The 72089-nt window shown below is 43.8% G+C and overlaps 4 protein-coding genes across 5 annotated transcripts; 1 reads left to right on the forward strand and 3 right to left on the reverse strand.

Annotated features, from left to right (window-relative positions):
- Positions 1-12724: 12724 nt before the first annotated feature.
- Positions 12725-14016, reverse strand: LOC138927813 (uncharacterized). Of its 2 annotated transcripts, none has more exons than XM_070283170.1 (3): positions 13512-14016; positions 13374-13436; positions 12725-13314 (listed from the first exon to the last, which is right to left on the reverse strand). In XM_070283170.1, the coding sequence occupies exons 1-3, from the start codon at positions 13947-13949 to the stop codon at positions 13312-13314; spliced, it is 504 nt and encodes a 167-aa protein (XP_070139271.1). In that variant the 5' UTR covers positions 13950-14016; the 3' UTR covers positions 12725-13311. The 2 variants fall into 2 exon arrangements, with proteins under 2 accessions (XP_070139271.1, XP_070139270.1); XM_070283169.1 differs by having other exon boundaries at positions 12725-12896; positions 12958-13436.
- A 465-nt stretch (positions 14017-14481) lies between these two features.
- LOC138925601 (uncharacterized) lies at positions 14482-15797 on the reverse strand. The gene is made up of 2 exons (XM_070276443.1): positions 14764-15797; positions 14482-14548 (listed from the first exon to the last, which is right to left on the reverse strand). The coding sequence occupies exons 1-2, from the start codon at positions 15795-15797 to the stop codon at positions 14482-14484; spliced, it is 1101 nt and encodes a 366-aa protein (XP_070132544.1).
- A 1559-nt stretch (positions 15798-17356) lies between these two features.
- Positions 17357-18407, reverse strand: LOC138925602 (uncharacterized). The gene is made up of 2 exons (XM_070276444.1): positions 17487-18407; positions 17357-17434 (listed from the first exon to the last, which is right to left on the reverse strand). The coding sequence occupies exons 1-2, from the start codon at positions 18405-18407 to the stop codon at positions 17357-17359; spliced, it is 999 nt and encodes a 332-aa protein (XP_070132545.1).
- A 40042-nt stretch (positions 18408-58449) lies between these two features.
- LOC138925603 (U1 small nuclear ribonucleoprotein 70 kDa-like) lies at positions 58450-58959 on the forward strand. Its single transcript, XM_070276445.1, has one exon. The coding sequence runs from the start codon at positions 58450-58452 to the stop codon at positions 58957-58959; it is 510 nt and encodes a 169-aa protein (XP_070132546.1).
- The last annotated feature ends 13130 nt before the right edge of the window (positions 58960-72089 follow it).

Here is a 72089-nt window from a genome sequence, read left to right on the forward strand (position 1 = left end):
GATGGCGTCTGAACCTGAGGAGTTTTGACTCTCCTCTTACTTGGCCTGGGTAGCTGGGTCCAACCTTTGAAGCAGAACTTGGACGATGATGCAGCTGGCGATCTGAACTGATGTACCCAAATTCTGTAAGGCTCGCATATGGGCATTGAATTTGTCCGAAAGACCTCGAAGAGCTCCTATTGATCTACTTTCCAAAAGACTGAGGCCCAGAATCTCGTTCACATGTGCCTGAAGTATTAAACGACGGTTATTAAATCGTTTTTCCAGTAAATTCAGCGCGACATCATGGAGACTTCCAAGGAACGAACAGCTTCGAAAGCGGACTCCCGAAGGAAAGATCGCAACCTTTGCAGCTTTTCAACCTTACTAATACGAGGATTGCTGCCGACGATTGAAGAGAAGATCGAGTAAAATTCAGCCCATTCCGAGTATCCACCGCTGAACGTAGGGAGTGCCAACGGAGGCAGCACTTGAAAACTTTGACCTAACCCTGGGTCAGCCTGCATGGTGGACATTCCGTTGGCAAGGGTGGAGTGGGCAGCAATTCGAGATGAGCGAAGGGTCGTCTCGTACTCAATTTCGGCCTGCATCGTCGCTACGAGCTCCGAAACAGTCCATCGAAGGTCACTGCTGATCTGCAAAATGTTTAAATCCTCAAGCTCCCCGTGGATGGCCTTAAAGTCGCTGAACATGGTGGCTATCTGATCATGTCGCACGTGTAGCATGGCATCATCCACCTTGGAAATAGGCTGAAGAGCTCCTTGGATCCTCTGTAAGTCCTGGAGAATACCCAGGGCCTTGCACTTTAAAATAGCACTCCGGGTTGGAGTGGGTGCTCCTGTGACGGCGTCGCTGGAGTTCATGATTTATTATATTGAATTCCGAACAACCCGAAATAAATTTTATTTGCTCGCGGCGAACACGATCTGTCCCACTGTGCGCTCAAAACCGTAGCGGAATTGTGGAATGTATATATATATGAAGCTATGTGCGAGCGAATGCACTTGCGTTGTGGATCGTATGTTTGTATGAAGTCTATGCGCGGGCGAATGCACTTGCGTTGTGGATCGTAAATATGTATGTGTGCGTGTGAACTAACGTTTATGTTTATGCCTGTATGTATGTATAATATAATAATATATTATAATTTGCTTATTATTGTAAACAAACTTAATAGCCACGTATGATAATTTTTCACATAACACTGTTTACAAAATTGTTTTGTTTTTGTTTTAGTAATTTGTTTATGTGTATATAAATATATTAACGATCACGTCGGGGTCACCAATGTTTGGTCATTGATGATTTTCAATGCCAGTAAATAAAAATCAGAATTTAATTAAGTTTAACGTTATAAACTTTATTCAGGCCGCATATGAAATTAGGATTTATCAACAATATGGAAAATCCAATTTAGGATGCGAGCGATGTAAGAAGACGAACGAGAGTGGCGCCAACCTTCCAGAATAGGCTGAGCGGATGCTCGCTAACTTTAAACGCCGAATTAGCAAAGCCGAGCGGCCGAAAGAGAGTCGGCTTGCGACCAACAAAACATCAGTTACTAATTAATTATTATGTTTAAATTAGTTGCTTGCTGCTTGACCCTACAGCTAGTCTAGCCGCGTGTGCTCCTATTAACCAATGTACCGTAATGGCCTTGACCACCAGACAACAGTCCTGCCTATTAAGGGCGATAAGCATCATCAAGTACCTGCTCTTGCCAGTTCGTCGGCGGCGCAATTACCCTCGTGGTCCCTATGCCTGGGCACCCATATGAGATGGATGTCATACTGCTCTGCCATCTCGTTAAGAGATCTGCGACAATTATTTACTGTCCTGGAGCTGGATGAGAATCCGTCAAAGGCTTTGAGTACCGCCTGACTGTCTGAGAAAAAACAGATTGTTTCTTGATTGCCAGTAAGTGCTGGGGATCTCAGTGCTTCTCCGATAGCTATTACTTCTGCTTGGAACACACTACAGTGGTCGGGGAGTCTGAAGGACTCATTTAGACACAGCCGTTCGCAATGGAAACCGCCTCCCACCATTTAATTTTGAACCGTCTGTGTAAATATGGAGGGAACCGGCTGGTCCCGGGATTTGTGTGGCCCATTCCTCCCTTGTTGGAATAGAGACCTTGTATTTAAAGGTGGGATGATCGACAGGTACGCAGTAGCCTGTAGACCCCGTTGGCGTGCAGTGGTGTAGATCTAACTTGGTATGTCCATAGTCAGTCCATTTCCATATGCCTGTCTCGCCTAACCTAATTGCCGATAGCGTGGCTATCTTTACCCACATTATCTCTACCGGTAATAGGTCGAGTATGAATTCTAGGGCATCCGTCGGTGTAGTACGTAGGCTGCCTGTGATACAGACCTCCGCCATCCTTTGCGTTTTCCTAAGTTTCTCTCTAATTGTGGAGTTTGTGAGAGCAGGTAAAAAAGTAAGCAATATAAAAAAAAAATCATACGTGTGTTCAAAGATTAAGAAATTTTGAGACCGGTTAAGAGTTGTTCGAGTTATGGTTTGGCCAACTCAAAAAAATCGGTTTCGAGAAAAACGCGTTTAAAGTTTTAAGTAATTGAAAACAACAATTAAAACAATTGAAAATTTTTTGTTCTTGCACCCAATCTACTCTTTTAGATTACAGAGTCTACTAGTATCTCTTCCAATCTCTTAAAATACGCATATACGCATCCTTTTTTTTTCTCGTATTGCGCGCAATTCTTGTTCAAGCTGTTGTTGGTGTTGAATTAAATTAGTTTATCTCTCACTAGTTTTCCACTATAAAAAATAAAATAAAGGGTGGCTGCTAAATAGATAATAATGTCGAAAGCGAAAACGATGTATCCTATTCAACGTTATAAATCGATCTATTGCGGCGAAGCGGGGAGAATTCGCACAAGAGCGAATATAAGCTTTCGCTCCCGCTCCACCCTAAGCTATTTTAGACTAGATTTAGAGACTAACAATTCAACTACAAAATACAATTCAAATTTAAAACAAATTCAAATTTATTTCAAATCCAATCAAATAAAAAGAATCCGCTTACACCGTTTACATCCAGTTAGCTCTGAACAAATTGAGAGCGTTTTTTCAACAATACTGGAAACTTGGCATCGTACGATATAGGAGCATTTGCTAGTCGCCCCCCAACCCGCAACAACGAAAAGGTAAGCCCAGCCTCTGATGATTCGTGTAGAAAGGAATTTAGCTTTTGTAGACTACGGCTATCAATTAAATTTTCCCGGATCTTTTCTATTTCTTCTTGATACTTGTGCTCTTGGACTATTTCGATTATTTTCTTAAATCTGAATTTATTACTAATTTCTTCGATTTCCTTATAATGCGGAACATATAAACGAACACTCGCAGCAGTTTTAGGTGAGAGGAATATCGTTCTCACTTCCAACAAATGTGAGGTAGATACTATTGCGGTTAATCCGACCGCATTCTTTTTCGCTTCCATCTGTAGAAGTTCTGGTGACAGATCAAACTTGGGGCACGTCCGCTACTTATCTTCCGGTTCCTTTAAAAACGATGGTCCTGTAAACCAGATCGATTCTACAGTCTCCTTTACGTCTCCACCTTTGGACACTATATCTGCCGGGTTCTGTTTAGTTGGTACATGCCGCCACGTGCTATCATCTGACCACTCTTTAATTTCAAATCAGTGATTCAAAATAAAGACGCAGTGGAGCCTGCGGGCTATCATCGATGCGTCAGAAAAGGCATGAATTTGAATCGGTGACATCGGCTCGGTAAATACGAATCTCGGAATTGAAATGTCCTCTAATTGCGGAAATTCAATTTGTATTTTGTTCCACGCTGTTTTTAAGTGCATTAGAATTGACTCATCCCAATCTAGCTTATTTAGCCAAAGTGCCTGCAATAGGATCTTTCCTTTTATAAGTATAGGGCTTAATAAGCTAAGGGGGTCAAACAGCTTCGATGTCACCGAAAGAATGTTCTGCTTGGTCGCCCCTTGAACCCAAGCGATTCCTAATGCTTTAGTCAGTTCTGAGTCCAAAAGTGTTATTGGCTTAACCGTGCTCTCGGATGCAGTAAATTCAGGCGAGTTTGAAAACCACTTGCTCAGTTTAAGCCCAGCGTTTTGAAGAAGCTGGGTTGTGACTGCGCCGATAGAATACGGGAGTCAATGATTAGCATGTATGTATGCATGTTATGTATGTCACTGAATTTAATTTGAATTGATTTTAGAGATCAAAAACAATGTTGGCAGTATACAAAAAAATGTGTTTCAGTCGTAATAATTGGAAGAAGCTTAGAGATGTCCCACTTTCCAAAGGGATCGGGGTCTCGAGATCGATAGACATCAAGCAGGTATCGATTGTAGAGTTGTGGTATGCCCTAACATTACGTAATGAACATTACGACAACGAAAATGACCGTACATGCCGCCCCGCAATGCTGGGTCCAGCATTAAGACATCCTTCTAATGGTAACTGAAAGAAATAGGTGAAATGTTTGCTGTGGTATGGATGTGAGATCAAATGCGTGTATCACTATTGTTCAAGATTAGCTTACTCGACTTTAGCTTCCGTGTAATTCGGGATGGGTAATCTGCAGATCTTGGATACTGATCGCTTATATGTACCCGAACCTGTATAGATTGTTGCAACTCGTACCATCCCATCGGCTCCAGGGTGTAATTCTATAACACGACCTAGTTTCCAATCGGTTGGACCTGTCCTGTCGTCCTTGATAATAACTAGGTCATTGACCTGTAGGTTTTCTTCCTCTTGTCTCCACTTAGGGCGTGCCTGAAGGTGAGACAACCAATCTGAGCTCCACCTTTTCCAGAACTGGCGTAGGATCCGTTGTCCCTCCATAAACTGTGTGTTGAGCGACTTGTCCTTGTCACTGGGGGTAGGAAGCGATTGCATGGAGTCTCCGATGAGAAAATGAGCTGGAGTCAATACTTGCAGATCGTTAATATCCGCGGTTAACGGGCATAATGGCCGAGAGTTAAGACAGGCCTCGATCTGGATAAGAACGGTTGATAATTGTTCATAAGTCATTGGGTATCCTTTGAAGGAACGATGAAGATGAGACTTTACGGCTTTGACGTTAGCCTCCCAAAGTCCTCCGAAGTTTGGGCTGTGTGGGGGGTTAAAGTGCCACTGAATGTAGCGCTTTGTGAGTTCTGGGACGACTGTCTGGTTGATTTCCTGCCGGAACTCGTTAGACCACAACTGTAGGGATTTATCTGCTGCTATAAAATTTGTGCCGCAGTCACTGTACATGTGCCGCACAAAACCGCGGCGTCCAATGAACCGTTGGAGAGCCCAGAGAAAATGTTGTGCTGTGAGTCCTGTCACCAGCTCCAAATGGATAGCTTTACTGGCGAGGCAAATGAATACTGCAATATAGGCCTTGTATGTAGTGTGTCCTCTGAACCTCGAGGCCTTGACATCGATAGATCCTGTGTAATCCACACCTGTAGCTTCGAACGCTCTTTTCGGCGGATTAACACGATGGTATGGAAGATCACCCATTAATTGTCGAGAGGGTTTAGGGCGATTCGCACTCGAATGGCACCGTCCGTGGTCTCATTGCCGCTTTGTACGTCATCAACATAAATCTCCCTTTTCAGTACCTTTTCTGCTAGCGGATAATTTTCTCGTTCGTCCTAAGCTATTTGGTGGATCACCCGAATCGCTGTGTATGGCGCTGATGCTGTTCCGAAGGTAACTGTGGTGAGACGGAACTTTTTGAACTCTCCGGTTTTGTCACGCCACCAAATGCGCTGGAATTGAGAGTCCTCTGGATGCATTTCGATACATCGGTACATCCTTTGGATGTCCGCCACGAAAACATAGCGATAAACGCCAATTTAGTATCACTCCTCCCAAATCGTTCTGTAGAGCTGGGCCAGTACATAAAATGTCATTCAGTGATTTCCCGTTGGAGCTCTTACAAGAGGCGTCGTAGACTACCCTGAGTTTAGTCGTCAGGCTGTCCTCCTTCAGGACTGCATGGTGTGGAATCGTGCTGCAGAAGACGCCGAGCTTCCCATTTGTGTTGATATGAGAGTGACTGTCATCGCTTGTAGTGACTTCTTGTATTTGCTGTAAGTCAAAATATTCCTCGATTGCTTGGAGATATTGTTGATGAAGCTTATCGCGCTGCTGCAATTTTCGCTCTAGTGTGTAGAAACGATTTAAGGCTATATGTTTTGATCGGCCTAGAACTTGTGACGGGTCGAACAAGGTTTTCAGTGGTAAGCGAACCATGTATTTCCCGTTGGGCTGTCGAACATGGGTTTGACGAAAGTGTTCTTCACACCATCGTTCCTCTGTGGTGAGTTGGCGGTCAGACGGCGCGCTATCTAGTTCGAAGAACCTTTGCACCAGATGATCAAGCGTCGTGGTGTTACAACGGACAGTGATGGAGATTGTCATGGATTTCCTCACTGGTCCAAAAACAATCCAACCAAGAAGAGTGTTTTGTGCGATTGGTTCCTTATGAGTTCCTCGTCGAATTTCTGGGAGCATCAATTGTGGAATAAGATCAACGCCCACAAGCACGTCAATACGACCGGAGCGGGCAAAATTGGGATCGGCGAGTTGCAATCCTTTAAGGTGTTGGAATGAGCGAGGGCCGACATCCGATTTTGGAAGGTGCCCTGTAAGTGTACGGAGAATAAATGCAGTGGATACAAACGATGTGAACTGGGAACCTGAAATCGAGCTTAGGACAAAATTGGTACTATGTCGACAACGATTGTGAGAGGAGTCGCCGATCCCTGTTATTTCCGCAGATATAGGGGTGCGTGAGAGACCCAGCGTCTGTACTAAGCTTTCGGTGATAAGTGTTCCTTCCGAGCCATGGTCAATCAACGCTCTGGCTAAAACAGATTGTCCCGTTTGGTCGTTGACAATTCGGATTAGGGCCGTGGCGAGAATCGTGGTGGATGGATTTTGATAGGTGGCAACTGCGCTGAGAAGTTGCGTCTCGTTCGAAGCAGTTAAGCCGGGGGCTAGGCTGTGCTGTTGAGACAAAACAGATGAGCGGGATGCTACGCTCTGTTGGGTGCCCTGCGCGCTATGGACACCGTTCGTTGGCTGTCGCGATAGGGCAGAGTTGGTAGGCTGGGTTGCTATGTTCGGAAAATGCAGTAGCGTTTGGTGGCGTTGGCCGCACTGTAAGCAATTGCGAGTGCTGCCGCAGTGACTTAGCGCGTGGCCTGTGATGAGACAATTGAGGCATGCTTTTATGCGATCGACGATCGTCTTACGAGCAAAGCAATCCTTCGCGAGAAAACTGGGACATCTCCGGAGAACATGGTTTCTTTGGAAGAGAATGCACTGGGGTGCTCCCATTTCCGTAGTCACATGAAAACTGTGGCGGTTAGTGGAATTGAAGTTGGATCGGTTAGGCGCACGTGCATGGGAAGATTGTCCTGGTGCTGAACGAGTTCCAAGTGGTTGATTTCGATTTTCGGTTAGGTCGATGCTAACTAAGCGCTCCAGCAGGAAAGTCTTCAACATCGAAAAGGTTGGAATCACGGTGGAGCTCCCCAATGAGTGCTCCCACGCTTGCATAGTGCTGCTTGGTAGTTTGGTTAACAGATGATGCACTAGCCAGTGATCACAGGAATCAATGGTTATTTTTAAACGTCGAAGATCACTAATGCAAACATTAGCCAGGGTAAGCACGCGCCTGATACCTTCTGCAGCTTCCTTGGGAACCGACTCAAGACCATACAGTGCCGCCATGGTGTGCATAAAGTGGAGACGTGGATTGTTGTAGCGCTTGAGGAGGAGATCCCAGGCTACCCTATACCCAGAATCCGTTAATGCCATGTGACTGACATCCTGGTCCCGTCCTTCGGGCAAGGCCTGCTTGAAGAAGTGAAATTTCTGGATGTTAGAGAGAGTGTTGTTGTGACGGACTCGATTGGTGGGGAACCTTAGGCTATCACTGAGAACTTGTTGTCGTATTCTTCCGAGATGTTGCAGAAGATGTGCTGGTGCTCTTCAACAAACCGCTCGTATAGGTTGTCTGAGAAATATACATGTTGACTGGGACACAGCTGATCGACCAATTGTTGGTGATTCGCATCAAACAGGGTGGATAAATCTTTTAACGTGCTAAGTCGCTGAAGAAAATAATGTTTGGATTTTCAGGATTGGCTATCCTTCTTGAAGTTACGCTCGAGTTGCGTCAACCTGTTCCATAAATCCTTCTGTCTCGCGTGCAAACCAGCAAACTGGTCGGATGGGGAAGGATTGGCTTGTGTGCCTGTCTTTTCATCGTCGATACCCATAGTTTTATTGAATTTACAACAGCACGCTTGAAATCACAGCCCTCACATACAAACACTCACCGGCTTCCAGTCAGTCTGTGTAGCAGTTTCCAGTTTCAATTCGTCGTTCCTTTGGTCCGTTATTCGTCTCGCAGCAATCTCTCCTTCCTTCGTCCGTTATTCGTCGCGCAGCGATCCCTTGTTCTTCGGTCCGTTATTCGTAGAAAGCGTGGTTCCACGTGGCATAGGTTAATAGCCGTTTGTTTCGGATTAATTTGAGCCCAATTATTTGTTCCAAATCAATTCAAATTCCATTCATTGGCACATTTAACAACAGGTTCCCCTCATGGGCCACCAAAAATGTTGTGACTGCGCCAATAGAATACGGGAGTCAATGATTAGCAGAAGTCTGCTATGGGGACTTTCCTGTTGCCGTTTTATAAAAACACAGGGTTTGTATGTATGTCACTGAATTTAATTTGAATTGATTTTAGAGATCAAAAACAATGTTGGCAGTATACAAAAAAATGTGTTTCAGTCGTAATAATTGGAAGAAGCTTAGAGATGTCCCACTTTCCAAAGGGACCGGGGTCTCGAGATCGATAGACATCAAGCAGGTATCGATTGTAGAGTTGTGGTATGCCCGAACATTACGTAATGAACATAACGACAACGAAAATGACCGTACAAGCTGAATTACTTCATACTTAATTGTCTTTAGCTCCTCAATGCAACCAGCACCCGTTAACGTGTCGTCGACGTAAAAGTCGGACCCAATACCTTCGGCAGCTCGAGCTCGGAATGTATTTTTCACAGATTCACTCAACCTCTTCAAACACCTTATGGCCAGGAATGGGGCTGGCCCAGTGCCATATGTAACGGTGTTGAGCTTGCACAGTTTCAAGGACTCTGATGGGTCTTTCCTCCACACTATCAACTGGTATCGCCTATCGGCTTCATTTACCATTACTTGGCGATACATCTTTTTTATGTCGGCTATCAGAGCGAATCTGTTCAGCCGGAACCGAAGAAGAGTTGAATACAACTCTTCCTGGATTGTAGGACCAACCATGAAAAGATCGTTTAGGCACTTCTGTGTTGATGTCTTACAAGACGCATCAAACACGACTCGTAATTTGGTCGATTTGCTTTGAGGCTGTAAGACACATTGATGGGGAAATGGGGTCAATGACCCGTCAAACTCCAAGGCCCCTAAAAGCCAAGGAGTTGCTGAGATGGAGAAGCCCCCCACCAGAGGGGCAACATCTGGAGGCGGGACGCGCCGGTGCGGAAGAGGTTGCCAAGGCTTCATCTTCCAAAGCGTGGTAGCCATAAGACCACCGAACGGCGTGGAGAGGAAAACTCCAGGGTCAACCTCTAAACCCCTAAGGTGAACCCTGGTTCGGGAGCGTCTCACTCGACGCAGCGCAAAGGCTCTTACAAAGATAGGAAAAGAACAGCCTTCATTTAGATGAGGCGGACCCATCGGCCGAAGCCAGTCCGGACCAGGCCGAGATCATTAAGTGGGCAAGGGAGATCCTGCCCGACTTTAATCCGGAAATGGCAGAGTGAGGCTGGATCCGAATAGACGTATTGGGTCAGACCCTGCCAAGGAGGCCGCGCAAAGCGCGAAAAGGCAGAGGTCCACAGAGGGAGAAGCCCCCAGGCCAAGAAGAGGAAGGCCCAGCCACAGCCGTCCAACCGCTCGTTCGCCGAAGTAACGAAGGGAAGAACCCTAATTGGAGTCCTGGACAAGGGCTCCAAGGATGGGTTCATCCCCAAGGACCTTTGGCGAAGAGTGGTAAACGAGTTGCATGGGCGCTTCGTGGAGGAGATGCTGAGATGCGGAGGACCCCCACCAGAATGCGAAGACGCAGGATGGTATCAGGGTAGCGTCAAGGTAATTGCCTGCCAAGACGCGCGATCGGTAGAGACCTACCAGAATGCGAAGACGCAGAATGGTATCAGGGTAGCGTCAAGGTAATTTCCTGCCAAGACCCGCGATCGGTAGAGACCTACAAGCGTATGGTTGCATCGCTTGGAGAGGTCTACCCGTGGAGCTAGGCTAGTGGCGGTTGACTGGGACGAGATCCCCAGCAAACCGAGGGCGCGAGTGTGGCTCACAGAAAAGCCAGCCGACCCTAAGACCATCCTGACTATGCTTAGGATGTGCAACCCGACGCTTCCCACGGCGGGCTGGAGAGTCGCCAAGGTCGAGGAGGCGGTGCGACTGCGGAGGCAGGTCGTCCTCACACTAAATGAGGAGACCGTAAAAGCCCTGGAGAGGACGGAGCACCGGCTAAAGTACGGATTCGAGCATGTCTCGGTCCGTATCTATAAATCTGATGCGAAGGCCAAGCCAGGAGGTACAGCTCTGGAGGCAGACACACAAGAGCCAGACTTGGAGGAGCCGACCGAAGAGGGGCACCCAGAGGGAATGTCGGATGAGGAGGAGGACATTCTAGAAGGGTACACCTCGGAGGAAAGCGACTTGGCAAGGGCGCTTGGTGGTGTCGGAATGGAGGAGGACTCCCTGCTGGGCTCCGAGACGGAGGCAGAAGTTATTGTGGTGGAGAATTGTAAGAATGTATCTGACGATCTTGCAAATAAACCTCCATCACGGTAAAGCGGCGTCAGCTGCCCTCTACTCCACCTCGCCGAGAGTGGAGCTGATGTGGCCCTCATCCAGGTACCCTGGATCCTTGGAGACAGGATTCATGGGTTGGGGGCGTCAGAGTATAGGCTCTGCAAAGCCGATACAGCAGGTAAAAGGCGAGCCTGCATCCTCGCAAAAAGAACCTTAACCTCGTTTTGCTACCCAATTTCAGCAATGATGACCACGTAGCCACAGCCATAGAGAGCCCAAATGGCCCTCTAAGGGTATGTTCGGCGTATATGGGCCACGACCAGGAGGCCCTCCCCCCGCACCCGCTACTTAAACAGCTGGTGGAAGACAGCAGGAAGCACAAGATCGACCTGATCGTAGGTTGCGATGCTAACGCCCATCATCATCAGTGGGGCAGCACTGACACGAACGAGAGGGGTGAGTCAATCTTCGATTTTATCCTAGGCTCCAATCTCTGGTGCGTAACAGGGGTTCAGAACCCACCTTCATAGTCAAGAACAGAAGGGAAGTACTTGACATTACTCTTTACTCTGACTCCCCATCTGACAAGATTGTTAAATGGGGAGTCCCAGAGAAACACTCTTTCTCGGACCATCGATACATAGAATTAGTGGTCAATTTTGAGAACTTTAATCGACTAACGGTACGCAACCCGAGAAAAGCGAAATGGGAGTGATACAAGAAAAAACTAGAACAAGGGACGTTGACAGTAGGGAAGTCCTGGATGCCATGGTGGACACGCTTACGGCAGCGTGCGCCAGGGCATTCAATAAAGCTTGTCCCAAAAGCAGATCGGGCAATAGCCAGTCAAAGAAACCACCATGGTGCTCGCAAACACTTGCGCCCTTTAAAACCAAGGCCCGCAAGGCCTTTAATTTTTCTAGCAAGACAAACTCGGAGACAGCCTGGGAGACGTATAAAGTGAACCTTAGGCAATATAACAAAGAACTTTGCAAGGCAAAAAGGAATGCCTGGACCAAGTTCTGCAGACATCAGAGGCCTCCCGACTCCGGAAGGTCCTCGCACCTAATGCACCAAATGTAGGATATATTAAAACCTCAGAAGGTAACTGGACATCGTCCAGCAAAGAAACCCTAGAGGCTCTCATAGAGGCACATTTTCGGGATGCTCTCTAGAAGAAACAATCCTGGAAATGCAGAGACAGAGGGATAGCTCCTCCCTCCCTAACTAACTTGAATACCTATTGAGTGACAGATATCTCGGCTGGGCAATAAATAGCTTCAAGCCTTTTAAATCCCCAGGCCCAGATGGCATTGTTCCAGCTCAACTAATTAAAGCCGGTCCCAATCTGAGGTCTTGGGTCAAGAAAGCTTTCTCAGCCATTTTCAGAATAGGCATTGTACCCGCAATGTGGTTGCGGACGAAAATCGTATTTATACCCAAAACCATTGCACTGCACCCCTAAGGACTTCAGAGCAATAAGCCTGTCGTCCTCCCTTCTCAAGACAATGGAGAGATTTATCGGCAATATAAATTTTACTATCAACCCAGATCATATCTCGGGATCACAACATGCGTATAGGAACGACCGATCCACGGAAACAGCACTCCATGAGATCACTACTTTTGTCGAAAAGGCACTTAGTGTTGTGACTGCGCCGATAGACGGGAGTCAATGATTAGCAGAAGTCTGCTATGGGGACTTTGCTGTTGCCGTTTTATAAAAACACAGGGTTGGATATGTCACTGAATTTAATTTGAATTGATTTTAGCTATAACAAAATGTGTAATGTGTAATGGGTAAATGTAACAAAGAATGTGTGTGTTCAGCCGTAAGCTTAGAAGTAGTAAGGAAGACAAACTAGAGATGTCCCGCTTTCCAAAGGGACCAGGGTCTCGAGATCGATAGCCACCAATCAGGTATCGATTGTAGGGTTGTGGTATGCACTAACAACGTAATGAACATTACGACAACGAAAATGACCGTACATGCCGCCCCGCAATGCTGGGTCCAGCATTAAGACATCCTTCTAATGGTAACTGAAAGAAACAGGTGAAATGTTTGCTGTGGTATGGATGTGAGATCAAATGCGTGTATCACTATTGTTCAAGATTAGCTTCCTCGACTTTAGCTTCCGTGTAATTCGGGATGGGTAATCTGCAGATCTTGGATACTGATCGCTTATATGTACCCGAACCTGTATAGATTGTTGCAACTCGTACCATCCCATCGGCTCCCGGGTGTAATTCTGTAACACGACCTAGTTTCCAATCGGTTGGACCTGTCCTGTCGTCCTTGATAATAACTAGGTCATTGACCTGCAGGTTTTCTTCCTCTTGTCTCCACTTAGGGCGTGCCTGAAGGTGAGACAACCAATCTGAGCTCCACCTTTTCCAGAACTGGCGTAGGATCCGTTGTCCCTCCATGAACTGTGTGTTGAGCGACTTGTCCTTGTCACTGGGGGTAGGAAGCGATTGCATGGAGTCTCCGATGAGAAAATGAGCTGGAGTCAATACTTGCAGATCGTTAATATCCGCGGTTAACGGGCATAATGGCCGAGAGTTAAGACAGGCCTCTATCTGGATAAGAACGGTTGATAATTGTTCATAAGTCATTGGGTATCCTTTGAAGGAACGATGAAGATGATACTTTACGGCTTTGACGTTAGCCTCCCAAAGTCCTCCGAAGTTTGGGCTGTGTGGGGGGTTAAAGTGCCACTGAATATAGCGCTTTGTGAGTTCTGGGACGACTGTCTGGTTGATTTCCTGCCGGAACTCATTAGACCACAACTGTAGGGATTTATCTGCTGCTATAAAATTTGTGCCGCAGTCACTGTACATGTGCCGCACAAAACCGCGGCGTCCAATGAACCGTTGGAGAGCCCAGAGAAAATGTTGTGCTGTGAGTCCTGTCACCAGCTCCAAATGGATAGCTTTACTGGCGAGGCAAATGAATACTGCAATATAGGCCTTGTATGTAGTGTGTCCTCTGAACCTCGAGGCCTTGACATCGATAGATCCTGTGTAATCCACACCTGTAGCTTCGAACGCTCTTTTCGGCGGATTAACACGATGGTATGGAAGATCACCCATTAATTGTCGAGAGGGTTTAGGGCGATGCTGAAAGCAAGCCACACACTGTCGGAGAACTCTTTTTACCGCTTGTTTGCCATTAATGATCCAAAACTGCTGCTGGATGATCGCACGGGTCAGTTGCACACCCCCATGCATGGTGTTCAGATGGGCGTTTTTTATGACGAGGTCCGTAAAATGATGTGACTTCGGTAGGATGATGGGCGTGCGTTGTTGAGTGGTGAGCTGCAAAGCGTTTCGAAGTCTGCCCCGCACTCTGAGGATCCCTTGGGCATCTATGAATGGCGACAGTTGGCTAAGCTTGTTAGATTTTGAGAGCGATTTGTTTGCTCGCAACTTGGACAGTTCGTGAGAGAATGCTTCCTGTTGGACAACGCGAACCAGAGTATACATTGCCTTGGAAAACTCCTTTACGCTAATTGGTCCGGAAAGCCGAGCCTCCCTTTTGCAGCGAGTATTATGGATAAAGCGATTAATGAATGCTGTGGAAAATACAAGTCGACTGTATGACGAAAATGACTCAACAAAGGAATCAGTGGATGCACAGGTGTGAGCGTGGATAACCTTTGCTGCCTGTTCCTCGCAGATTGTGCTCGGATCTGGAGAAGTAAGAGTTACCTTGGGCCAATGATCTTCGGGTTCCTGCAACCAGTCTGGGCCGCTCCACCAGAGCTTATCCTGCGCGAGCTGTAGTGGGGTTAAACCGCGCGTTGCACAATCCGCAGGGTTGTCCTGCGTAGACACATGACCCCACTGGGAAGCAGAGCTGACCTCTTGGATGCTGCCAATTCGATTGGCTACAAAAGTCTTCCACCTGCATGGATCTCCATATATCCAGTGAAGCACGATCATGGCGTCTGACCAGTAGTACACTGTGACCCGCATCTGAGGCACGTGAAGTTGCTGCTGGATCCATGTGGCGAGTTTGGTAGCTAGAACTGCTCCGGAAAGCTCCACTCGCGGTATGGTGAGAGGCTTTGTTGGTGTAACCCTAGTGCGAGCTGCGACTAAGTGTGTATGTATCATTCCAGCAGTGTCGAGTACTCGAAGGTAGGCACACGCTGCATACGCGAGGGACGACCCATCGGAAAACATGTGCAATTGAAGAGATATCACATTGCTGAAATCGCAACCGAACCAGCGTGGTATGCGAATGTGTTGAACTTCTGGAAGATGTTCGAGATATCGCTGCCAACGCGCTGCCAAAGACTCTGGTAGCATGTCGTCCCAATCGAGTGCACGGTAAGTGCCATCAGTTTGCTGCATACGGAAGCTCCATACGTCCTTGAGGAGAATTTTTGACATGACTATCAAGGGTGCTAAAAATCCTAATGGATCGAAGAGCCGCGCCACTGTTGATAAAAGAGCCCTTTTAGAAAGTGTGGGATTGATCGAGAAATGGATTTTGAATCCGTAGACGTCCGGGTTTGGCTGCCAGTACAGTCCAAGCGTTTTAATGCTGTCTTTATTGTCCATTTCGAAGATTGAGTGGTTGCAGAGGTCTACTTTAGGAATATCACTAAGCAACGCCGGGTGGTTCGCTGCCCATTTTCGAAGATGCATACCAGCCGAGCGGAGGGCTGCTATGACCTCGTTTCGCACTCGAATGGCACCGTCCGTGGTCTCATGGCCGCTTTGTACGTCATCAACATAAATCTCCCTTTTCAGTACCTTTTCTGCTAGCGGATAATTTTCTCGTTCGTCCTGAGCTATTTGGTGGATCACCCGAATCGCTGTGTATGGCGCTGATGCTGTTCCGAAGGTAACTGTGGTGAGACGGAACTCTTTTAACTTTCCGGTTTTGTCACGCCACCAAATGCGCTGGAATTGAGAGTCCTCTGGATGCATTTCGATACATCGGTACATCCTTTGGATGTCCGCCACGAAAACATAGCGATAACAACGCCAATTTAGTATCACTCCTCCCAAATCGTTCTGTAGAGCTGGGCCAGTACATAAAATGTCATTCAGTGATTTCCCGTTGGAGCTCTTACAAGAGGCGTCGTAGACTACCCTGAGTTTAGTCGTCAGGCTGTCCTCCTTCAGGACTGCATGGTGTGGAATCGTGCTGCAGAAGACGCCGAGCTTCCCATTTGTGTTGATATGAGAGTGACTGTCTTCGCTTGTAGTGACTTCTTGTATTTGCTGTAAGTCAAAATATTCCTCGATTGCTTGGAGATATTGTTGATGAAGCTTATCGCGCTGCTGCAATTTTCGCTCTAGTGTGTAGAAACGATTTAAGGCTATATGTTTTGATCGGCCTAGAACTTGTGACGGGTCGAACAAGGTTTTCAGTGGTAAGCGAACCATGTATTTCCCGTTGGGCTGTCGAACATGGGTTTGACGAAAGTGTTCTTCACACCATCGTTCCTCTGTGGTGAGTTGGCGTTCAGACGGCACGCTATCTAGTTCGAAGAACCTTTGCACCAGATGATCAAGCGTCGTGGTGTTACAACGGACAGTGATGGAGTGTGTCATGGATTTCCTCACCGGTCCAAAAACAATCCAACCAAGAAGAGTGTTTTGTGCGATTGGTTCCTCATGAGTTCCTCGTCGAATTTCTGGGAGCATCAATTGTGGAATAAGATCAACGCCCACAAGCACGTCAATACGACCGGAGCGGGCAAAATTGGGATCGGCGAGTTGCAATCCTTTAAGGTGTTGGAATGAGCGAGGGTCGACATCCGATTTTGGAAGGTGCCCTGTAAGTGTACGGAGAATAAATGCAGTGGATACAAACGATGTGAACTGGGAACCTGAAATCGAGCTTAGGACGAAATTGGTACTATGTCGACAACGATTGTGAGAGGAGTCGCCGATCCCTGTTATTTCCGCAGATATAGGGGTGCGTGAGAGACCCAGCGTCTGTACTAAGCTTTCGGTGATAAGTGTTCCTTCCGAGCCATGGTCAATCAACGCTCTGGCTAAAACAGATTGTCCCGTTTGGTCGTTGACAATTCGGATTAGGGCCGTGGCGAGAATCGTGGTGGATGGATTTTGATAGGTGGCAACTGCGCTGAGGAGTTGCGTCTCGTTCGAAGCAGTTAAGCCGGGGGCTAGGCTGTGCTGTTGAGACAAAACAGATGAGCGGGATGCTACGCTCTGTTGGGTGCCCTGCGCGCTATGGACACCGTTCGTTGGCTGTCGCGATAGGGCAGAGTTGGTAGGCTGGGTTGCTACGTTCGGAAAATGCAGTAGCGTATGGTGGCGTTGGCCGCACTGTAAGCAATTGCGAGTGCTGCTGCAGTGACTTAGAGCGTGGCCTGTGCTGAGACAATTGAGGCATGCTTTTATGCGATCGACGATCGTCTTACGAGCAAAGCAATCCTTCGCGAGAAAACTGGGGCATCTCCGGAGAACATGGTTTCTTTGGCAGAGAGTGCACTGGGGTGCTCCCATTTCCGTAGTCACATGAAAACTGTGGCGGTTAGTGGAATTGAAGTTGGATCGGTTAGGCGCACGTGGATGGGAAGATTGTCCTGGTGCTGAACGAGTTCCAAGTGGTTGGTTTCGATTTTCGATTAGGTCGATGCTAACTAAGCGCTCCAGCAGGAAAGTCTCCAACATCGAAAAGGTTGGAATCTCGGTGGAGCTCCCCAATGAGTGCTCCCACGCTTGCGTAGTGCTGCTTGGTAGTTTGGTTAACAGATGATGCACTAGCCAGTGATCGCAGGAATCAATGTTTATTTTTAACCGTCGAAGATCACTAATGCAAACATTCGCCAGGGTTAGCACGCGCCTGATACCTTCTGAAGCTTCCTTGGGAACCGACTCAAGCCCATACAGTGCCGCCATGGTGTGCATAAAGTGGAGACGTGGATTGTTGTAGCGCTTGACGAGGAGATCCCAGGCTACCGTATACCCAGAATCCGTTAATGCCATGTGACTGACATCCTGGTCCCGTCCTTCGGGCAAGGCCTGCTTGAGAAAGTGAAACTTCTGGATGTTAGAGAGAGTGTTGTTGTCATGGATGAGTTGTAGGAAACCATCGTAAAACGAGGGCCAATCCGTAAAGCTTCCCGAAAAGCGTGGAACTGGAAGCTTCGGAAGCGGAATGTTGGATGATAAAATTGGAGTGACGGACTCGATTGGTGGGGAACCTTGGGCTGTCACTGAGAACTTGTTGTCGTATTCTTCCGAGATGTTGCAGAAGATGTTCTGGTGCTCTTCAACAAACCGCTCGTATAGGTTGTCTGAGAAGTATACATGTTGACTGGGACACAGCTGATCGACCAATTGTTGGTGATTCGCATCGAACAGGGTGGATAAATCCTTTAACGTGCTAAGTCGCTGAAGAAAATAATGTTTGGATTTTCGGGATTGACTATCCTTCTTGAAGTTACGCTCGAGTTGCGTCAACCTGTTCCATAAATCCTTCTGTCTCGCGTGCAAACCAGCAAACTGGTCGGATGGGGAAGGATTGGCTTGTGTGCCTGTCTTTTCATCGTCGATACCCATAGTTTTATTGAATTTACAACAGCACGCTTGAAATCACAGCCCTCACATACAAACACTTACCGGCTTCCAGTCAGTCTGTGTAGCAGTTTTCCAGTTTCAATTCGTCGTTCCTTTGGTCCGTTATTCGTCTCGCAGCAATCTCTCCTTCCTTTGTCCGTTATTCGTCTCGCAGCGTGGTTCCACGTGGCATAGGTTAATAGCCGTTTGTTTCAGATTAATTTGAGCCCAATTGTTAGTTCCAAATCAATTCAAATTCCATTCATTGGCACATTTAACAACAGGTTCCCCTCATGGGCCACCAAAAATGTTGTGACTGCGCCGATAGACGGGAGTCAATGATTAGCAGAAGTCTGCTATGGGGACTTTGCTGTTGCCGTTTTATAAAAACACAGGGTTGGATATGTCACTGAATTTAATTTGAATTGATTTTAGCTATAACAAAATGTGTAATGTGTAATGGGTAAATGTAACAAAGAATGTGTGTGTTCAGCCGTAAGCTTAGAAGTAGTAAGGAAGACAAACTAGAGATGTCCCGCTTTCCAAAGGGACCAGGGTCTCGAGATCGATAGCCACCAATCAGGTATCGATTGTAGGGTTGTGGTATGCACTAACAACGTAATGAACATTACGACAACGAAAATGACCGTACACTTAGTGACAAGGAAAACGCACTCATTGCTTTTCTACACATAAAAGGTGCATTCAACAACATCCTACCAAGCTCCCTAAAAGGTGGTGGCTGCAAAATTATCGCAATTGCCTTCTCTGGGAAATTTCCCCAGACTCTATGTGACCGCATGACGGACAAACTTAGGGTCCTCTCAACATGGGCAGTTAGAAATGGACTAGGTGCAAACCCTTTCAAAACCGAGCTCGTCCTCTTCACCAGGAAGTACAAAGTACCAAACTTAAGGCTTCCAAAACTATTAGGAGAAACACCGAATGGTGTGTGGTGTAGCTGTTGTCCAGAAGATTGATGGCCTCAGGGTTAGGATGTCGGTCCAGCCTTTCCACGTACCTATTGGCGAATCGCTGAACTTCTTCGCTCACATATGGGACTCTCAGTTGGGCGTGGATTGTCGCATTGTCGTGGAACGGATGAGCTCCAGTTAAAGTTCTTAGGGCCTTGTTTTGGGCGATCTGGATGATCCATCGGCTGCTTAGACACGCCGTCCCCCATAGCTGGATACCATAGGTCCAGACTGGCTTTACAATGGCCTTATATATAAGGAGCTTGACTCTTAGCTTCAGCCTGGACCTCCTTCCAATGAGGAAACTTCATTCGCTGAGCTTGACCAAAACTGGAACAGGATTGCAGCCGATTGGAGAGAAGGAATTCGGAAAACTTTTTTTTTTTTTTCGTGGTCTCTAAAAATTTTGGAAATGGCTTGTGCATCAATAAGAACATAGAGGCGCTCAAGAAACGATTTGTTAGAATATATTAAGTAATTTGTCAATTATTAAGCTAGGAGGAGTTAGTAAGGAAATTTAAAATTCTATATTCTATTAAAATTCTAAATTTTAAATTTGAGGGACAGGAAAGAGATGTTATAGAGTTGAGACCATTGTAGTTCGAACATAATACCCTAAAATGCAGTGTTATGCAGTGCATATGTCGAACTACAACGGCTGAGGAACAGAGGACTAAAGTTTCGAGTACTTCTATTAGGAATGTTAAATTTTAAGCGTTTTAGTAAATGCTGGCTATCTACATCCCCGTTAATAAGGTTATGCAGAAAGACTACACCGAGCATTGTCCAACAATTTGTTAAGCTAGGTAAGTTTATGAGTAAGAGTCTTCTATTATAAGATGGAAGGTGAAGATTTGCATCCCAGTTTAGACCTCTAAGTGAAAAAGTTAGGAAATTCTTTTGTACGGATTCTATGCGGTCCTGATGTACTCCATATTGGGGACTCCAGACACATGAACCGTACTCCAGTATAGAACGGACCAAAAAAATGAATAATGTTTTGGTTTATAGGGGTCATTAAATTTTTTTGACCACCTTTTAATAAAACCAAGGACTCCTTTAGCCTTATTAACCATTAAGGAAATATGGTCGGTAAATTTAAGTTTTATGTCTAATAGGATGCCGAGATCATTACCCTGGGTTAATTTTTCTAAGGCAATCCCATTAATAGAATACGTAGCTTGCAGAGGGCAAGAACGATAAAAAGACATATGCTTGCATTTTGATCCATTAAGTATTAGATCATTAGCCAAACACCATTTTTGAAAGTTATCAAGGTCAGACTGAAGACTGCATTGGGCAGAGATGGATTTATACTGAAGACAAAGCTTTACATCATCTGCATACATAAGAACTAGAGAGTTCGTTAAAGCAGGGGGCAAGTCGTTTATAAAAAGCGTAAATAATAACGGGCCAAGATGACTTCCTTGAGGGACGCCGGATGTAGCACGGACCAGACGGGACTGAATGTTTTTAAATAAAACTCTTTGTGTCCTTCCATCTAGGTAGCTGGAGATCCACGTTAAGAGGTCTTTAGGAAAACCCAGCATATTCAGTTTACTCAACAAGAGTGAGTGATTAACTGAATCAAATGCTTTGCTGAAGTCTGTGTAAATTAGATCGATTTGATATCCCTTACAAAAGCCATCTATGACAAAGGATGTCAACTCCAATAAGTTTGTGGTGGTGGAGTGACGCATAATAAAGCCATGCTGACAAGGAGTGATAATCGAAGAGCAAAGGTGTTGCAAATGAGGGGTAATTAATTTTTCAAATAACTTTGGAATTGCCGACAACTTAGAGATGCCTCTGTAGTTGGCAGCCTCGGACTTTTTCCCTTTTTTATGTAGGGGAATTATAAATAATTCCTTTCACTTAAGGGGAAAAATCGAGGTTTCCAAAGATAAGTTGAAAAGTCTTAGAAGAGGTTTGCACAGAGCTCTGGCGCAGTGTTTTAGCACACAGCCTGGTACTCCGTCGGGGCCTAACGAATAAATGGGTTTTACCCTTAAAAGACCAGATAATAAGTTGTTCTCAGAAAAAAACGGACAGAAAATAAGATTTGCTGCTTGAATATTATATGCGTAAGGCTGATCTGTCAAATTAGGCGGAGAATAAGTTGTTTGAAACTTTTTCTCCTATTCTATTCTGCGAATAGATCGGCAATGGCCTCATCAGAGGACGCAGAGGAATTTTCAAACGATGGCAGGGATGAAAAAGATACGTGTTTACGCTTAGTGTTTACAAAATTATAAAACTGCTTTGGATCCTGAGTAAATTGTATCCGGCAGCGGTCAATATAATTCCTATAACATTCCGCGTTACGCACGGTAAAATTCGACCGAGCTAGTAGGTATCTTGAGAAATCAACACTACTGCAGGTTTTTTTATATTTAAGTAAAAGCTTATTTTTTTTATTTTTAAGGTTAGTGAGGCACCTTGTAAACCAAGGAGGATTTGTTGAAGCGGACGGATATTTCCAAGGCTCAAATGAGTCAAAAAATTTATTTAAAGTAAAATAAAATTTTTCTAAAGTGACGTTAAGATCAGTGCACGCCAGAATATTAGACCAGTCAAATGTATCGATAAGGCTATTAAGTTTCTGAAAATCAGCTTTACGGAAACAGCGAATCTTATTTACCACGCTCGGAGACATCTGATCGATACCAGGAGTGGTTTCGATTGAGACCTCCAGCGTGGGGTGATATGGATCCTCTGGGGTTGAAAGGGGAAAAACTCTGGAGTGAGCAGTACCATCAGATACAAAACATAAGTCTAAAAGCTGACCTAGCGAATTTCTAACATGATTGATCTGACCTAGGGACATGTCAAACATGCCCGCGCTGAAGTCATGGTAAGTTATAAGTGACAAAGATGGTGAGTTATCGACGTTGGACCACTTTAATTCTGGGATATTAAAGTCGCCCACCGCTACGAGTTGGTCACGATCCGTCATAAGATTAGAGACGTATCGAATAGCGGACAAATGCTGGCAATATGTGGGCGGTTCAGACATAGGAGGTATATATGAACATGCATGTATAAAGCTTTCACGGACATTGTGACTTTAAGGCAAATAAATTCTATGTCACCAAACTCTTGGGATTTCACCTCTTCAGAAGCAAGAGTAGAGTCTACCGAAATGAGGAATCCACCTCCTCTTCGCTGAGATCGATCCCGTCTAAAAGTGGTGTACTTACTTGGAAAAACTTCGGAGCTAAAGATTTCCGGATTTAACCAAGTTTCTGTAAATGCTATTATATGGGATGCAAAGAAAGAACTATCAGAATATAGCTTGGTGAGTTTGCTACGTAGCCCCCTAGTATTCTGATAGGTAAGAGTTAGTGAGGAAACTAGTTTTTTGGGTTAGTGGACGAAGAAGAGGTGGAGGGTTGGTCAGTGGTTCCGATATTGGGAAGTCTCACTCCCACTGGTTTTTTAACTTTTTTCTTCACGGAACAAGGCTGATGTTCTTGGACGAAAAGATTCTCTGGCCAAAAACCTGGGAGAACAAATCGTCTTGAACATCAGCGCGGGCACACGAATCTTGAAAGAAGACGTGCGCCGTGTATAATTATATTTAAATTTAGTTATGTCCTCCACCTTTATATCGGCTATTGTTTTGGCTTTGATATAAGCCGAGATATCAATCTCTGAAGTATCAGGGTCAAACCGAGAAACAAATATATGTTTCGATGGAGGAATCACCTGTAAGGGTTTTGGTGTCGCAGATACGAGAACTGCAGCATCAGTCGGTGCCGGTGGTCCGGACTGTGGAATACCCTTTTGGGTTACTCTAATGGGGGTTTCGTTCCCTAGGACCTGTGGCATCACTTGAAGGGATAGATATCAGACAATTGCTCATTATCCCTGAGAAATTCTGACGAATTTTTCTCAGTTCTAGCCCTTGGGGTGGCCAGAGATATAAGCGGCTGCATTAATGTCGGCTGAGCAGGCTGAGGCGAATCAGAAACAGCGGATTTCTTACGCTTAGGGAACTCCTTTAGCAGCTGGAGGCATTGATTTTACGAAAACCAGTGATCAGCTCTTTAAATCCATTTTTGGTCTGTCTCATGAACTACCTCATTTCGCCTTGCACAGCACGACAATTCTCACAACAATAGTGTATACCAGACCTACGGGAAATGGCATCCGAAACTGATGCAGTGAACCCGGCACACTTGGCGTGTACGACGTTGTCACATAGCCAGCAATGGATGGCAGGCTGGGATGAGGAAATTGTCTTGTTACAAGACTTAGTAGCACAGACAAGTTTAAATTCTATATTTTTTAATAAATAAAAAAATTTATATATAAAAAGGTAAAAAACACTATACCTTGAACCACTGTGCCAAATAGGAAGCCGAAGCGGGAGCTTTGGAGAGTGCAAAGAAGAAATGCAGAAATACAGATAAGACGGGGAAGAAGCAGAGCTGAGCTATGCTTGGAATAGAATTTAGACAAATTATTAATTCGACTCCAAATATACCACAGCACTCGCGAAGCGATACGGTTTAGGCTTTAGATTCTTAAGATTCACAAGATTTAATTCACAAGTATGTAAACACCGGTTTACCAATATTGTTCATATTGTGCGCACAAAAAAAACACGACCGTTCGCTTAAGAGAAAGAGAGGGAAGTAACATATTAAGTTAGATCTACACCACTGCACGCCAACGGGGGCTTCAGACTACTGCGTACCTGTCGATCATCCCACCTTAAAATACAAAGTCTACATTTCAACAAGGGAGGATTGGGCCACACAAATCCCGGGACCAGCCGGTTCCCTCCATATCTACACAGACGGTTCAAAATTGAATGGCTGACGAACTAGCAAAAGCAGGTACTACCAATCCTCTCCTCCCGGAGAGGGAACCAGTAGGTATCACCTTAGCTACGTGTAGGCTAAAATGCAGGGATCACTTTGACCGCGCACCACTGAGGAAATGGAGAAATCTCCAAAACTGCAGGAACTCACGCATGATATGGCCCATCGGTTCTAGGAAGAAGTCAATGATGCTTATCGCCCTTAATAGGCAGGACTGTAGTCTGGCAGTCAAGGCCATTACGGGACATTGGTTAATAGGAGCACACGCGGCTAGACTAGCGGTGCCACATTATGACTACTGCAGGAGCTGTGGGGATGTAGAAGAGGAAGAAACAGTCGCACACCTCCTGTGTCAATTTCCTGTGTCAATGCAGCCGATTCAAATTCTTGGGCGCAGAAATACTCACGGACCTAACAGACCTTGCGAAGATCGCTCCATGCAGACTCGTAGCTTTTATCCGTAAATCTGGATGGGACCGCGAGCCGCCGCAGGAAGGCTAGAACATTCTTCGGCACATCAGTAGACAGAAAGGGAGAGGTCCTCTTGTAGGACCTTTGCCTGTGCGGTATCACAAGGAGCCCCAGCGGCTCAAGTGGATGGGGGGTTAGTCACTGGCCCCGCATCGCCGCGTCAACCTAATTTAACCTTAGTTTTGTTTTTATGTATTTTAACTTTTAAAATAGGACAACGATATTGAATCGGATAGAAATCAGGACTACTGCCTGGCCAAAGTAATGTTGATATTCAATTTTTTTTGCAAATAATTTTTTTCCTAAATTAAAAAAAAAAATACTAGATATTTAATACTTAAACTATCGTTTAAGCAAATCCTTAAAGAATTAAAAAAAAAAATACATCCTTTTCCTTTTGCACGATAGCAAGGACCTGAGTCGTCCTGAAAGATTATGTTTGGGCCATGAGAAAGCATGTATTTTGACCCACTGTAGCTTTTTTTGGAGCATTTGTCGGCCATGATGTCCTGCCTCCTCAATGTTCCTTCGAACGGTTCGAGTGCTTATTTTGACTCCTTTCAACTGGAGAACTTACTTCTTACATGTTTTGCTGATTTGAAACGATCAGTCATACCTAATCGCGAAAGGATTGGATCCTTGTGGTAGTTGGTCTTCTTTTTCTTTCCTGATCCTGGAAATTGCTTTAGAGCAGTGTTGCTCATCCCATTGCTCTCGCTGCTCATTTGTTTTTACAAATGCTCATGCATACGGATATGTGTGTGCCTGCTCACGCCATAAGGTTCCGTTGCTCACGCCATAAGATTCGTTGGTCCCAGCATACGCAAAGGGCAATTACAATCGTGCTAATCCGAATGCATTTTGTTGTTGGAGTGCCAAAAACTTTTCACCGCAAGAAATTCATTTTTGTTTTTTTTCTGCCAAAATACTCGACCTAAAGCGATGAATTTGTTCTTTGCAGAACATTTTTTTTAAGTAAGAAGCTCTGCATTATTTGTCATAGTATAATAATAAGCTGTTGTAAAAAATGTTGTGCCTTTTTATGATTGCTGTAATAAAATGTATTTTTTATTATATTGATATTTTTAAACCCCTTTTAAATGTTACTATAATTTTATTTTTCAGTGGACCCACATGGATAGGAAAAAAATTCTTGCACCAATGTATTAATGATTTTTTGCATTGGTATGGGAGTTTGCTTTTTTGTATGCAGAGCTTGGGCACCACTGCTTTAGAGTTCTGGTTTTCTCAAAATTTTGTAGGAAATCCTCAAAAAAGAAGACTTAATAAGTCCAACGTTAAAGCTTATTCCTCGGAAGCTTAAGATTTTCGATTGTAAGGCCAATATGGCCGCTTGAAAATGTTCAGTCATTTTCGACATATTTAAAAAAATGATCTTTCAAAAATATCAACTCGGTATAATAACACGCGCTCCTACCACACTAATGCAAAGTTCACATTTAGTCCAAGTACTTAGGTGTCCGGATTTCATTGTCCGCTACTGTATATAAAATATAAGGAATTAAAACTTGTAACATTGAACTATCTCTAATAAAACTGAGTGGAGTTAACAGATCTCCTTACATATATAGCAGCGGGCAACGGTTGAAGCGAAAACGAGAATTTTACCGCTGCATGCACGCCAAATTAATTATGCACGTAAATATGTATTATATATGTACATATGTTTGTATATAAATAAAAAAATATTTTGGCTGCACTAAATTAAACTATTTTGCTTGGCGACAAGCGAACGAGGTGTAAAGGTCGGGCGACAGTGATGTGGATATATGTATTATGATTGTCGGGTCAAGCAGCAGCACGGCGTTTAATGTTTATGTTTAAATAATGTTTAAATAATGTTTATGTAATGTTTAGCGTAATTATTAGTGTAATGTTTATTTATTAGGCTTAAGTTTGTACAAAGGCTTTGTTGATCGCAAGCCGACTCTTTCTCGGTCGCTCGACTCAACGGGCTTTCTACAGAGAGTTTTAGCTCGCAGTGTCTAGGTCGGGCCGCCCTCTCCATTATTCGAGAGCCTTAGCTTCGCAGTGACCAGTCGGGCCGCCCTCTCTGTACTTTACTTGAGTCCCTGCATGCACCATAGCCGGTCTATCTGCGGATCATCCGGCTTGATCTGCATGCAGAAATAAACATTTATAACGTTCAATTTAAATACAAAATCGTCTTTTATTTACGGCATTGAAAACGCTCAATGACCAAACAATGATGTTTATTAATTTTACACACAGGCAGTTTGTCAAATTGTTTTAATCAAACTATTCAAATTGTTAGATCTACCAATTTCAAGTACGTATACGCCAAGAATTGAAAGGAGGGTACTTTCAATTTTTTTCACAAATACCTACGGTTCTGCCTTAGGATCCTTTAATCCCTCTGCCACTTTTCTCGTGCAGTCGATGCAGGTACATGGAGCTCCCTGGTGATCCTGGTGGATGATCCTTGGATTGGCGGCTTGTAGCGGTGAACACGACGCGGGGAATTTTTTTTTTTTAAATATAAATTTTTTATATATTTAGCACTAGTGTCTAATGTTGAATGAGATTAGTTTATCTCTCACTAGTTTTTCACTATAAAAAATAAACAAGAAAGGAAAGCTAACTTCGGGCGGAGCCGAAGTTTATATACCCTTGCAGTTAAAACCGGATATATATCGCACACAACGGATATAGTTGGCCGATCCTTATGGGAATAGGAATATATAATCCAATTTATTACAATACAAAATCTAAAAAAAGTCCCAAATTTCTATCTTCAAAAATACGAAAGTTGATATTTCTACCAAATACCATTTCCGATCGTTCAGTTATATGGCAGCTATAAGATATAGTCGGCCGATCCTTATGAAATTTGGCATGTCGTAATGTTTTGCCAAAAATAGCACTCATGTCAAATTTGAACTCTGTAACTTTAAAAACGTCAAAGTTATACAATTTCCGATCAATCAGTTATATGGCAGCTATAGGATATAGTCGGCCGATCCGGGCCGTTCCGACTTATATACTGCGTGCAAAGGAAAGAAGGGTGTGTGCAAAGTTTCAAGACGATAGCTATAAAACTGAGAGACTAGTTCGCGTAGAAACAGACAGACGGACAGACAGACGGACAGACGGACATGCTCATATCAACTCAGGAGGTGATCCTGATCAAGAATATATATACTTTATAGGGTCGGAGATGTCTCCTTCACTGCGTTGCACACTTTTGACCAAAATTATAATACCCTCTGCAAGGGTATAAAAATAAAGGTCGCTGCTAAATAGATAAACATGTCGAAAGCGAAAACGATGTGTCCTTTTCAACGTTATAAATCGATCTATATTTCTCTAATTTTAAGCCTATATTGCAGCGAAACGGGGCGAATTCGCACAAGAGCGAAAATGAGCTTCGCCCTAAGCTATCTGAAACTAGATTTAGAGACGAACAATTCAATTCCAGACGAAAAAAAAATCCAATTTATTTTTAAATCCAATCAAATACGAACGAAAACGAATCTGTTCACAGTTGGTTTTCAGCATTTTGTGGTGTAGTTCATGACCTTCATGTTTAGAATATTTTGTAATATAATATATGATATATATATTATATAATATATATATATGGTATGACTTAAAAGAGGGACTTGGTTGACCCAGATGCGGCATGTGGATGTCATTCAGTTTGGGGTTATCTTTTGTTACCGAGATTTCCCTCCAGATGGTATATAGGGTGAGGATTCGACAACGATAATTATGGCCTCTTCTAAGAGGAACATTGCAATTTTACCGGACACATCGGTTAATCTGTTCAATTTTTGGTTTTAAAGTCGTGGACATATCTCAATTTGGAATTGGTTCGTAGCTTGTCGTAGTCACTTTTGTTAGCAAGGAAGATATATATTGAGTGAGGGCCATAACTGAGTTTAGCGAGTAGCTACTGTAGTTCTTTCCCAGGATTGCCATGGGCTCGTTGGAATATTAGAAGATGAAAGTTCGTTTTGGTTGATGTTACTTGCCCCGAGACTACCTCGTTGCCTCTACCCTCGTCATTTAGCGTGACCACCTGAAGGTTTTTCTTCAGATATCTGAACCTCTGCACCTTCCTCTCAGCAATCTAGGGATATAGCTGTGTTCCTCCAGTTTCGTCAGGTCCCTTTCCGAACAGACTGTCGTATTGCTGATAAACAGACACTTTTAAGTAACGGCATCTTTTTCTTGGTTGTCTATTGCTACCACGTTGAAATCCAGTGTCACTTGTGTTCCATTAGTTATCGAAAGGGGTAGATGTATTAATCGATATTTTTATTCCATGACCTTGATCACAACGAACAACGAATGCCTTTTATTTGAAAATGTTCATAGATGAGAGGAGCGTTACAGATTAAGGTTTTAATTCTGGGTCTTGTTCGGAAGGTTGTGATTAAATCTACTTCGCTTAGTGTTCTTAAGTAATATTATCTAAAGGAAGCAGAAGGGGGTTGAAATTTTTTATTATTTTTGGTTCGATTTTCGTGTTCGTAGAGTTTGTGTCCTTACATTATGTTCTGTATAAACTAGGCGTTTATTTAAACATTCATAAGAATGCGCTAAAAAAAGGGCTATGGGAATTATTATTTATGTTTATAAGTTATTGTTTTTGTGTAAGTAGTGTTTGAGTTCTGAATACAGCTGAATCCTTATTATTCTCTAATCATTCAGGTTGGACATAACAGGCCTTTGTTGCTCTGAACTGTTACGATGCCGTTCACATTTGAAAAGCTTACAGCGTTTGAAAAACGACTGTTGGGAACTTATCGACTTTTTGGGTAAAGTTGGATACGAACTTCTTTTGGGCATTTGTATGCCCTGTGTATTGCTCGTCGGAAAGGTCCCACACAAGTCGATTTTGAGTTAAGTGCGACTGACGTCTGGTCAGCCTCGGAACCTAATTACGGATAAAAAATTGAGAAAATCGTTTTACCAAAATATGCTTGTCTGCATGTCTGTCTCTTCATCCGTCTGTCTGTCTATTTCTACGGAAACTAGTCTCTCAATTTGAAAGCTTTTTAAAGCTATGGCTATTAAAATTTGTAAGTTGAAAATGTACCACCATATGTACCACTATAAAATATATGCTTAAATATTGTAGGTTAGGTTAGGTTGAGGCGGCGATGCGGGCTCCGCACAGGCAAGAGGTTCCGCAAGGGGACCCCATCCTATCTACCAAACTGCCCACGAAATACTACCCTACCTAAGGAGGCTCGCGGTCCCATAAAGTTTTCCGAATAAAGGTGATCTCCGTGAGGTCTGTTAGGTCCGTGAGAGTTTAAGTCAACAAGCGCAGGGCAATCTCCTCCTCCTCTACATACCCGTAGCCCCTACGGTAATCATAATGTGGTACCGCTAGTCTAGCCGCGTGTGTTCCTAATAACCATTACCCTGTGATTGCCTTGACCGCTAGACTGCAGTCCTGCCTATGCAAGAAGCATCATTGATTTTTTCCTAAAGTGGGTGGGCCATATCATGCGTGAGTTTCTGCAGTTCAGGAGATTTTTCAATTTCTTTAGTGGTCGAAGGTCGAAGTTATTCCTGCATTTCAGCCTAAACGTTGCTAAGGGAATGCCTACTAGTTTTTTCTCCGGGAGGAAAGGGAGGACTTCATGAGTGGCGCCATTTCCCTCCTGGTCCTTATATACCCATATGAGGTGGATGTCATGCTGCTCCGCCTTTTCGTTAAGAGATCTGCGACAGTCATTCACTGTACTGGAGTTGTATGAAGGGCTCCGTCAAGGGCTCTGAGTGCCGCTTGATTGTCTGAGAAGATACAAATGGTTTTCACTTTCACTTGGAACACACAACAGTGGTCGGGGGAAGTCTGAAGGACCTATTTAGACATCCACTCACAGAGGAAACCGCCTTCCACCTGGCCATTCAAATTTGAACCGTCTGTGTATATGAAAGGAACCGACTGGTCCCGGAAATTGTGTGACCATTCCTCCCTCGATGGAATGGAGACTTTATAGTTTAAGGTGGGATGTTCGACAGGTATACAGTAGTCTGTAGTCCCCGTAGGCGTTATTGTACAGGTATTGTACAGGTATTGTACAGGTAATTGTACAGGTACAACTTGGTGTGTCCATAGCTAGTCATTTTCCATAGTCCCGCAATAGCCTTGCTGCGTGTATAGAATGCGGTAGTCACCTTGTTTGCTCTATCTGTGTTTAGCTGTAGTGTTTAGCTTTCAGTCTAGTTTCCTGTCTCGCGTAATTCGAAGGTACTTGGCGTTATCCCTGAGGGTAAGTGTTTCTGCTGATAGTTTTGGAAGTCTTAAACTCGTTATTTTGTACTTCCTAGTGAAGAGGACAAGTTCTGTCTTGGATGGATTCACTCCTAGCCCGTTCTCATCTTCCCATGCTGAGAGAACTCTCAGTTTGTCCGTCGTGTAGTTGCATAGAATCTGAGATAATTTAACGGAGAAGGCAATTGTGACATCATCCGCATAAACAATAACTTTGCAACTCTTTCTAGGAATCGTAGTATGTTGTTAACCGCCACGTTCCACAGCAGGGGGGGAGAGTACACTTCCTTGTGGAGTGCCTCTTTAAACGTATCTTTGAATAGACACTCTTCCTAGTGTCGGCTCAACAGTCCTGCTTACCTGTTTATTAGGCTTTGGCCACGCATCGAGCGATGAGCGACAGAGCGATTCTCTCTCGAGCGACGTTAATTAGCGATCGCTTTGATTGAGGTGGCCACGCACTGGGCGACATTACTTGAATTAATTGTAATAATGACTTATTCTAGAGAGGTTCTAAGAAATCTGTTTGAAAGCCGTTTTAGTAAAAATAGGCAATTAAAAATAATACAAAGGCGTAGGTTTGGCGTTCATCCCATAAATTGGTTGCAAAATGAGTATGGCGGATTTATCACTTATACAGAAATCTTTGAAACCATCCAGATCGATTACCAGAGCAATACTTACGCATGTCTATCGATTAATTTGACTTGCTGTTAAGTAAAATTGAAAATGATATAAGTAAACCGAGATCAAAAATTTTAGCTGAAGAACGATTGGTTTTATTGTTAAGGTAAGTGTATGTAAGTTTTGTAAATAAGTTTATTATAAAACTAATGATATATGTACGTACACGATATAAGTAGTAGTTAATTGTTATATTTATTCCTTATTTTCAAGCTTAGAAATTATTATATTTTGTATATCATTTCTAATCTCCAACTTTTCTCCTACATCCGTAAATTTAAAAAAAAAATGCAAAAGTGACTTTTTGTAGGTAGTGGTTGGGATCCCTGGCGGTTGCCGAGGGAAATCCGTTTCATGACGGGAGTTACGATGGGAGCATTTGCCCCGTTGTCACGGCCCTTGAGGCGCGGTGACCAATTCAACAAAATGAATTTACAGTTGTGTAGGGGGGCGTTGGTTCCGCAAAAAGATTCCAGAATGGGGGTTGAAAAATTAGAAGTCGGGGGCGTCTTCAGTTTCAGTACAAAAAACGCGTTCAGCTTTATTGGCTGCGTACATCGAATTGACTTAACTTAGAAAGAAAACAAGGCAAAAGTAATAGAAAAAATACGATCGACGACGGCCGACGAAGGAGCGAGAGCGCAAAGAGGGGCGAGCGCGGATGCGCTCTTCAGCGCGGGTGCGCTCTTCAGTGCTGGTGCGCTCTTCAGCGCGGGTGCGCTCTTAAAGTTGCGGCACAACGGCCCCTCACGTAAACAACAGTTAACGGCTGTGCCGGAGATTGGTTTTAATAGTGCTTTTTATTCAATGAGACTCTGACACAAACTGAAACTTAAAGCTAACAAAAAGTATTTCATAGCGGCCACGCAAGTGTGCAGTGCTTGCCGCTATGCATGGGCATCCGGCCAGACGCTGTGTCAGCAGTTTGGCCAGAGCGAGCTTTAAAATAATTGGACATTGCCGCTGCTCAGTTAACTTCAGTTAACTACTCCCCCTTCAAGAATGAGGCCGCCCTCGGCCGACCCTATATGGACAATCATCTTCTTCAGCTGGGCCGCGGTTTTTGGGCCTGAGTGACTCGCCGATAGGTCAAGCCGATGCCAATTATAGCGCAGCATATTGCTCCCGCTATGAACACCAACTGATGTAACTGATGGTTGTTAATCTCCATCCAGAACTCTTTGATGTGCTCCAGATTACGTTCACTCAGTCGGTAAAGGTAAAGAAGGCTAAGAACGTCACGTTCCATGGTGACGTTCCGGGAAGGTGAGCTGGCCACACCTGGAGCCCTCTTCTGGGCTGTGTGATGATTGACCAATCGGGTTTCGTTGACAATGGCACTCTTTTCAAAAGTGATAAGATATGTGCCCTTTATATGGACACAGGTGCCTTTATCCACACACACGTGAGCCGAGCGATCATTTACAATTACTATCCCCCCATCAACGTAAGTGATGGGGAGTAAATCGCTTTGTTGGATCTCTTCTGCGAGCCAGCCGGCAAAATGTGGCTCCTGATGTCGGGGAGCACTTTTCCACGGTGTGGATCTCACTGTCGCATTCGGCAATGGCGTTGTCTTCCAGCCTGAGCATGGTGTCGTGATGTGACACTGGGAAAACGGTGATCTTGCTGCAGGCCGACTTTATCTTTGAAAACTTATAAATAAAATGTAATATGTTATCGGACTGTAAGATCTTAACGGACGATACGGAAAAAACATCTCTAATCGCGGTCTCGGATGCTCTTCCATCCACACACCTTCCAGGTCTGCATGACCTAGGATGCTGGGGCTTACAATAGTAACTTTGGCAAGTGTCACTGCTAGCATCAACCCCTGCAGCTCCATTGATATCATCCTATTTCGAGCTTCTTCGAGATAAAAGCATCTCGAATAGGTGCCCAGTATCAATTTGGGACTTTTTTGCTGACCTCAGAAGTTGGTTGACGGTAGCGGAAATTTTATTGATTTGAATTTGTACTTTGTTGTTAATATTAACCTGCCTATTGTTTGCATTCGTTAATTGGAATTCATTAAATTTAATTCTTTCAAAATCTTCTGCGTCCGGCCACCACCTTTAGCGCAGTCCCTAAGAAGTCTAAACTTCTTGCTACCCTATGATGCATGCTCAAAGAGTCGAGCATGTCGCGTAGGTGGGCGACATCAACAACTAGGAGTTTCTGCATGTGGGATTGCGGGAACTTGACTGTCATCCCATTAGTTTCTTCGATGACGCGCCTATATCCCGAGAGATTTGCTGAGTGCTTTACAAAAGCGAATTCCTCCCATATCAGGATTCGACCATCAATGATGGGAATGTATTTGGCTTTGGAATAGTCCGTGATGCGTGCCGATGTTGTGGCCAAAAGGAAAATCAGGGATATGGTTGAAAACCTGTAATTTGGTTGTGTTATGAATTTTGTTGAAATTGGGTAGCCCACCACCAAAGCATGATTAAAATAATAAAGGGCGCAAAACTTATGCCAAGTGGCTAGGAAAAAGATAAAAAAAAAAAGAGAAATTATCAGGCGAGCGATAACATGGTCGCGCTCGGCCTACCTAAGATTGTCTTTGTGGACCACCCTCCTCTTAATGAGGACTGTGGTCCCCATGTCCGCTTTAACGGTTTTCTCTTCACATAACGGTGAGAGTTTGTTGCCTAGGCGTCTGTTGGACTTCACTAGGACGGGTGGGAAGTGTTTTCCCTGTCCCGGAGCTTGTCTCGGGCGAGTTTAATTTTATTAAACTTCACTCCTCGCAAGTGAAGTCAATAATATGCCGTCTCTTGTTTCCAAAGAAAACGCTCTCTCTTTGACGGAGAGCGTGCTTCCTCCAGAATTATCTGGAAAATGCCTCTTCTTCTTCTACAACGTTGAGTTGTTGCCTCGAGAGGGCATCCGCAACTATGTTGGCCTTGCCAGGCATGTAATGGACTTTGGCACCACACTCGTCGATGCGTTCTTTTCATCTTTTAATTTTTGTATTCGGTTTGGAATCCAATACCGCGTAGGTCAGCGGTTGGTGGTCAGTGTAGATGTTTAAATCTTTGACCCCATAAAGGTAGTGGCGCAGAAACTCTAGCGCCCAAACTATGGCTAACAGCTCCCTTTCGTTGGTAGCGTAGTTAACTTCTCTGTCCTTTAAGGTCCTAGACATCATAGTGATGGGACGCCCCTCTTGTGAAAGCACCACGCCAATGCCATACGCTGAGGCGTCTGTCGTTAGATCAAACGCCTTTTTATAATCGGGGTACCTGAGGATGACATCCTCAGAGGCCAGGATGATACGTAGCTTTTCAAAAGCTTGCCGTTGCGGCTCGGTAAACTGTACCTGGATGCTTCTGGAAATGTGTCTGCTGACATTTCCGAGCTCCCCTTTTATAATGCTCGAAATGGGCTTAGCTATTGATGCAAAATCTTAAATTAAGCACCTATAATAGCCAGCCAAGCCCATGAATGATCTTACTTCGAAAACGTTTTTAGGCTCAGGGAATTCTTTAATGGCCCTGACCTTTTCCGGGTCTGTCTTGGTCCCCTCGTTGGTGACTACAAACCCAAAAAATTTAACGCTTTCTTGAAGAAGACCGATTTCTGCGCTGACACTCTCATGTTAGCGTCGTGTAGACTCTTTAGAACCCAGTCCACGTGTCGTATGTGGGCGTTTTCGTCTTCTGAGAAGACGATAACATCAACGACATAGACGTAGCAAAATTTGCCAATCTGTTCTCGCAGATGGTTCTTTGGAAGATGCTGGCAGCATTTCATAACCCGAAAGGCAGTCGACGGAACTCGTGTTTTCCCCCGTTTACGGAAAAGGAAGTTTTCTCACGGTCACGTTCTGCCATAATAATTTGGTGGTAGCCAGACTTCAAATCGAGCGTTGTAAAGTATTTGGCTTTGCCTAAATTCCCTAGTATTTAAGGGATAATTGGCATAGGGTAGCGATCCGGTAATGTCCTCTCGATTATTTTTCGAATGTCTAGATTACGATTCGGACCCGTCATCAGACGAAGAGTAGCAGGCCGCTTGTCTCCAGGAGACGTATGCGTCCTGTGCTCCCGTAAATTCGGGCAGGGACTTCACGGCGTCTAGGGGCTCGTCACACTTGACGTCGTTCCTAATCTCTATAGGTTCATATTTTTTTATTTGGGGAGCCTCCGCTTGGGCGGGGCGATTTCTTTTGCGTCGACCCGTTCGGTCAGACGGTGTATTGCCAGGCGTATTGCCTGGTTTTCAGTATTGGCTTCTTGAAGAGCCAGGCGCATTTCGTTTTGTCTACGCTGGTGTTCGATATTGGCTTCTTGAACAGCATGTTGAACGGCCGCCTGTATGGTGGCTGTCATCTGTTCCATGTTGAAAGCCATGTTCACGAGTTTGGGAGCGCTAGCGTTAGCGCTTTTAGAGGTGGAAAATTCGGCCGGCCTTTCGGTCTCGGACTCAGAATCACTAGAGAGTTGTCTTGTGTTTCTACATTGTTGAAACGGATTGCTCATGTGCTCGGCGGATGGTCAACCAGGACCGAAAAAATAGATGTCCATATTCTTCGATTCTTTTTTTGTATTTTCATAAATAACACAGTGCGACAGTGATTTGAAGAGACCTAGAAATATTGTTCATTAGGTCGAGTATAGGATAGAACCATGTTTGAAATTTTTCATACACCCTCAAATCTTGATTTATTTCGAAAAAACGGTTGCTCTTAAAAATTCCTGAACGCGTAATTTTAGGCCGATTTTCAATTTTTTTACGTTTTTCAATAGTTAAATGTTGTAGCTTTTGAAAAAAAAAAAAATTCATCTTTAATTTATTTAAACAGAAAGGATACAAATTTTACAAAAGAAACTGACATTTTTGAATTTTTGTCGTGTTTTTCGGACTTTGACGCCATTTTTTCGGTACAACTTCCAAGAAATTCTTAACATATATCAATATTGCCTCATTAATCCTAAATAAAACAAGAATAATTTCATTACGAAATTATGAAAATTGTTGAAGTTATTCCGCTTTTCCCAAAACAAGTCAGTGCAATTGTACTAGCGCTCCGGAGTAAAAGTGTGTGAAAGAAAGGTATAGGCGGAATGGAATGGCACACCATTCCTATGAAGATTGGACTGACTTGTTTTGGGAAAAGCGTTATAACTTCAACAATTTAAATAATAGCTCTCATGTCAAATTTGAACTCTCTAACTCTAACTAACTCTAAAAACACTAAAGTTATACCATTTCCGATCAATCAGTTATATGGCAACTATAGGATGTAGTCGGTCGATCCCGGCCGTTCCGACTTATATACTGCATGCAAAAGAAAGAAGGGCTTGTGCAAAGTTTCAAGACGATAGCTTTAAAACTGAGAGACTAGTTCGCGTAGAAACAGTTAGAGTTAGAGACTGTCTCTAACAGAGTTAGAGAGTTCAAATTTGACATGAGAGCTATTTTTGACAAAACAATACGACGTGCCAAATTTCATAAGGATCGGCCGACTATATCCTGTAGCTGCATTATAACTGAACGATCGGAAATGACCCAACTTTCGTGTTTTTGAAGATAGAAAGCTGGAATTTAATACAGATTTTATTTTTGGTCAGTTGATCCAACCTACCAAATTTCATAAGGATCGGCCAACTATATCCGATGTTTGCGATATATATCCGGTTTTAACTGCAAGGGTATATCAACTTCGGCTTCGCCCGAAGTTAGCTTTCCTTTCTTGTTTTGTACTAAATCTCTTAATAACAATCTAATAAGACGAGAAAAATTCAAAGAGAGCGAAAAAATCTTCAATTACCTCTTAAGCATAGTACTGAGTTGACGAAAATCCGCTGTTGAAATTCTGATAGCGATTTTGCACTTTATTCAACTACCGAGCTAATGTGACCAAAAAAATGAAGAAATAAGGTAATACTGAACAGCTGTTGTTTGTAAACAAAAAACAAATAAGCAAAAATTAATTCAAAACGATTGGATGTTGGTGTTTTGTTTATGTATTTCGCCGCTAAGGAGCTGATTAGGAAATAGAAAACTGGGTCAAAATCAAAATCCAAATCAATTACAAATCATTTCAATGCCATTTTATGGCATTAAAATGCCCCTTGTGGGTCAAATCCCATATTATGGGCTTCGTCTTGACCGCAGAAATTAATTTTAATTTGTCCTGGTTCGTCGGAAATTTTTCGGGCCGACTATTTTTTTGTTTGATCAATTGACCCTCCATGTCACACCTATAGAAATAAATTGAAATATTTCTTTTAACTCCCCGAGAGCAGCTGTTTATTTTTTTTGATCCGGCAACACGACTAAAATCGATAACAAAAATTTTCGTCAACTCAGTACCCGCAAAATCTAGAAGGCAAACATTTCTTCTTCTTCCTTTTTTACGCCGTTTTTTTTATATGGAGTTTGACATCTGTCACTCGTTGGACAGCGGATTTTCGTCAACTCAGTACTCAGAAAGCAAAGCGATGGTGGTACATTTTGTGGGTCCACTTTGTTTAGATTGCTGGAAGCAAGGAAATTCAATGTTCCACCATCACAAGCACTACCAGGCTCAAATATCATGTTGCCAAACTTCTAAATTGGAGATGAAGCCTACCCACTGAAAAATTATTTGATGAGACCATATCCTCGAAAGGAGTTAAATGCGAAAAAATGAAAAGTACAATGAAAGATTATAGATCGCCAGGAAGTGCATTGAATGTGCTTTTGGTATTTTAACTAAGAAATGGCGAATTTTACAAAAAGATATTAAGACAAAACCTAGCACAGCAATTTACATAATAAAATGTTCTTGCATTTTACATAATTATGTAAGAGAACGTGATGGGGACAGTGATCTGGACTACATAAATACGACGGCAGAAATTAATAACGGAATAGTTATTTCAAGAAATGTGGATATTCTTGAAGAACCGTCACATTGCAATAGAAGCAGTCAGTCAGCCATGAATGTTCGAAATTCTTAAACCGATTTTTTTTTTTAGGATTTCCGATATTAAGTCATTTGATTAAATGACACTTTAAATAAATACATATATTCATATACACATAACAATATACAAACAAAAATTTATTTTTTTTGTTTGTTTATTTATTTATTTACAATCTGTCTATTAAAAACAAGAAAGGAAAGCTAACTTCGGGCGGAGCCGAAGCTAAGAGGTACTCAAACTATTTAAAACACCTAAATTGCACAACAGGTAGCACAGGTACCAAAAAAAATTCATTTTTATTGCCTTTTTTCAAAAAGGGTAATCTAGGGAACTTTTAAATTGTCAAGGGATAATTCTTTTTTGTTTGGATATTACCTAGCTTGGCTATATACAGTAGTGGCCACAAGTTTAGCACACTATGCTTCGCCAAACTTTAATGAAAGATAATTTCGATTCTGCAAGGACTTGATCCTTGATTCTTTTACGTACGGCTATGTTGTCAAATTGAGAGTATCTATGGTTGTTTCTATCGTTCTAGCTTTTTCTGTCTTCCTGCCGCAGGACCTTAAGTGCAGCAACCCCAAAAAAACGCTGGACACAAGTTTAGCACAATTAGTAAAAAATATTTTTATTTCATTATGGGACAATTTTGAAAAAATACAACTAGTAGGTGGTGGTATATATTGTATTCTTAATTACTGCAGCACATGTTCTTGAAAGGTCTTCCACCAAGACGGCACATCTTCTTTGGGGAATTGCATACCAGACCTTTTGGATTTCAGTCCATAAATCATCAAAATTCATGGGTTTAACAGCACGAAAATGCTGCTCGACATTGCCCCGCAAATTCTCAATTGGATTAAAGTCTGGAGATTGAGCTGGACATTTTAGGACCTCTATTTTATTAACCTGAATCCAACTTTTCACTTAACGTGAAATGTGGTTAGGATCGTTGCCATGCATAAGTCGCCAATTCAACGGTAAATTTTCCTAGGCAAAGGGTATCATAATGTTTGTAATTATACATATGCTGGTTCATCCAAGTATCAATTTTGTAGATAGGACCCAAGAAAAAACCTGCCCAAACCATTCTACCGCCATGCTTCACAGTATACCGTCGGTTGTGTTGCAAGTTGGGGGGTCGCCAAACATACTGCTAACTATCGGATCCCAGCCCGGGAAACATGGATTCATCACTCCACAATATATTTTTCCAAAAAATTAGAGGTTTCTTGAGGTGCTCCTTGGCGAACGCTAATCTCGCTGTTTGCTCCAAATGGCAAACTGCGAAAATGCCTGTTTCAGGCCAGCAACTATGGTCCCAGTATAAACGCATCAACCGAATTCAATCGAAGTTCATTTATTACTAGTTTCTATCTGCTCCTTCTATTCTTTCCTTCGAAACTGCGACGCAGCGAGTAACAAGAACGAGAACTTAACAGAGCGATAATGTTTTTAGGCGGTACAATTCAAATATTTCTCATAAGTATGGAAGTAAGGAACACACGTAGATATCTTGCAGCTCGGGCTCGTTGGGGGTTATTTTATTTGCTCGTAGCTTGCTATGCCCCGTCTCATACCTAAGTAGCCCATGTTGCGAGTCTACGTATTTCCCTCACATATTATTTTTTTTAAACAAGTTACGACTGAACATCGGCCGCGTTGAATGGCCGAAGGGCTTCAATTGATAGGTAATGGTGCAAGTCTATGGACAGCACGTTTGTAGATTCCATTTTTAGTTTTTACGATGGCCACTCGGACCCTTCCATCACCACCTGTAATCGTTTCATCACATTCCCAAAAACCATATCTGAGGTGGCAGATTGTCCTCCTGAATTGCGACAACGGTTCCAGCAGTTACATTTGGCGACTCCTTATTCCATTTCACGCGTTGTTGTAAGCTCGACAAGTAGTCTCGTGACCAATCCTGCCAGAAGCGTTGTTTTATCGCAGACACCAGATGCCAGCGCTAAAGAAACGATAAATTCGGTTCCCCATTTGCCTGAGCGGATGCTGGAGGCAAGGTCGCCAAGCTGGTCCCGACGAGGAGGTGCCCAGGGGCTTTACCATCGTTTGGGCTTGAGCCGTCAGCGATAGTCGGCCGCGAATTCAGCACTGCTTCAACTTCTACGATCACCGCTCGTCTTCTTTTAGTAACGCGTTACCCACAGCTCGGAGAAACAAGTGTTTAGCCGATTTAACGGCCGCCTCCCAAAGCCCTCCAAAATGTGGGGCTCTGGGAGGGATGAAGATAAATTCGAATCGACGAGGGGCTCCAAATGCTGTCATTGCGTCCTTATGGGTTTCCAATTTTCTCATTTGGTCATGTATGATGCGAGACGAGCCCGAGAAATTCGTGGCGTTATCGCATGACAATTTCTCGATGGGTCCACGTCTTCCTAGCGATACTCGAATCGGCCCAAATAAGTCAACTCCACTAATTGCAAACGGTAAGTTACCCATTATTTGTGAAGCTAATTTTGGCTTGTATCGAAAGCAATGTACACATTGTCGTACGACCGCGCTACATTCGCGCCTAGCATTTATGAGCCATATTGTTTGGTGAATAAGACCAACAAATGCTCTGGGTCCTGCATGGCAGTTGGTTCTATGCAGATGTTGAATGTATAAACTTACGAATCTGTTGCCCTTTGGCATAAGAAGCGGAAACTTTACGCTATAGCTTAACTGTGCATTGAACAATCGACCTCCTACTCGCTACAAAGACACCTAAAGCTTTCCGATTGATTCAGTCACAATTTTATGAGTTCACTTTTATATGCATTTTGCTGGATGACGCTTACAACAAGTAAGAAGGCCGAGCCGAGCTCAACCGAGGTAGGATTTAGCGCAGACCACGAGCGAGATTTTGTTGCGTTAACGAATCGTAGGAAGTTCGCAACAATGCGCATTACTTTAAGAAATGAAGATGAATTTTCGACAATTGTTTCTATCGGATTCGGCTCGAGTTGTGTTGTAACGTGGATAGTAGTAATATTCTGAATCTCTAACTCTTCGTTAGTGTTGATTTGCTGAATTTTTGTATTTTGAGGCCAACGCCTTTGATCTTGAGTCAAGAAGTGGGGATCATCAAACCAAAATTAATTTATTAATTCATTAATTGTACAACCCCGATATGGAAAGTCTGCTGGATTGCTGTCAGTGCGTACATGGCGCCAACTAGCCGATGAGGTTATCTCTTGAATCTCACTGACGCGGTTGGCAACAAAGGTTTTTAGTTTTGATGGATGTGTTTGCAGCCAATACAAGACGATTTCTGAATCGACCACATTACAACTCGTTCAACTGGAGAGTCGATCAGTGGATGAACTTCTTCCCACAAGTTGGCTAGCAAGTGCGCCGCGCAAAGCTCCAGTCGTGGTACCGACTTTGTTTTCAGAGGGGCCACTCTTGATTTTGCAATAAGCAATTTAACTTCCACACCATGTGGATGTTCGATACGGATGTACAGGCAACATCCGTATGCCTCAGTTGAGGCATCCGCAAAGCCATGTATTTGACATACGGTATTTTTTGTCGTACCTACATTCCTTGGAATAGTCAATATATCCAACTCTTCTAAACCAATTGTGATCGATTGCCATTTCTGCTGAAGGCTTTCAGGAATTGGATCATCCCACTCTATCTTAAGCAGCCAAATCTGTTGTATAAGAATTTTGGCCTTTGTGACAACAGGACAGATAAGCCCGAGAAGATCATATAGGCGAGCAGTAAGGGGCAATATAGATCTTTTTGTTGGCGCATGGCTTGTACACATCTCTCGCGAAGAAAACTTAAGGATTTCATTTTTTGGGTTCCAAACGAGGCCTAACGCCTTTGTATCTTCGTGCTCCCCGACACATACATCTGTAGACTGATTAAGATCTATTAGCTGCTCACAGTTGGTTGCTCACTTCGAAAGAACAAGCCCGGCCAAGCCTAAGATTTCAACTACTTCGTTTCGCATCGACGTAAGTTCTTCGATTGTATCCGCGCCTGACAAAAGATCGTCAACATAGAAGCTATTCGATAAGACTAAGGATCCTAGAGCGGATAAGAGCCATGTCTAGCTAAGAACGGTGCGCAGGCCGTGCCGTATGTAATGGTATTCAAGCGATAGACTTGTAATTTTTCATCCTTATACTGTCTCCATACTATTAGTTGAAAATTACTATGGGATTCAGTTATTTCGACTTGTCTATACATTTTGACGATATCTGCTGTAATAGCGTATTTACGAAAACGAAACCTTAGCAATGTAGCGTATAGACACAGTTCAATGACACTTGAGAGCTTGTCTTACTCGATGCATCGAAAACCACTCTAAGTTTAGTGCTTGAACTTTGCGGTCTGAGCACACATTGATAAGGAATGAAGAAATGAGGCTCAGTTGGAATTTCATCATTGACCAACGTCATGTGCCCTAAGGAAATGTACTCCTTCATAAAGGCAACGCACATGGAATTTATTTCTGGGTTATTGGATATCCTCCTTTCTAGTGCTAAGAACCGCCTTTTTGCGATTTCAAACGACGAGCCGAGACAAGTAGGGCTGGACTTAAATGGCAATGAAACTTGAAGTCAACCGGAGGGTAACCGAACAATACTCTCGATGAATGCCTTTTCGCACATAATTTGCTCCGGAGTGTAAAGTTTATTCTGTGTAATGCTCGGGAGACTTTCTATTTCCGAATTTTCGAATCAACATGTCTACACTGCATTGATCTTGAACCGCGCTCAACATTGAGGTAGCCTGTTTGAAATTTTTTTTTGATGACTTGCACCGACCTGATACGATCGATCCAAAAACGGAATTTTGTAGGACTGGACCATATGTTTCCTGTTTAAATTTCCCTTCCTTTAACAACTCGAAAAATGCGTCAGCACCAAGCAATATGTCAATTCTCTGAGGTTTGTGGAACAGTGGATCAGTTAACTTTATGTTGTCAGGGAGGTTCCAGTCTAACACTTGAACTGCCCTCTCTGGTTGGGACGATGATATTGACTTCAGAACAATAAGTTCAGCTTCCAATTGAAATGTCTGTGTTCGGGAGTGTATAGTTGCTTGAACTACATGGCGAGCTGATACAGCTGATTGACCTATTCCAAGAAGGTTTGTGTCTTTTCGATCGCGCTAAAGTATTAGAATTTTGGATAACTCCTCTGTTATATAGTTTACCTGTGACCCGGAATCTAAAAGCACACGAGCAATGTGCATTTGACCATTGCTACCTGTAATGTCAACAAGGGCTGTAGCTAATACAATTTGATTTGAGTCGGCTGTCATCCCGTGGTGGACGGCAGAGGTGGTCAAAGGTTGTGTCACAATCGGCTCTTGAGTGGAAGCTAGCTCTGACGGTGAAGAGTCGGAGCTGTATCTATGAAGCAGTGAATGGGAATTCACAATGGGAATGTCTTAGCGAATTTGAATCGTGAAGCGACTGTTACGACAGCTTTGCAATAATAGCATTTTGGATCCTGGGTTCGAGTAGTATTGGCAACGGACAAGGAAGTTTTACTAAAGTTCTTTAAAGAATTTGGCCGCCCCAGCTTACGAGACCTTTGCGTGCTTGACATAGCTTCATCTGCTGCTAATTGTTGGTAGCGTTTATTGAGTGCATCTTGGCAGTCCTGCCAAAGGGGGATGTTTTGGAAGTCTAAACTTTCGTTTTTGCCTCCACTTTGGTCATGACGATGTGTACAAGCATTGCATTTGCTATTACTTTGTCACTGCCTAGTGAAAGCAAGGATTCGTAGATAGCTGTGACAGTATCTATCATGTGACGCAGTGACAAGGTGGACGGACCCTGCATTGAGGGAATGTCGAAGAGACGTGAAATACAATCAAAAAAATTAAACACTGATTGTCGTACACCCGATTTAAGGTGGCTAGTGCCTTTGGGTAATTGGTCTCAGTTATTTGGTATGCTTTCACGCTTCTTTCTCTAGACATGACAACAGGTGATGAAATTTGTCGACGTCGCTAAGAGTTGGATCGCTATCTATGAGACTGGTGAATAAAGCAATAAAGTTCTTATACTCTGAGTAGCATCCGGAAAACTTGGGTAAATTCATTCGAGGTAAATTTTTATTGTGGGAGCTTGTGGTATTAAGGGTCGAGTTAAGTAATGGTGGTCTAAGCTACACACTTATCCTCAAGCTCAGCTCGCGAGGACAATACCGGATTAATGGACTCAATTTCCTCTTGAAGGTTAAATGCACGATTTATGTAATTGTTTAAAATGTCTAATCTGCACTCTAATTCGCTGCCTCGAATGGATACGATTTGTTGTTGCATAAACTCTCCCATGCGGTCTATGTCACCCTTAACACTTTCAAGACCCTTAACACTTTGAACTTTGCTGACGACTTAAACGTCGATTCGGAGCCATGATGCAATTTTACGCTAAAATGTCAATATAAGTGAATCTTTGCCACCCACTGATTTAATTGAAATTGAATTCTCAAGTAGAAATCACAGTTATCTAGTGTTACGATAGGTTATTGATTGAACTCATTTTAACTTTGGAACTTTGTTATAACTGTACCCGAATTGTATGTGAGCTGAAGTGCAAGCGTGAGCCATTACTCTACAGCAGAGAGACAAATTGAACAACTCGAATTCGCAAAACTCGGGCTAAGCGCAATTAAGGTGCTGCAACGATTTTCAATACTCCCTCTGATCGATGAACTGTATTTATGCTGTATGTATGTGTGTGTGATGTGTGCGATGGTATGTGCATGTGAAGAGAGAAAGAACGGCACCAAGCAACTAAAGAACCAACCTGTAATCTTGACACGTGTTTGCCTCAAAACTTACGCCTTGGCTGATATTTTCAGGCTTATGTATGTAGTTCATTTACCGAAATGCTATCAATTTGTTACTTAGCGATTAGCGAAATCCAGCGGCGTGTCCAGTACAAGCCCAAACTGAGATTCCACGGTGAATGTATATATGTAAAGCTGATCTGCTATATGAACGATGAATTCCAGCGGCGCGTCGAGTACAAGCCCAAACTGAGATTGCGGATGGACGTATAGCTGATCTGCTATGTATATATGATGAGACGTCTTTCTGAGTCCACCCGGGGGCGCCAGAAAATGTTTGCTCCAAATGGCAAACTGCGAAAATGCCTGTTTCAGGCCAGCAACTATGGTCCCAGTATAAACGCATCAACCGAATTCAATCGAAGTTCATTTATTACTAGTTTCTATCTGCTCCTTCTATTCTTTCCTTCGAAACTGCGACGCAGCGAGTAACAAGAACGAGAACTTAACAGAGCGATAATATTTTTAGGCGGTACAATTCAAATATTTCTCATAAGTATTTATTTATTTATTTATTTCGCCAACTGACAAATCCTTACATGGCTACATAACATAACAACTTACACCTAATAAATAAAACTACAAAATTAACAAAAACTTAATAAATGCCTCATTAACTTGCGTTTTAACACACCCTTATCAGAGCCCCACTCAATTCGGAGGCTAGGCGGCAAAGAATTAAAATAAGAAAGAGCCCGCTCTATCGGCTCATTTAAAAGATAATTGGCCCTATGACATTTGACCCGAAAGGGGGCAAAGGTACGAAGATCCCTTTGAGGAACATTAAAATTAACGAGTCCCAACAAAAAAGGACAATCAATGTTATCGACGATTAAATTATTTAAAAAAGTTAACGCTGCCAGTTTACGCCGATCCTCCAACGTGCAAACGTTCAAAGGAAGGCAACGGCTCTGGTATGAAGGAACAGGATCCTGAAACCTTAGAGGCAGAAGTGCAAATTTTAAAAATTTTTTCTGGAGTCGCTCAATTCGGTTGGAACGAACTTTACACTCCGGATTCCAAATGATTGAGGCGTATTCCAGCCTCGACCGGATGAATGCAGCATAGACGCTGAGGCTCGAGTATGGACTTTTGAACTGATTCACGTGCCTCTTAACAAAGCCCAGCATAGCATACGCTTTAGGTAAAATATAGTCTAAGTGACCAGAAAATTTAAATTTGCTGTCGAATAAGACACCAAGGTCTAACACCTCTTCTTTAGCTGCCAAATTATAATTATTGATGGAATAACCCGTACAGATTTCAAGAGACCGCCTACTGTAACGGGTAAACATACACTTAGATAAGTTTAATGGAAGAAGATTGCGGGAGCACCATGAGTACTCTGGATATATCCTCCTGTAACAAGTAACTGTCACTAATGCAGCTAATCGCTTTATAGATTTTAAGGTCATCCGCATACATTAAAAAGTGCGAATGACGAAAGCATGACAAGATGTCATTAATGAAAATGATAAATAGAAGAGGTCCAAGAGAGCTGCCTTGTGGAAGACCAGAGGAGGTGACAAATGGCCTTGAGATAGCGTCTTCAACAGTAACGTGGCAAGGTCGGTCAGCCAGATAAGACTCGAACCAACTTAATAGGCAGAAATGAATACCTAATTTATATAATTTGGCCAGAAGGGCAGCATGACACACTTTGTCGAAGGCTTTGGAGAAGTCGGTGTAAATGGCATCAACCTGAAATCGGTTTTCAGCTAAGACAGCTAAATTAGTGATAGTGGACCTCCCAGGCAGAAAACCATGCTGGTTGGGGGATATAAAATTTCGAGCCAGAAAAGTCAATTTTTTAGTTACTATCCGCTCCAGTATCTTAGCGACGTTGCAAATTTTGGCTATAGGTCGATAGTTGGTAACATCACACCTACTGCCACCTTTGTGAATAGGCGTTATAGAAGTAATCTTCCACCGGTGGGGGAATCCACCAGAAGAGAGCGAAAAGGAGAACAGCAGTTGAAGGGGAGTAGAAAGAGAAGCGATACTCCTCTTAAGAAAGAATGGGGAGATACCGTTCACGTCAGGTGTGAGCGACTCGGTCAGATGTCCAGTGGCTTCAACTAGGTCACCGTCCAAAACGTCCATGTTACTCACATTAAGAAAAGGCTCAATGCTAAGAAGAGTTTCATGATCACTCCAAGGAACCTTCGGCTCCAAGTTAGAGGCAAAGTATTTTGCAAAAAGATCAGAAACGCCCTGATCCGAGTCGGCTGCTAAATTACCTTAACATATGGATGAAGGTATGTCCGATTTTGACTTTTTGCTGTTAACAATCCGCCAAAAAGCTTTAGGATTGGATCGAAGGCTAGCTTCGACATCGGATATATACTGATTGTAGAGGAACTTATTAAGGAAATCAAATTCCCGCTTAAATTGCCGGTACAGCTGTCCTGCTCGAGTCTCACCTGTCAATATGAATCGTTTGTAGTGCTTATCCTTTCTATTCTTTAAGTTTTTTAAACCTTTTGTATACCAGGGAAGCCTATAGGATCTTCGTATCCTCACAGGGGCATAAGTATCAATAATATTAAAAAGGGCAACCAAGAACTTAGTATAACAATCATCGATTGAGCCATCCGAAAAAAGGGAAACCCAATCAAAGGCTGAAATAAAGGCGTTAATAAGTGACAAGTTAGTATCATTCAGATGATAATATGGAATGGGGGAAGCAGAAGGCAAAAAACTATAAAACTCAATATTAATTACCAACGGCTTGTGGTGCATATCACAAGGACTTAATGGTACATTGCATAATTCTACTTTACTATTAATCAAATTATTTAAAAATATAAAATCAAGAATTTTGGATAAATCATTAAAAATATTATTTACTTGGGAGAGATATACTAAAAATATCATCTAAAACTACAATTTCATGACTCTGGTGAACGTTGCTAGGTAGCATGCAGGGAGATTCCGGGTCCCAAGACCAGACAATGGAGCTCAGGTTGAAATCGCCAGCTACCATCAAATAGGTAGGGTCCGACGTTCTAGCACAGACACTAGTGATGTTTTCCATATGCTCATGATATATACTAAATGCGCTGTTCGGAGGGATGTATGATGCAATGATGACGAACGGGCCATGGAAGCCCTGGATTGAAACCGCAAGCTGATCCAGTATAGGGTCGGCCACCGGAAGGCGCAGTGATGTAGCCTGAAGAGATCGACGGATAGCGATGATCACACCTCCACCTCGCTCACACTGGGTACTGAATGCATCTCGGTTCTTTCGAAATACATGGTACAAATTAGGCTCGAAGAACTCAGAGGAGCTGAATTTGTCATTGAGCCAGGTTTCCACAAAGATGATTACATCGAAATCGCAGGCACAAGAATTGAGGAATACCATCCGGGTCTTGGTTCTCATTCCCGATATATTTTGGAATAGAACTTTTAGGCTTTTATTAGGGTCCAAGGACGACGAGTAGCTACAGTCCAAACTGGGAATTGGACGGCAAGGCGGTGATGGTGAAAGTGCACTCCTGGTACTGGTGCATGTGGAGGCATATCCAATACGCATAGCTTGCAAAATAGCCGACAAGGACACATAGAAATTTCCATTAGACTCATCAGTAGACCTGCGAGAGTCCAGTAGCAAGGCAGATTCCGTGCCAGGTGAAAACATTGAGCGTTCATAGTCAGGCACATCCAAACGCAGCAAAGATCCACCCACGGGTCCAAAACGTAAATAAACATCTTCCATCGGCGAAAAGAAGGCACCAGCGAGTGGCCCAGCGAAAAGAGATAAGATAAGCGATGCGCTGCCAACGTCTCGATTACCATCGTCTTGTTGTTGCTGGACATCCACAAGTGAAGATAAGAAATAAACAACTCGCCTTGCAAAAAGTTGTTGTTGTTGAAGAATATCGATCAGCAAACGAAGCCAATTATTGGAGGAATTGAAGACAGCGTCAACCGTTACCATGAACGCCCACGCCGATTGTTGTTGGTAGCGCAGGAGAGAGCAATCGGGGTGACGAACTGCAGCTTGAGAAGAATAAGATGTAACGGCGACAGCGGCGCCGCTTACTGGGTGTTTTTTGACGATTGCAAATGCGGTAAAGGTAGAATCGCCGGGAGGTCAATAACCTTAGCCGGCTCTATGAACAAACCGGCTGACTTTTACCGACATAGGCCAAAAATCGTCATTAAAGACTGTTGGGAAATTTTGCTCCGGAACTCCCAATTTAAAATTGACGAACTTGAGGGTGTTGATGTCAGCATCCTTTTTGATCAGCCTAGCACAGACTAAATCATTGGGCTCCACGTTCAGCTTATCTGCGACAAATTTGCACAGTGCATCCGGTTGGGTAGACATCGCGAATTTACCCATATGAAGGTATTCAAGGTGGGAAGCACTTGAAGTTAAGCGCAACTGGGAGCTTGTCCCACAATGCGCCTATTAGGGTTGATCCGCTTCTTCTTCGGGACAGCCCCCTTAGATGCCGTTGGGGCCTGCCCCAGAGTAGCCTCTATGCTCCCAGTGCTGGTGGGCATAGCAGGGGGAGCAACAACTTGCACCCCAGCCGAGGAGGCGCGTCCAGCGGGCACAGCCGCTCCATTTACCAGGGCTAGGTCAACTTTGGCATTAAGGCTTTCGAAGCGGGACTCCAGATCTAGAACTTTATGATTTAGCTCATCAATTTTGGAATGTGCCACAAGTTGGCTAGCAAGTGCGCCGCGCAAAGCTCCAGTCGTGGTACCGACTTTGTTTTCAGAGGGGCCACTCTTGATTTTGCAATAAGCAATTTAACTTCCACACCATGTGGATGTTCGATACGGATGTACAGGCAACATCCGTATGCCTCAGTTGAGGCATCCGCAAAGCCATGTATTTGACATACGGTATTTTTTGTCGTACCTACATTCCTTGGAATAGTCAATATATCCAACTCTTCTAAACCAATTGTGATCGATTGCCATTTCTGCTGAAGGCTTTCAGGAATTGGATCATCCCACTCTATCTTAAGCAGCCAAATCTGTTGTATAAGAATTTTGGCCTTTGTGACAACAGGACAGATAAGCCCGAGAAGATCATATAGGCGAGCAGTAAGGGGCAATATAGATCTTTTTGTTGGCGCATGGCTTGTACACATCTCTCGCGAAGAAAACTTAAGGATTTCATTTTTTGGGTTCCAAACGAGGCCTAACGCCTTTGTATCTTCGTGCTCCCCGACACATACATCTGTAGACTGATTAAGATCTATTAGCTGCTCACAGTTGGTTGCTCACTTCGAAAGAACAAGCCCGGCCAAGCCTAAGATTTCAACTACTTCGTTTCGCATCGACGTAAGTTCTTCGATTGTATCCGCGCCTGACAAAAGATCGTCAACATAGAAGCTATTCGATAAGACTAAGGATCCTAGAGCGGATAAGAGCCATGTCTAGCTAAGAACGGTGCGCAGGCCGTGCCGTATGTAATGGTATTCAAGCGATAGACTTGTAATTTTTCATCCTTATACTGTCTCCATACTATTAGTTGAAAATTACTATGGGATTCAGTTATTTCGACTTGTCTATACATTTTGACGATATCTGCTGTAATAGCGTATTTACGAAAACGAAACCTTAGCAATGTAGCGTATAGACACAGTTCAATGACACTTGAGAGCTTGTCTTACTCGATGCATCGAAAACCACTCTAAGTTTAGTGCTTGAACTTTGCGGTCTGAGCACACATTGATAAGGAATGAAGAAATGAGGCTCAGTCGCATCATTGACCAACGTATTGTGGCCTAAGGAAATGTACTCCTTCATAAAGGCAACGTACATGAAATTTATTTCTGGGTTATTGGACATCCTCCTTTCTAGTGCTAAGAACCGCCTTTTTGCGATTTCAAACGACGAGCCGAGACAAGTAGGGCTGGACTTAAATGGCAATGAAACTTGAAGTCGACCGGAGGGTAACCGAACAATACTCTCGATGAATGCCTTTTCGCACATAATTTACTCCGGAGTGTAAAGTTTATTCTGTGTAATGCTCGGGAGACTTTCTATTTCCGAATTTTCGAATCAACATGTCTACACTGCATTGATCTTGAACCGCGCTCAACATTGAGGTAGCCTGTTTGAAATTTTTTTTTGATGACTTGCACCGACCTGATACGATCCATCCAAAAACGGAATTTTGTAGGACTGGACCATATGTTTCCTGTTTAAATTTCCCTTCCTTTAACAACTCGAAAAATGCGTCAGCACCAAGCAATATGTCAATTCTCTGAGGTTTGTGGAACAGTGGATCAGTTAACTTTATGTTGTCAGGGAGGTTCCAGTCTAACACTTGAACTGCCCTCTCTGGTTGGGACGATGATATTGACTTCAGAATAATAAGTTCAGCTTCCAATTGAAATGTCTGTGTTCGGGAGTGTATAGTTGCTTGAACTACATGGCGAGCTGATACAGCTGATTGACCTATTCCAAGAAGGTTTGTGTCTTTTCGATCGCGCTAAAGTTTCAGAATTTTGGATAACTCCTCTGTTATATAGTTTACCTGTGACCCGGAATCTAAAAGCACACGAGCAATGTGCATTTGACCATAGCTACCTGTAATGTTAACAAGGGCTGTAGCTAATACAATTTGATTTGAGTCGGCTGTCATCCCGTGGTGGACGGCAGAGGTGGTCAAAGGTTGTGTCACAATCGGCTCTTGAGTGGAAGCTAGCTCTGACGGTGAAGAGTCGGAGCTGTATCTATGAAGCAGTGAATGGGAATTCACAATGGGAATGTTTTAGCGAATTTGAATCGTGAAGCGACTGTTACGACAGCTTTGCAATAATAGCATTTTGGATCCTGGGTTCGAGTAGTATTGGCAACGGACAAGGAAGTTTTACTAAAGTTCTTTAAAGAATTTGGCCGCCCCAGCTTACGAGACCTTTGCGTGCTTGACATAGCTTCATCTGCTGCTAATTGTTGGTAGCGTTTATTGAGTGCATCTTGGCAGTCCTGCCAAAGGGGGATGTTTTGGAAGTCTAAACTTTCGTTTTTGCCTCCACTTTGGTCATGACGATGTGTACAAGCATTGCATTTGCTATTACTTTGTCACTGCCTAGTGAAAGCAAGGATTCGTAGATAGCTGTGACAGTATCTATCATGTGACGCAGTGACAAGGTGGACGGACCCTGCATTGAGGGAATGTCGAAGAGACGTGAAATACAATCAAAAAAATTAAACACTGATTGTCGTACACCCGATTTAAGGTGGCTAGTGCCTTTGGGTAATTGGTCTCAGTTATTTGGTATGCTTTCACGCTTCTTTCTCTAGACATGACAACAGGTGATGAAATTTTTCGACGTCGCTAAGAGTTGGATCGCTATCTATGAGACTGGTGAATAAACCAATAAAGTTCTTATACTCTGAGTAGCATCCGGAAAACTTAGGTAAATTCATTCGAGGTACATTTTTATTGTGGGAGCTTGTGGTATTAAGGGTCGAGTTAAGTAATGGTGGTCTTTGATTCTGTACACTAGCTGACATATAAAGAGATTTTGTGGCTACACACTTATCCTCAAGCTCAGCTCGCGAGGACAATACCGGATTAATGGACTCAATATCCTCTTGAAGGTGCATTTAGCACGATTTATGTAATTTTTAAAAATGTCTAATCTGCACTTTAATTCGCTGCCTCGAATGGATACGATTTGTTGTTGGATAAACTCTCCCATGCGGTCTATGTCACCCTTAACACTTTCAAGACCCTTAACACTTTGAACTTTGCTGACGACTTAAACGTCGATTCGGAGCCATGATGCAATTTTACGCTAAAATGTCAATATAAGTGAATCTTTGCCACCCACTGATTTAATTGAAATTGAATTCTCAAGTAGAAATCACAGTTATCTAGTGTTACGATAGGTTATTGATTGAACTCATTTTAACTTTGGAACTTTGTTATAACTGTACCCGAATTGTATGTGAGCTGAAGTGCAAGCGTGAGCCATTACTATACAGCAGAGAGACAAATTGAACAACTCGAATTCGCAAAACTCGGGCTAAGCGCAATTAAGGTGCTGCAACGATTTTCAAAGATCCCTCTGTTCGATGAACTGTATTTTTGCTGTATGTATGTGTGTGGTGTGTGCGATGGTATGTGCATGTGAAGAGAGAAAGAACGGCACCAAGCAACTAAAGAACCAACCTGTAAGCATGACACGTGTTTGCCTTAAAACTTACGCCTTGGCTGATATTTTGCAGGGTTATGTATGTATTTTAATACTGAAATGCTATCAATTTGATACTTAGCGATTAGCGAAATCCAGCGGCGTGTCCAGTACGTTCCCAAACTGAGATTCCACGGTGAATGTATATATGTAAAGCTGATCTGCTATATAAACGATGAATTCCAACGGCCTGTCGAGTACAAGCCCAAATTGAGATTGCGGATGTATGTATGATGATACGTCTTTCTGAGTCCACCCGGGGAGGTGCCCAGGGGATCAAACATTTTTGCTCCAAATTGGCAAACTGCAAAAATGCCTGTTTCAGGCCAGCAACTATGGTCCCAGTATAAACGCATCAACCGAATTCAATCGAAGTTCATTTATTACTAGTTTCTATCTGCTCCTTCTATTCTTTCCTTCGAAACTGCGACGCAGCGAGTAACAAGAACGAGAACTTAACAGAGCGATAATATTTTTAGGCGGTACAATTCAAATATTTCTCATAAGTATTTATTTATTTATTTATTTCGCCAACGGACAAATCCTTACATGGCTACATAACATAACAACTTACACCTAATAAATAAAACTACAAAATTAACAAAAACTTAATAAATGCCTCATTAACTTGCGTTTTAACACACCCTTATCAGAGCCCCACTCAATTCGGAGGCTAGGCGGCAAAGAATTAAAATAAGAAAGAGCCCGCTCTATCGGCTCATTTAAAAGATAATTGGCCCTATGACATTTGACCCGAAAGGGGGCAAAGGTACGAAGATCCCTTTGAGGAACATTAAAATTAACGAGTCCCAACAAAAAAGGACAATCAATGTTATCGACGATTAAATTATTTAAAAAAGTTAACGCTGCCAGTTTACGCCGATCCTCCAGCGTGCAAACGTTCAAAAGAAGGCAACGGCTCTGGTATGAAGGAACAGGATCCTGAAACCTTAGAGGCAGAAGTGCAAATTTTAAAAATTTTTTCTGGAGTCGCTCAATTCGGTTGGAACGAACTTTACACTCCGGATTCCAAATGATTGAGGCGTATTCCAGCCTCGACCGAATGAATGCAGCATAGACGCTGAGGCTCGAGTATGGACTTTTGAACTGGTTCACGTGCCTCTTAACAAAGCCCAGCATAGCATACGCTTTAGGTAAAATATAGTCTAAGTGACCAGAAAATTTAAATTTGCTGTCGAATAAGACACCAAGGTCTAACACCTCTTCTTTAGCTGCCAAATTATAATTATTGATGGAATAACCCGTACAGATTTCAAGAGACCGCCTACTGTAACGGGTAAACATACACTTAGATAAGTTTAATGGAAGAAGATTGCGGGAGCACCATGAGTACTCTGGATATATCCTCCTGTAACAAGTAACTGTCACTAATGCAGCTAATCGCTTTATAGATTTTAAGGTCATCCGCATACATTAAAAAGTGCGAATGACGAAAGCATGACGAGATGTCATTAATGAAAATGATAAATAGAAGAGGTCCAAGAGAGCTGCCTTGTGGAAGACCAGAGGAGGTGACAAATGGCCTTGAGATAGCGTCTTCAACAGTAACGTGGCAAGGTCGGTCAGCCAGATAAGACTCGAACCAACTTAATAGGCAGGAATGAATACCTAATTTATATAATTTGGCCAGAAGGGCAGCATGACACACTTTGTCGAAGGCTTTGGAGAAGTCGGTGTAAATGGCATCAACCTGAAATCGGTTTTCAGCTAAGACAGCTAAATTAGTGGTAGTGGACCTCCCAGGCAGAAAACCATGCTGGTTGGGGGATATAAAATTTCGAGCCAGAAAAGTCAATTTTTTAGTTACTATCCGCTCCAGTATCTTAGCGACGTTGCAAATTTTGGCTATAGGTCGATAGTTGGTAACATCACACCTACTGCCACCTTTGTGAATAGGCGTTATAGAAGTAATCTTCCACCGGTGGGGGAATCCACCAGAAGAGAGCGAAAAGGAGAACAGCAGTTGAAGGGGAGTAGAAAGAGAAGCGATACTCCTCTTAAGAAAGAATGGGGAGATACCGTTCACGTCAGGTGTGAGCGACTCGGTCAGATGTCCAGTGGCTTCAACTAGGTCACCGTCCAAAACGTCCATGTTACTCACATTAAGAAAAGGCTCAATGCTAAGAAGAGTTTCATGATCACTCCAAGGAACCTTCGGCTCCAAGTTAGAGGCAAAGTATTTTGCAAAAAGATCAGAAACGCCCTGATCCGAGTCGGCTGCTAAATTACCATAACATATGGATGAAGGTATGTCCGATTTTGACTTTTTGCTGTTAACAATCCGCCAAAAAGCTTTAGGATTGGATCGAAGGCTAGCTTCGACATCGGATATATACTGATTGTAGAGGAACTTATTAAGGAAATCAAATTCCCGCTTAAATTGCCGGTACAGCTCTCCTGCTCGAGTCTCACCTGTCAATATGAATCGTTTGTAGTGCTTATCCTTTCTATTCTTTAAGTTTTTTAAACCTTTTGTATACCAGGGAAGCCTATAGGATCTTCGTACCCTCACAGGGGCATAAGTATCAATAATATTAAAAAGGGCAACCAAGAACTTAGTATAACAATCATCGATTGAGCCATCCGAAAAAAGGGAAACCCAATCAAAGGCTGAAATAAAGGCGTTAATAAGTGACAAGTTAGTATCATTCAGATGATAATATGGAATGGGGGAAGCAGAAGGCAAAAAACTATAAAACTCAATATTAATTACCAACGGCTTGTGGTGCATATCACAAGGACTTAATGGTACATTGCATAATTCTACTTTACTATTAATCAAATTATTTAAAAATATAAAATCAAGAATTTTGGATAAATCATTAAAAATATTATTTACTTGGGAGAGATATACTAAAAATATCATCTAAAACTACAATTTCATGACTCTGGTGAACGTTGCTAGGTAGCATGCAGGGAGATTCCGGGTCCCAAGACCAGACAATGGAGCTCAGGTTGAAATCGCCAGCTACCATCAAATAGGTAGGGTCCGACGTTCTAGCACAGACACTAGTGATGTTTTCCATATGCTCATGATATATACTAAATGCGCTGTTCGGAGGGATGTATGATGCAATGATGACGAACGGGCCATGGAAGCCCTGGATTGAAACCGCAAGCTGATCCAGTATAGGGTCGGCCACCGGAAGGCGCAGTGATGTAGCCTGAAGAGATCGACGGATAGCGATGATCACACCTCCACCTCGCTCACACTGGGTACTGAATGCATCTCGGTCCTTTCGAAATACATGGTACAAATTAGGCTCGAATATCTTATTATTAGATATCTTATTATTTTATTTGCTCGTAGCTGGCTATGCCCCGTCTCATAGCTAAGTAGCCCAAGTTGCGAGTCTACGTATTTCCCTCACATATTATTTTTTTTTTAAAGTTACGTGGCGTATGTTATGCTATGCACTTACGTACATTTTTTTATACCCTTGCAGAGGGTATTATAATTTTGGTCAAAAGTGTGCAACGCAGTGAAGGAGACATCTCCGACCCTAAAAGTATATATATTCTTGATCAGGATCACCTCCTGAGTTGATATGAGCATGTCCGTCTGTCCGTCTGTCTGTTTCTACGCAAACTAGTCTCTCAGTTTTAAAGCTATCGTCTTGAAACTTTGTTCACACTCTTCTTTCCTTTGCACGCAGTATATAAGTCGGAACGACCGGAATCGGCCGACTATATCCTATAGCTGCCATATAACTGATTGATCGGAAATGGTATAACTTCGGTGTTTTTAGAGTTAGAGCGTTCAAATTTTACACGAGCGCTATTTTTTTTTACGACATGCCAAATTTCATAAGGATCGGCCGACTATATCCTATAGCTGCCATATAACTGAACGATCGGAAATGACCCAACTTTCGTGTTTTTGAAGATAGAAAGCTGGCACTTGGTACACATTTTATTTTTGGTCAGTTAATCCGACATACAAAATTTCATTAGGATCGGCCGACTATATTCTATAGCTGCCATATAACTGAACGATCGGAAATGACCCAACTTTCGTGTTTTTGAAGATAGAAAGCTGGCACTTGGTACACATTCTATTTTTGGTCAGTTAATCCGATCTACTAAATTTCATAACGATCGGCCGACTATATCTTATAGCTACCATATAACTGAACGATCGGAAATGGTTTTTGGTTGGTATAACTTTGGTATTTTTGAAGATAGAAGCTTGAGACTTTTTTTAGATTTTGTATTGCAATAAATTGGATTATATATTCATATTCCCATAAGGATCGGCCAACTATATCCGATGTTTGCGATATATATCCGGTTTAAACTGCAAGGGTATATAAACTTCGGCTCCGCCCGAAGTTAGCTTTCCTTTCTTGTTTTATTTTATCTTCTTCTAATAGTCCTGGAGGATACTTAAATTCCAAATTTTGAGGACATTACATACTACTGTATGTAGAAATCCTTTAATCCGTAGATCAGACAATGAAAAATATTTACCGAGTGATGACGTTACTCTGTCAGTCTGTTAAATATATTTTTACAAGTGCAAAAATTTAAAGAAGGCAGAAGTATTTTTTAATTGGTCCAAATTTAAGGTGTGATGAAGCTATTTTTACTAGTGGTATAAATAAAAGTATTTTTAAAGTGATAAAAAACTAAAAGTACGTTAATATAGTGCTTAAATTTTGGAAAACTTTGGTAACTATATTAATTTTTAAATTTATTGAAAATCTTATACCCGTGGGCGGCATTCCATGTCGATGATTTTATATGCAATCATTCGAAAATTTTCTTTTTTTTTCATACAGGACTATAAAAAATGCCACGCGTATCACGGTTGTCCCAGGAACAACGCCGCCAAGCTGCTTTAAACCGCAGCAGAGCCCGCTATGAACGGAATGCGTCCCAAATATGAACTCAAAACTCCCAACATATCGCAAATGTTCGAGACAATAACCCTAACTTACGGGGGGAAGGATTCCACTGCACGCGCGCAGCGGAGAAGAAGCGATAGGGTTCGCAACCTAGAACGGATTCGGGATGCACAAGCACATTCAACTCATCGGGAGGACTCTGAGGAGCGCCGACAAGAGCAGTTGCGAAACACTGCTGAGCATGCGTCTCGGAGGACTAATCCAGAAATCCGTTCTGTAGAGCGTATTCAGGATGCTGCAAGGCATTCAAATCTGGACCTGAACTATCGTGTCTCAGAGCGGACTCGGGATATGGAGGCACGTGGAACCCGTCGACAGGACTCTGAGAAGCGAAAACAAGAGCAGTTGCGAAACACTGCTCAACACTCTACTCGGAGGACTATTCCAGAGTTTCGAATTCCGGAACTCATTCGGGACACGGATGCACACGCGATCCGTCGAGAGGACCCCAAGGAGCGACGATGAGAGCAGTTGCGAAACACTTCTGAGCACTCTACTCGGAGGACTATTCCGGAGTTTCGAATTCCTGAACGCATTCGGGACATGGATGCATACGCGATCCGTCGAGAGGACCCCGAGGAGAGGCGACCAGAGCAGGTGCAAAATACTGCTGAGCATGCCTCCCGGAGGACGAATCCGGCATTTCGAATTTCAGAGCGGATTCGGGACGCCGCAGCGCGAGCTACTCATTGCGAGGACTCAGAGGAACGAGCCAGAGGAAAGGAATACTGAAGAGCATCGACAGCGACGAAGGGATTCTGAGGACAGACAGCGAGAACGAGAGAGGGACGCCAATAACCGGAGAGCAACCAGGAGAAATCCCATAGCAAGAACACAGGAGCAACGGATAAACATATCACAACGCCGGGAAACACGACAACAGCGGAGGATTCGGGAAGAACAAATTCGGCAAATGGCAGAGGATTGACTGTTAAACTTTAGGATGGACCCCCAAAATCGACTGGATGCCTCCCAAAGGCAGTCTCAACGAAACATGGACGCAAGAGCTGAACTTTCGGTGGACGATCTGGAACTGTTCTCTCGCTTAAGGGTTGACGAAGACGTAGATGAACTTTCTTTTCCAACTATTTCTTGCGGGGAAATATTTAAGGGAAATACAACCTATGCGAAAAATGCCAGGTCCCAAATCCGTTTTTACGACCGTCGATGCGCTGTAGTTCCTAAAGTTTTTTACATGTATAAATTTTACGAAATGCAGCGCATTTAAAATTCTATTTCAGTTGCTTTACGGAAAAAGTCAGGTGCAGTTACCGCTGGTAATCTGCGGGATGAGTCATTTGTTGACAGACTTGTTCAACATGATGATGGCTACCACATCCTTAAAGGCTTACGGTCTGCACCAGCTCATTGGGACGCTGAAAAAAATAAAGTTATTGCTATGATTCGACAATTTGGGTTGCCAACCTTTTTTATTACGCTTTCCGCTGCGGAAACTAATGAATGAACTTTTAGTTATCCTTTCCCTTCTATTGGACAATAAGGCTATAAGCGAGGAAGATTCGGCAGCTCTTTCCAGCTCCGAAAAGGCTCGGTTTATCCGATCCGATCCAGTGACGTGCTCTCGATCTCGGTTGCGACAATTAATGAAATTGTTCAAATACCGAGCAAATAATAAACTTTATCGATAGGTTTATTACTACAAATGGAGACGATCCTAAGCTACAAGAAGTAATTCAATATGCCATATCCTCCTATGCCCAAAACGCTTCTTTTGCATCCAATGGAAGAAAACGAAGTAAATGTTGATGTTTACGTGAGGGGCCGGTGTGCCGCAACTTTAAGAGCGCACCCGCGCTGAAGAGCGCACCAGCACTGAAGAGCGCACCCGCGCTGAAGAGCGCATCCGCGCTCGCCCCTCTTTGCGCTCTCGCTCCTTCGCCGGCCGTCGTCGATCGTAGTTTTTCTATTACTTTTTGTACTAGTTTTTAAGCAATTAATTCGATGTAAGCAGCCCAATAAAGCTGACCGCGTTATATCCACTGGAAGACGCCCCCGACTTTTTATTCAACATTTCTACTCCTGGAATCTTTTGCGGAACCAACGCCCCCCAACAAAACATTGGTCCTTCGAGCCGGATAATTACTGGATTTTCTTCTGCCAGCAGTTCTCGGCATTGTTCCGCCAAAAGATAAGTACATTTTTCCGTCCCCATCTCTCTGCCGGTCTTCAGCAGTGATCCGAACATTAAATTTCGTTCACACTGCTGCAAGATTGTTTTTCCCTCCGTGTCAACTCCAAGTCCGAGTTTTCCGACACAACGGCAGGTTGAGATTTTGTAATAATCTATAATAATCTTAAAATTCGGCAAATTTTTCTATCAGTCTCCGTTTTGTGTGCTGCCCATATTCCTCGCCGTGTTCGGCCTCTCCGTTATTCATTCGCTTGCCAAAGGTCGAGGCATATGTGCATCCGCATGCATACATACGCACATACATATTTTTTTTTGGTGGAATTAATCCGCGAAAAAAATCGCAAGTGAACAGTGAAATTGTGTGGTGACAAAAAGAAGGCATAATTAATATTGGCCACCGGTGTGAATTAGTTCCGGAAATTCCAAATTCACCGAACAGTCCGCCGCTGTCGTAATATTTGTTTTTATCTTCCTCAATCAGTGTCATTTTTTACACCACATAACTTTTCTGTTCCCCCAATTATACAGTCCACTTATCAAAGCTCCACTGTGCCAACATATGCCCACATGCCCTTACATATATCCGTACCTGCATGCATGTCCATATATTTTCTGCCTTCAATTCCAGGAAATATATAACCGATAGAATTTAACATATACAGTCCACTTATCGAAGCTCTACTGTACCATCATATGCCCCACATGCCCTTGCCCTACTTGCATGCATGTCCACATAATTTCCAAATATTTTCTGCCTCCAATTTCAGGAAATATATAGCCGATAAAATTTACAAAAATTTACATTTTCTAAAACCAACAATTATAAACCGCCATTTCACTACAAATCCGTGATTGTGTCGCTTAAATTCTCGACCTAGCCGTGTTGTGTTTTTCGGTTCTGTTTATTTTTCTTTGAGGTACGTACAGGGTGCCGACGGCATAACCGGCTGCATAACAAAATAGATTAAAAAATCAATTAATTATAAATTTGTGTATTTATAATTATAACTACGAAAATTTATTTAATTCTTATTGTCCGTTCGAGCAAAGGGCCAGGGTTTAATTCACCTTTCCGGCCACTCAATAATTAAAGTCGAAGATTTAACTATCGGAAAATTATAATTAATTAATTTAATTATCCACCTTCTGTCCGAATAGAGCCGCGGTTTTTAATTCCATCTTCCCGGCTTCGTGTTAATTAAATTCAATTAATTAAATATTTTGGTTTCAATTCCACCGTTCCAGCTTCGTGATAATTAACCTCAATTGATTAAAAATTAAGATTTTCAACTCCACCCTTCTGGCTCCATCATATTTAAATCCGACAGTTAGCCAAAAATTAATTATTTATATCTTTGTGTGTTAAATTCAAGCCAAAGTTAAGTCCACCTTCCGGCTCCGCAAATTCGAAAATAGTTAAGAATTTAATCTCTCAGTATATATTAAATTCAGTACGAACCACACAAGGCGAAATATACATACATATATAGACCGTCATCATTTTTTTCCGAACAAGCACGAATTTTCCGGTACTTTTTCCATTTTTTCGTGCCTCCAACTCTGCTTCTACTCCGCATCAGGCAACATCCGCCTACAATCCGAACAAACCTCGTCTCCTTTTGGGTTTTTTCTGGTGCCTGAAGTTTTCCTTTCCACATTCGAATTGTGCCGCACACGACTTTCCTTTCCACATCGGCGCCACTAGTTCGCACTTGCTCCTTGTAATTGCCTTTCATCCGCGATCTCACCGTTCTCATCACATTAGTGCGACCGGCCACCACTTCGTACGGGGCACCTGTTGCGCGAGTCAGTCGACAAGCGCTGATCAGCGAATTGGACTCTGAGAATGCCCACGGGAGACGACAAAAAGCCGCGTTCGATCCCAGCCATCCGTTTGGACAGATCTCAATCCGCATCTCCGCGGACGCCTCTTTTGAAGCCTAAGGCTACCAGTGCCAGTCCAAGGGCAAGGAGTGACGAATCCGTCAATACAACCCCCGGTCCTTCACAAAGGCAGACTCACTCCGTCGCAAAAATGGCTCCAAGTGCGGTCGAAGTGGCGTTGAAAAAGTTCATCGCCACAACAGATCGAATTATCCAATTTGAGGCTAACATAAGTACTCCGGGCGCCCCAGAAACGGAAATAGGCTCCCAATACATGTGCGAAGTTCATCGGGACCAAATTCAGGCACTATGGGAGAAGGTGGAGAAGAGCTATGAGAGCTGCTCCGATTTGCTAGCCGTGTCCGACGACAATGCGGCCGCCTCGACAGTGCTGGAAGCGAAGTACAGCTACTGTTACTCCGTCTATTCGAGATGTATTGCCCAGCTTCGGGAGAAAATTGCTTCCCAATCCACTCAGGCTCCCGTCAATGTCCACACGCCCGCGCCTACAGGCTGCCGGTTACCTCCTGTGGATACCGAGGTCTTCGCAGGTGATTATCTTCGGTGGCCCACCTTCAGAGACTTGTTTACGGCCATTTACATCCAAAACTCGCGGCTCACCCCGGTAGAGAAGTTGTTCCACTTATTGTCCAAGACAAGTGGTGACGCCCACGCCATTGTTTCTAAGGCTCCGCTTGCCCATGAGGGCTTTGTCGCCGCATGGCAAAGCCTCACAGACCGCTTTGAGAACCGGCGGCTATTGGTCAACAGCCAGTTGAAGATCCTTTTCAACATCCAGGCTATTTCTCAAGAGTCCGGCGTCGCGCTGAAGGAGCTGCAAGCTACCATTCAGAGTTGTTTGACAGCCCTAGAAATGTCCTCCGTTAATGTTGAGGCTTGGGACTGTCTCCTTGTATTTATGATTTCGTCAAAGCTCTCCAAGGTCACACTTTCTATGTGGGAGCAATCCGTACATAATAAGGCCGAGATTCCAACATGGAAGGAATTAGATAACTTCCTGACAGAGCGCCATCGCACTCTGGAGGCCATCGACGACGTCAGGCCTTGTGGCTCCGTGCAATTTCCGCCAAGGTCGGGACTTCCTACTGCCCCTGCTCGGAGGCTCACTTCATACGAGACTCGAGTGGTTCCGGGCCAAAAGGGCTGCGATCTCTGTTCGAGGGAGGACCACCCCATTCGCTTATGTCCGCGTTTCCTAGAAATGGATGTAAATGGGCGCTCTGACTACATAAGGAGGAAGCAGTTATGTTTAAACTGTTTTGCCCGAGGGCACCAGCAGCGAGACTGCACGAGCGCCCATACCTGCTCCAGCAGACACCACACCCTCTTGCACCGCGGCAATCCATTCGCAACCGCTCCAAGTCCGCCTACGCAGCTTACCGCTCCAAGTCCGCCTACGTCAACAAACGGCCCCGAGGATCAGTCGAATGTGCAGGTGTGTTTCGCTTCCGGGTCAGGAGCCGTCCTACTGGGCACGGCCCTTATCAACGTGTGCCATTTGGGGTGCACCGTCCAAGCACGAGCACTGATAGACTCAGGCTCCGAAGCGACGTTCATAACGGAACGACTGTTCAACCTCGTCAAGCCTCCCTTCAAGACGATTCAAGCCCAAGTTTCCGGCCTTAATCAAACCATTTCCGCGCAGTCTACTAAATTGTGCCATTTCTCTATTCGGTCGCCGTCAAGACCCGGGCTACCATTAGAGACTGCGGCTTACGTTCTTCCGCAGTTGGCAGGAAATCTGCCATCATATCCGATTTCGCGAGATCGTCTCAAGGGGCTGCCCAATATTACCCTGGCGGACCCCAACTTCTTTGAGAGCTCCCAAGTCGATGTGTTATTAGGAGCTGACATTCTTCCGTCCATTCTCCTCGGTAATTCCAAGGCTAATATCTGCGGGTCGCTTCTCGGTCAGGAGACCATTTTCGGATGGGTGCTGACAGGCCCATTATCTCCAGCCAACCCCCGCAGCGTGTCTGTTTTTTCCGCACGAGTTGCCCGCAGCCTCGGTGACTCACTGGTTCAGGGTTTCGATTCCGGATGCGAGCATAATTCTGTTACGACTCCTTCTTCGATTTACACATCGCATCACGCTACACGGTGGCAATCAGCTGATGATCCGACTGATCCGGGTCTAATTCTAGATTCCAAGGTCATATTCAGCACGATGTCGCCACGCCCACGCAACGCCCCGTCACTGGAAAGCAGATGTACTCGAGGTACACTATCCTACCGATGCCGAGTCTGCAATGGGAGTCATCCGTTGAAGAAGTGTCGGCGCTTCCTACGCCTTAGTGCCGAGGCGCGGCTCCGAGTGGTTCTCGTGAACCGCTATTGCTCGAGCTGCCTGGCCCACGAGCACTCCGACGGATCCTGTCGGCGTGGGGACGGCTGTAAGACGTGTGGTCAGGATCACCACATGCTGCTGCACCCCGGGACCAAGGAGCACCGGTCACCGCCCACGGGAGACAGTACACGGGGTATCTCGCTCTCTCGTCGGCCGTCATCCGCCAACTCCCGGCGCGGTTCGGGTGCTTCTCGCCCTGCGTCCGCCATTTTCCGGCACTCACAAGCCGATCCACGACCATCGACTTCCCGGCGCTCGTCGGCAACTCCTCGGCATTCTTCCGCCACTGGCTGGCAGTCGTCAAGCGCTCCACTGCTTTCGTCCGCCACTCATCGGGTGCCGTCCACCGCTCTTCCGCCCGCGTCATCCGCGCCTAGGCAACTTTCCGCCTCTCCTCGAGGGCCCCCGCAGGACGCGCTCGCTGCGCCCACCCTATCGTCGCTGCTGAGACGGAACAGCGTCAACATCGGGACCCGGATTTTCGACACGGGGGCCTTCATCGACCATGTACGCCCTCTAGCTGCAGTGACGCATAGCTAGCGACGAGGGATATGTTGCAACCCGAGCGATTGCAAGGGGGGGAGGATGTTTACGTGAGGGGCCGGTGTGCCGCAACTTTAAGAGCGCACCCGCGCTGAAGAGCGCACCAGCACTGAAGAGCGCACCCGCGCTGAAGAGCGCATCCGCGCTCGCCCCTCTTTCCGCTCTCGCTCCTTCGCCGGCCGTCGTCGATCGTAGTTTTTCTATTACTTTTTGTACTAGTTTTTAAGCAATTAATTCGATGTAAGCAGCCCAATAAAGCTGACCGCGTTATATCCACTGGAAGACGCCCCCGACTTTTTATTCAACATTTCTACTCCTGGAATCTTTTGCGGAACCAACGCCCCCCTACAAAACAGTTGAAGAACATAAAACTTTGTTCAAAAAAATTAAGGAAGCTTTAAGGGCCATTTCTAATGAAGACGCTGCTTTATATAATAATTTTGATTATTTTCTGACCCACCTTGAAACTAACTTTGAAGCCTACAAATTAGCCATACGTTCCGGCTTGAAAAAGCCACCTATTTTTCTTCGCAATAGAGATATTCTAGGCTTACTAATATGGATATATTAGTGCTAATATGGATATATTAGTGCTAATATGGATATTCAATTTATCCTAGATGCTTACGCCTGTTGTACTTATATCATTAACTACATAAACAAATCGAACAGAGGCGTATCGCAGTTGCTCCTTGAAGCAATGGCAGATATAAGCCATGGGAATATTTCTATTAAAAGTAAATTAAGGCACCTCGGAAATAAGTTTATTAACGCAACAGAAATATCGGCCCAAGAAGCCGCTTACAATATTTTGGGTCTGCATATGTCAGAGGCAAGTGAAGGTACTATTTTTATAAACACTTGCCATCCAGACAAACGAGTTAGATTGACTCGCTCAAATTAAGAATTAGAGCGACTACAACTCGGTGGATATTTTTGAGCGTAATATTCTTGACCGATATGTGCAAAGGCATGCGGAGTTGGAAGGCATTTGCTTAGCAGATTTCGCGGCTTGGTACAGATTTGTCAAGCGAAATGCACGATCTGACGCTAATCATAGGGAAGACTATGAGAAAGCAAATGATGTGGAAGTAGATGACGTAGATTAAATTGCTAAGCAAAGCTATCCACTGATGGGTGGCTCTGGTTGTGTTAAGAAACGCTGTCATTCCCTGATTCTAAGGTGGGTTCGCTTTAGCATTAACTCTTCACCTTCCGATTATTTCCGAGAGCATTTAATGCTCTTCTATTCTTGGCGAAATGAAGAAGCTGAACTTCGGATTTTTACCATTAATCAGTGTGTGACTTGGCGAGCAAATAAACTTCCTGGTGCTACGGATTCGGCAAAGGTTTTATTATGTGCTTCAACTGGAAAAGCTGCTTTTGGAATTGGAGGACTGACACTTCATTCAGTGTTTTCTCTTCCAATCAATCAAGATTCAGGTCCCTTGAGACCTTTAAGCAATGATAGTTTAAATACAATCCATTGCAAGTTAATTGATCTTCAGTTGATTATAATTGATGAAATTTCTATGGTTGGTTCTAAAATGCTTGAATTTTTGGATTAACGGCTTCGTCAAATTTTCCGAAGCCCTGACTTAAGTTTTGGTGGAAAATCAATTATAGTTTTTGGAGATCTAAAACAGCTTTCCCCAGTTGGAGACAGTTGGATATTTTCGGAGAGGACAAATATAGCGTTTATAGCGTTTTAGCAGGAAATAGCTTACGGAGCAACTTTAAGTATTTTGAGCACACAGAAATAATACGCCAAAGAGGCGATCATGCATTTGCTCAAGCCCGAATCATTTATCTGAGGCTTGCATGACAATTGCAGATATAGAGCTTCTTAAACAATGAGTTGTTTCACCCAGCGAAGTTCCTGACGATGCCATTCATTTATTTTCTTCTAACGAAGAAGTTAACAACTACAATTCCATAAAACTAGAGCAAATTGGGACGGAAGAGCTGGTTTCCACTGCATACAGTGAAAACTGCGAACATATCTGCACGAAACAGGAAAACACGTTAGGATATGCTCAAAATATGAAAACCTCTGAAACACAGGGTTTTCCATATAATCTTCATCTCAAAACCACTGCTAAATATATGTTAACCGTCAATATAGACACAAGTGACGGACTTGAAAATGGAGCAACTGGTCAGCTGATGCAAATTGACCATTGCTTAGTGAATGGCTCAAATTTAGTGACGCGACTTCGGTTGGCGCTATCACCAGATCAAAGGTTCAGAACAGTCCCGATCCCGAATGGACTCCAATATTAAAAGCCTCTCTAGTTTTTCAATATGGAAGATTCGAACATGCTTCTGTTGACCGAATGCAATTCCCAATTGTTCCTGCTGAGGCTATTACCATTCACAAAAGCCAAGAAACAACATAAAGCAAAGTCGCCGTGCATCTTAAAAGAGGCATCAAGCGAGCTTCGCTATATTGTAGTATGCACGTATATTTAATACCCACTCTACCGAGAGTACTTAAAGGGTACGCACTGTAACACTTTGTTGCAGTGTTTACATAATCCAAAGTCCCGGTCATAAACCCTAAGTGGCCGAAATATGAACCGATCGTTATGCCTTAGCCCGCACACAGAAAGTGCTAGTGTCAGCATAATCGTAACAAACGGTCAGCATATGCATACCCCTCGCGCCTCCACTTGAGAGCGCATAACAACGTATATTATTATATTCCTTTATATATAAGTACATAGCCGTCTCTCTGCCGCCGCCTGCGAGCAGCGCTGCTACGAGACTTAGCCTTACTTAGACTTAAGAAATATTGTAAAAGAACAGAGACATTTTGAACGTTGAAGCGGCACCTCAGCTGCTCCTTCCAAATAAAGACCAACCAAACTCAACTCTTGGTGGTATCCTTTCAACCTTTATCACATGGCGACCGTGACAGCGATGGAACATCGGAGGACATCGAAGGACTAAAAGGGATAGACCCAGGAGGATAATAATTGGAATAATTGGAAAATGAATAATATCTGCAAAAAAAAAAAACACAAAACTACAAAAATATCTACTACCTACAAATCTACAAAAAATCTGAGTGAGTAAAGTGAAGCAATGGGCAATCGCGGAGGAGTCGCGAAAAAAATAAAGAAAAGAGTAGCACACCTAAAGTGGCTACTCTACGTAAACACTCCACCTCCCGCGTGGGCTACAGCCCAAAAACTTTAAACATAACTAGATTTTCTGAAAGAAGAATTACTAAACAACAAGAATAAAAGCCCAAAACTTGCCACCACTCACTCAGTATCGATAAAGAAAATTCATGAAAAAATAATAACAAAACCTCCACCACCAAAGCCATTACCAAAACTAAAAAAGACGTGCCCGAAGGATTGCCCTGGACCACTGGACAGCCCTCACTGCAACCAAACCTGTGCGAGGACCGGCACCGGTAACGCCTGAGTCCAAAAGGCCCCGGACAGCAGCAGCAGCAAATAGAGTGCGGGAATACGCCACCTCCTGCGCCACCGAGGGAACGTCAGCGTAGCCAAACCGGCGACGACCAGCTGACGTGGAAAAAACAAAGGAAATCAACTGAGGAGAAATTTTTTTTTACCCATGCACTGCGTTGCATAATTTTTTTGATTGCACTGCGATGCATATTTTTTTTTATACTATAATATTTTTTGAAAAATTGAGCGGAACCTCTTTTGCCCAATTTGAAAGTATGGCCCGTATAGCTGTACAAATAATAGGTAGGAAAAAATGTTAGATAAGAAAAAAGACAAAATTTAGAAAAAATTTTTTTTTTTTAATTAAAGAAAAAAATACGATAAATTCCTAAAATTTATGTAAAATTTTAATGAAAGAAAAAATAAATAAAATAAATTCAAAAATAGCATAAATTCCTAAAATTTATGAAACATTTTAATACCCTTTTAATGAGAAGTAATAGCATAAGTAAAACAGATCAAATAAATGATTCTGACTATTACTTCCCAGAAAAATTAAGTTACATTACAAAATATGACTCAGAGAAAAATATAATTGAAATTGGAAAAACAAAAACATATAAACTATCTAAAATGGGTTTAGTAGACACGAAAGTTGTAGATTCCACGGCAAATGTCGTTAATAAAATTGAACCAGGAAAAATCGATCTTCAAACAATTACAATATTGTTAATGATAATCGTCATTATAATGTTAGCAAGCGTTTTGCTAAAATTATATAAATTACACAACAAATGTTTAAAGAAAAAATTCCAGAGTCAAGCAAATGACCTGGACAAAATCTAAATAAAAAACCCAAAAAAAAAAAAAAAAAAAACAAACAAAATTATTATACACCAATGTAAACACCTACAATCTAAGAAAATGAAATAACAGAAAATAAAAATTAAAATATATTACGTAATTCTCTCTACAAAAGTATGGCTAAACTAAAGGCATGGATTGGAAAAAATTGTACGAGGAGTTATCAATAATTAGCGGGCCGTCAGCCAACGGGTACAACAGGGGGACCTACGCGCAAGCAATTGCGTGCCGTAACTGTGTACACCGCTGGTAGTGCGACTATACTCTCCACGTGAGGGCGGCTGGTAACAGGTCCCGGTAAGGTCATGTCTCTGCCGAGGATGCTGGCTAATGGTAGTCGGGCGGGGAGAAGAACACTCCCTTCCTTAAATTACCCCAATCCAAGGTGGAACAGCATATGCCGAAGGATGCGTGTCCGAGGGGGGGCTCGGACGCTAATATGCGAACTCTGGGGGACAGGCCGACCTCCCAGTTTTAACCAGGCTTATCGTGACAAGCGGGCTATGTCATGATGGACGAACCCCTTCCCGCCTACTCGTGGGACCAAACATGAATAACACTCTACAAAATAAAAACCAAAGCGGAGAGCGGAACTCCCTAAAAAAGACCGGAAATGGGGTCAAACTCCAAGGCCCTCAAAAGCCAAGGAGTTGCTGAGATGGAGAAGTCCCCCACAGAGGGACAACATCTGGAGGCGGGACGCGCCGGTGCGGTGGAGGTTGCCAAGGCAACTTCTTCCAAAGCGGGGCTAGCTATGGGACCACCGAACGGTGTGGAGAGGAAGACCCCAGGGTCAACCTCTAAAACAACCGGCGGTGCCCCTAAGGCGAACCCTGGTCCGGAAGCGTCTCACTCGACGCAGCGTAAAGGATCCTACAAGGACAGAAGAAGAGCAGCCTTCATTCTGATGAGGGCGGACCCATCGGCCGAAGCCAACCCGGACCAGGCCGAGATTATTAAGTGGGCAAGGGAGATCCTACCCGACTTCAATCCGGAAAAGGCGGGAGAAAGGCTGGATCCGAAGAGACGCACTGGGTCAGACCCTGCCAAGGAGGCCGCGCAAAGCGCGAAGAGGCAGAGGTCCACAGAGGGAGAAGCCCCCCAGGCCAAGAAGTGGAAGGCCCAGCCGCAGCCGCCCAACCGCTCGTTCGCTGAGGTGACGAAGGGAAGAACCCTAATTGGAGTCCTGGACAAGGGCTCCAAGGATGGGCTCATCCCCAAGGAACTCTGGCGACGAGTGGTAAACGAGTTGCATGGGCGCTTCGTGGAGGAGATGCTGCGAAGTGGAGGACCCCCACCTGAATGCGAAGACGCAGGATGGTACCAGGGTAGCGTCAAGGTGATTGCTTGCCAAGACGCGCGATCGGTGGAGACTTACAAGCGGATGATTGCATAGCTTGGAGAGGTCTACCCTGGAGCTAAGCTGGTGGCGGTTGACTGGGACGAGATCCCCAGCAAACCGAGGGCGCGAGTGTGGCTCACAGAAAAGCCAGCCGACCCTAAGACCATCCTGACTATGCTTAGGATGTGCAACCCGACGCTCCCCACGGCGGACTGGAGAGTCGCCAAGGTCGAGGAGGCGGTGGGATTGCGGAGGCAGGTCGTCCTCACACTAAACGAGGAGACCGTAAAAGCCCTGGAGAGGACGGAGCACCGGCTTAAATACGGATTCGAGCATGTCTCGGTCCGTATATATAAATCTGATGCGAAGGCCAAGCCAGGAGGTATTGGTCTGGAGGCAGACACGCAAGAGCCAGACTTGGAGGAGCCGACCGAAGAGGGGCACCCGGAGGAAATGTCGGATGAGGAGGAGGACATTCTAGAAGGGTACACCTCGGAGGAGAGCGACTTGGCAAGGGCGCTTGGTGGTGTCGGAATGGAGGACTCTCTGCTGGGCTCCGAGACGGAGGCAGAGATAACTGTGGTGGAGGTTTGTAAGGATGTCCCTGACGATCTTAAAAATGAACCTCCACCACAGTAAAGCAGCGTCAGCTGCCCTCCTTCTCCACCTCGCCGAGAGTGGAGCAGATGTGGCCCTCATCCAGGAACCCTGGATCCTAGGAGACAGGATTCTTGGGCTGGGGGCGTCGGAGTTCAGGCTCTGCAAAGCCAACACTACAGGTAAAAGGCGAGCCTGCATCCTCGCAAAAAAGAACCTTAACCTCTTTTTGCTACCCAATTTCAGCAATGAAGACCACGTAGCCGCAGCCGTAGAGAGCCCAAATGGCCCTCTAAGGATATGTTCGGCGTATATGGGCCACGACCAGGAGGCCCTTCCCCCGCACCCGCTGATCAAACAGCTGGTGGAAGACAGCAGGAAGCACAAGATCGACCTGATCATAGGTTGTGATGCTAACGC

Source organism: Drosophila bipectinata, chromosome XR, assembly GCF_030179905.1.
Source record: "Drosophila bipectinata strain 14024-0381.07 chromosome XR, DbipHiC1v2, whole genome shotgun sequence".
In the NCBI taxonomy this organism is placed as follows: domain Eukaryota; kingdom Metazoa; phylum Arthropoda; class Insecta; order Diptera; family Drosophilidae; genus Drosophila; species Drosophila bipectinata.

Excerpts from the sequence above, each read along its gene's own strand:
- LOC138927813 (XM_070283169.1), bottom strand. The coding sequence starts at position 13,949 with ATGGGTGATCTTCCATACCATCGTGTTAATCCGCCGAAAAGAGCGTTC. Across the intron at positions 13,437-13,511 it reads GGGAGGCTAACGTCAAAGCC|ATAGAGGCCTGTCTTAACTC; the intron begins GTAAAGTATCAT and ends GTTCTTATCCAG.
- LOC138925601 (XM_070276443.1), bottom strand. The coding sequence starts at position 15,797 with ATGCATCCAGAGGACTCTCAATTCCAGCGCATTTGGTGGCGTGACAAA. Across the intron at positions 14,549-14,763 it reads ATATATGGAGATCCATGCAG|ATCCGAGCACAATCTGCGAG; the intron begins GTGGAAGACTTT and ends TTACTTCTCCAG.
- LOC138925602 (XM_070276444.1), bottom strand. The coding sequence starts at position 18,407 with ATGGGTATCGACGATGAAAAGACAGGCACACAAGCCAATCCTTCCCCA. Across the intron at positions 17,435-17,486 it reads CTTTCCTGCTGGAGCGCTTA|CACCAGGACAATCTTCCCAT; the intron begins GTTAGCATCGAC and ends GAACTCGTTCAG.
- LOC138925603 (XM_070276445.1), top strand. The coding sequence starts at position 58,450 with ATGAACGGAATGCGTCCCAAATATGAACTCAAAACTCCCAACATATCG.